The following is a 72,089-nucleotide window of genomic DNA, read 5'->3' as shown; positions in this document are numbered from 1 at the left end:
CATTATCATTGTGCTTCTTCCAACATGAATTTCTTCTGTATAAATTTTGTCATTTTTGCCATTGCTAATTTGTCACATAACGTATTAATTACAAGGACAGTAGAGGTCAAATGCAGTTGCTGATGAGAACAGATGGTCAAGGAAATAAATGCTCCACTCTGCCATCTCAAAGGCATACCCTTTGAGAAGTCAAGGTCATTTCTGTGACACACATAGAATGCAACCATTCATTCTTCTTAGAAGCAATCCAGGCGTGTATGCCTAACTACATACCTAACAAAAACACACACATGCACATGCATGCACACACGTACACGTATTCATGCCCTCACAAAAATACAAACATGCTTTACTAGCAGCTGGACTGCTTCAGAGACAAAACTTCCTATTCATGTCCTCTGACAAATAAACCAGGGAAGGGTAGGCTGCAGACAGATTGGTGAGGATATGGTTTTCCCCACAAGAGTACACTTCTTCAGATGTTCCATAAGTATAGGTCCAAGAAAAGAACAAACAGCTAGCTCTTGGAGGCTTTACAGTGAAGGCCTGGAGAGACTCCAACCTTGGCCGAGCTTAGCCTGAACCACTCCCTTAGGATTCCTGCCACAGGCTTCTCACAAGCAGCTTTTTCAAACACTGCAGGAATCATTAGCCCGTCTGCCATCTCCTGTTGCTCAGTCAGATCAAGGTTGCTGCTATTTTGAGAAAGTCTAATCAACATGTGTGTTTCTCAGTAGTGACATAGCACCCCCAGTAAGTCCTGAGGAGTCAGCCTCTATTCCTAACAGTTTGAAGTGCCAGAGCCTCACTCCTCCTCTTACTGAAAATTCAAATGCTTCTATTTCTGTAACTTGGAGGGCTGAGGGAGAGGATGGGTGTGGGAAGGGGCGGAAGAATGATCACCTACTCAAAGGTTTTTAGAAACTGAAAAGACAGAGCAGGTCATTCACACTTTTACCTTTTCTCCTGTCTGCAGAAGGTGGCATATACACTATTGCTCCTCCTTGCAGTTAATATGGTTTAGCTGTAACTGGGACTGAATAGATGGAGTGACTCCTATTTTCCTATGTTATGACACAGTGATGAAGTTCTCAATTGAGATTTTTGAGTCAACACTAAAATTTCCATTTCTCCCTCAGTTACAGCCTCCACCCCTTATTGTTTATTTTATTGACAATCCAGTTAAACAATTCCCATACCTTTTTGATCTATATTGTTATTATGCAGAAAGAGCTAGGTGACTATGTAACCTTAGTCTAGGATCCACAATCCAGACCTCACATAGACCAGGTCCGATCCCCCTACTCTCAAACCACTAAATATTTGACTTGTTATGTTCTCCTTGCTCTGATTTTACTCTGGGAAAATCTCAGAATATAACTAATCTTTAAGTCTCTACAAATATGAATAACAAAGTCACCAGGTTCCATACAAGCACTCAAGGTAACAGTGCATTTGTTGGGTATAAGATTTTATTCTACCTTGTGGAAAACTGTGAAAATGCAAAGGACTCCTAGGACCCCATAAGGAAACATAGAAAACACTTAAAGGACTCATAGTGGCCCATAAACAACCAGTACAATGTACCTATTTCTCCAGCAAGTCCCACTTTTCTTCAGAGTCCTAAAGTTCTCCAGACTAATAGTTTGTGCTCCTCTAGAGACTTATAGTGACCAGCAGGCAGCCCTGATATTATAGTGATTCCAAGTTTTTACAGAAATCAATTCATGTCATGCCCCAGACTGATAGTATTATGTATACTTTGGACTCTCCTTGGAACGGGACATGTACTTATGGCTGCTAGACTGTCAACATCCTGACATTTTGGTGATTCCTTTTTCCCTAATCTGTAAAATAGAGATAATATTGCCGGCAGTAGATACCTCATAGTATCATCATGAAATGCAAGCAAGAAAATATGTGTGAAATGTTTTGCAACCTTAAAGCATGATGCGAATGTCAGTTATTATTACTGTACTATTGCTAATATTCACCCTTGTAAGCAAAGCTCTAGGATTGCCTGGCTCTTGGCAAAGAGGATATTGGTTAACCCTTCAGGTTACTTTAGCTAGAAACTTTCACTGTAATAGTGGAATCAGTATTGGGTGGGTGGGTGAGTCATGAGGGATTGAAACCTTCCTTCTTCCTATGGGTATCACACAGGGCACAATAACTAAGGTGACTCAGTCAGCCAATACATGCCAGACGGGGCCATCACCAGTTATCTTGACTTAAGCATTGCCACTAGGCTCCGATGACTCTGGAGGAGAGAATGAGGCTGATGACTTTGAGCGGCTCTGCCTTATTTAAATCCAATTCACTTGCAAGTCAAGATATCACCATTGTGATGTCATTGGTCCTCTTCGAGAAAGAAGGACAAACAGCAGCAACAGCCACAAGAATAAGGTTCAGGAAATACACATAAGCTCGAGCTGGGTCTGAAGCAGGGGTTTGTGTTCTTGAGCCACCATCGCCAAAATATGAATCCTGACCAGGCCATGCTGCCCACTTCCCAATGTATCACCACCAGATCAGTGAAGTGATCGACTGCGATGCACTGTTCTTCCCAGAGAAATCTTCTTTCTCTGGAGTCCTACAGCGCATCTTCTTTCTCAGATAGAGACAACCTTATTGTTCTCCAAGGTTCTAGACTTAGTCAGGGCTTTTCGGATGGGTTGCTGGACTGTAGAAATTTCAGTATCTTTGCTCAATACATATACTCTCCAATACTGCTCCTTCCTTTGACTCCAAACATCTTTGCTATTATTTTGCCTCTACCCTTAGCCTTGCTGTGCTTTATGTTTCCTCTCACACCCCTCAGATGAAAACAAAATCCTTTAATGTAGGCATCTAATCGTCTACATTTTGAGGAAAGTTGGTAGACTTTTTGTTTTGTTGTTGTTCTGTGACCCGAGACCCAAGGATTGAATATTTAGTTTCACTTATATCACAAAAGCTGATTTTTTTAACACATCAAGAAAATGTTAAAACTAAAAGAATTTGGGAACTAGAACTAGAAAGAAGATTCTTTGAATAGTTGGAGCTGGTGTGGGCATGGTGGTACGTGAGCTCTGGGTGTCCTCTGGGCACCTCTGTGTAAGGCAAAGGCTGTCGATGAGAGCTGAGGCTTCAGCTGGTACAATTTATGTAACAAACAGGATGATATGCTATGAGGAAGGGGTGGTGGTGGGGTGTCAGCAGCTGTTACTCTTCTGCAACATTCCATAGATATAGAGAGATGTGTCCAGAGTGACCTCCCTCATTCAGTGACTGTGGGAACTGAGGGTGTTCTCATGGGGGACCAATGATATGACAGAACATTGGGAAAAACATGAGATTCAACAGCCCTACTTCCTGTAGGTGCAGCTGAATGACTTGTTAGAGGATGGAGGTCTTTTCAAAATGTTCAGGGAGGAGGAAAGCCTAATAATATACTTTCCCAGGATGAGACTGAGATTAAAGTCCCTGAAAATGTCAGGGATTCCCTTCTTATTATTTTACTAATTGTATAGAAGGGAATAAAAGTAAGGATGCTTTTTATGAGAGATAAATCATGTTAAAAGAAATATATCCCTTCCTGCTTTCTCCTTTGCTCTTATCATATCTAGAGAACAGTGTTATCTCCAAAAAAGTCTAAATATCCCAGGGAGTTTCACCAAACAAGAATTCATTTTGTGTGAGAAACTCTCTCTCTCTCTCTCTCTCTCTCTCTCTCTCTCTCTCTCTCTCTCTCTCTCTTTCTCCCTCCCTCTCTCTCTCTCTCTCCACACACACACACTTATGTATACATACACCTAGAGACACAATACATATATGTATACATGCATATATATGTACTATATATGTTATTAATAGATAGTTTCATGCTTCATACTTGTATCCCAGGGCCTGGTAAACAGTAGGCACTTAAAAAATACCTGTGATTGATGTAGTTCAGCTAGGAAATTAGATTTTTAGGATTTTTTTAAAAAAAGTAGAAAACAACTTGACCTCAATTCTGAGGATATTTTAGCTTTTCATTGACAAGCATTTAGATGGTCTTAGGACCACATTAGCCCAAAATTCTTAAGCCAGCCCCTATTAAATTAAGCAAGAATTTTCAGATTTTTTCCAGTCTGACTTGTGAGACTTTGGGGCAGGCCCTCAAGACACCTGAGTTTTGGGTGGTATTAAAAACATAGCTATTATTGGGGATGGAAATAGTATCTAGGACTGGTCCCTGAGGGCCTTGTGTGATTAAATGAATCCCATCCATGGCCTAAAGACAGTTACCTGGGGAACAATTGTCAACTTCTCTGCAAAAGAATTATTTTTTAAGGGAAATATGTCCACTTTTAACATAGGTGGGACACTAGGTTTGGGGTAATATTTCAGTTATTTTATCTACAAACTGAATTATAGAATCTCGGAGGTGGGAGGGGCCTCAGACATAGAGGGAACTTGAGATGTCATGGAATCTAATCCATACCTGACAAATGGTCAGCTTTGATTTAAATGCCTCTAGTGATAGAGTTCACTACCTCTTTTCTCTCTGTCTCTCATTTCTCTCTCTCTCCCTCCTCCTCTTCCTCTTCCTTTCTCTCTCCCTCTCTCTCTCCCTCCCTCCCTCCTCCCTCCCTCCCTTCCTCCCCTTCCTCCACCCGCCCTTTTTTTCTCCGACTCTTAGTCTCTCCGTTTTGGTCTCTAGGTCTTTCTCTGTCTTATTTTTTATTTTGTAATCATAAATTTAACTCTGCAATCTACTTACACTTGGGGAGGAAAAGGGAAATAAACCCCAAAGACAATTGCCGCAAGTGTGAGAAGAAGGGAAGTTGTTCTCCCCAGCTACAAAAGGAAAGGTTTGGTGGTTAAAACAAACAAAAAAAATCACATATGAGTTGTTCACAGTCAGCAATGCTGATCTTCCTGTTAGTTTTACTTGCCCAGGAGCCAAAGTACTTCAGGGTTCCAAAATATTCATGCTTTTTTCCACCTGGTCAAAGACCATATGCTTACCATCCAAACAACCCGTCTTAGCTGCATAAATGACCAACTGGGAGATAGATATTTGAATTTGGCCCAGCATTTGCCATGGACAAGATGTACTCTGCTTCACGATGAAGTGCTTGTTACCAATATTTTCCCTATCAGTGAACTTGCCATCAGTGCCACTAAGGCATATGAGGTCACTCCCCTGGCACAAGAATCCAGGAATGATTCTGCAGAAGCAGGAGCTGTCGTAGCCAAATCCTCCCCTCCAGTGCTCAGAGCATAGTTTTCTGCTGTTGGTGGAAACTTGTCAGCCATAAGCTTGAAGATGACATGGCCCTTGGGCTTGATATGTGGGTGGGATGAGGCTGGGAAGTGCCTAGGTGGTCATCTTTGCAAAGCCCCTATTCCACTTTTGGATAGCTCCTTCTCCCTTTCGTGTGATTCAGAGTCTGGTAAGGCAAAAACTGCCCCCTTGTTGCTGCTCCCCACTCTGTCATCCCCATCCAGGTCAACTCCATCCTTCTCAAGTCCCCATCTTCCTCTGCTGTCAGTTTTCAGTGTATCCTTTGGGACCCTTTTTCTTTCATGAACAAACTCCTCTTTATTCTAAACCTCTTCCTCACATGCTTTTCCTATCTTTTGGTGCTCACAGAATTTTGTCTCCTTGCAGGAGATACTACATCTCTGATTATCCTCCCCTTGGGTGCCAATTCTCTTATGACTTGTGATACACTGAGCCAGAGGAGTAGGTATACTGCTTGCTCCACACCACTACTTCCAGACTTTCTGCTATCACTCAGCAATCCTTCCTCCTTTAAGTTACTCTATCTATTAATATTGTGAAGTTGAGATCCTTGTGGGCATAACCTCCTTACTGGCCTCCAAGTGACTCCCCACCCTTTTCTCAAGATGTTCAGGACCGGGTTCATTGCCTTTATCTCCATCCCAACCCTGTTTTCAGAGACATATGAAATATATGTGTGTATATATATAATATAGTATATATGTAGTATTGAGCATATGCTAGATATAGTATTTAGCACATACTATGTATACTACACACACACACACATAACAGAGAAAGAGAGAGAGAGAGAAAGAGAGAGTCTTACAGTTATCCCTTCCCCATTGTGACTTTCCCCATTGCCATTTTGATATATTGCCAGTTGGCGTAAGAAATTAAATGAGATTTTTTTGGGAGTTTTGCAGAAGCCAGAGATGACACACAAAGGCCAGCAGAAGACACAAAAAACTTTGGAAACTCAGAAATGCATAAAATATATTGTATAGTATTATATAATATCAACATATTTTATCTTTTAACACCATAATAATTCAGAGTTTTTCTCTGGTACTAAGGGAGAGTCAAAGAATTGGATGCAGATTTTCCAGAGCACTGTCCCTAACCCTCACAATGTAGAAGGGATAACTGTATTGTTTATATTATATATGTATATATGTGCATACATATACACACATACATATACGTGTATGTATGCATGCACATATATGTATATACACACATATAGCATTCAGAGTTAAGTGACTTGCCCAGGGTTACAAAGCTGGTAAGTGTCCTAGGTAAGATTTAAACTCAGATCCTTCTGACTCCAGGGCCAGTACTCTATCCACTGCACCACTTAGCTGCCCTAATATTATATTAATATTAATAATAGCTAGATTTTATATAACATTTTAAGGTTTATAAAGTACTTTACGAATATCATTTTATTTCCACAACAACAATAATAGCTGCTATTATTATCCCCATTTTGCAGATGAGGAAACTGAGGCTGATAAGTGACTTGCCAAGGGTCAGCTAGTAAGTTATCTGAGGCAATATTTGAATTCAGATCTTCCTGACTTCAGGCCCAGCACTCTATCTATGATGCCACTAACTGCCATGGTATTTACTGAGTGCAGTATAAAGCTCAGAGAAGGCAGTCATGACCAGGCCTCCTGATGTTTATGTTGAAAGTTGGAAAGGGTCTTGTTGGCCATCTAATCTATTTATACATACACAATTCCCACTATAACATTCCTGAGGAGCAGTCATCTCGCCTCTGCTTAAAGACCGCTAAGCAGGAGGAACCCACCAGCTCTAGAGACAGGCCATTCCAATTTTAACTAAGTATCAGGAAGCTTTTTCCTAACTTCAAGACTAAATTTGCCACTTTTCAACTTCCATTTGTCACTTCTGGTTCTGTTTTCTGGGGCCAAACAGATTAATATAATTTCTCTTCTCCACGAGAATCATTTAAACACTTGACAGCCATCATGTTCCCCCTGAGAAGACTTGGAGTTCTCCAGATTGAATATGGCCAGTTCCTTCAGTCAATCCTAATATGATGTGGAACTCAAGGCCCTTTGCCATCCTAGTTACCCATCTCTGGCTGTTTTCTGGCTTAATCAATGTCCTTCTTAAACTATGGAACCCAGAATAGAACTTAATTCTCCAGATAAAGTCTGATGAGAGCAGAGGAGAGTGGAACATGATGATTTCTAAGGTTCCTTCTAGCCTTGAATCTAGTTCCTATAAGGGTTAGTGAGGTGGCCCAGTGGATTGAGTATTGGACCTGGAGTCAGGAAGACTCATCTTACTGAGTTCAAATCTGGCCTCATACACTTACTAGCTGTGTGACCCTGGACAAGTCACTTAACCCTGCTTGCCTCAGCTTCCTAATGTCTAAAATGAACTGGAGAAGGAAATGCCAAACTACTCTAGTATCTTTGCCCGGAAAACATCAAATGGGTTCACAAATAGTCGGACAAAACCGAACAGACTTCCTATAATCTTATGATGTCTAATGTGTCTTCCAAACAATGGTGTGTTGGTAAATGTTTAACAACCAATTTAACCTACATCGTTAATATTTTCTCCATCACTTTCTTAAGTTGAAACCAGGGGTGGGAAACCTGTAGCTTTGAGGCCACATATGGCCCTCTAGGTCCTCAAGTGTGGCAAGGGATTCAGTCAAAGGGCTGCACTTGAGGACTTAGAGGGCCACATGTGGCTTCAAGTCAGCAGGTTCCCCACCCCTGGTAAATAACCAGCTAAACCACAAACCAAACACTGATTTGTAGCATTTGCTGATTTTTGAGGTGTAAACATTTACACTGAAATTTTAACACTGGGCTTTTGAAGTTTGTATCTGCTACACTCTTACTTTCATCTGATATAGTCTTTCAAATACATGGAACAGTTATCCTCCTCTTTCTCTCTTAGTCTTCTCTAGCTGACATATTTTCTAGTTCCTTTTAACCAATCCTTGCATAACATGATTTCAGTTTCCCTCAATGCCCTGGCCCCAGTCAGGAACAGAAAAATATATGAGCTGTTCTTCCCCCCCCCCCCCCAGCTAAGTTTGTGTGGCTAGAGACAAATGCTTCATGAAGAGGGGACACAAGCCTCAATAAGAGGGAATTCTTGCTCTAGTATGTAACTGTTAGAACTATGCATTTTGTTGGAAGATCTGAAACCAATGGCTAGATCAGGAGAGAAACTTACAGATTTTCCCTGCTAAAATGAAAAGAAAAATTGACATGGTACTGCTTTAGAAGAGTGGCCATCAAAGACAATCTGCTGGGGTATAGGAAGAAAATATTAGAACTTCTATTTTTTTTTATCTGAGAAAGAAAGAAATTAACCTTTAATAATATTTAGTACGTGCAATGGCACTGGTACCCTCATTTAATCTGCATCTCAGATGGTTACATATCATGGTGTGCTGGAGCTGACTGGGGAGAACTGATTGTTAAATTTTCAGTCTCAGGATTTATATTTCAGATATCACTAAATGCTACAAGTCAGGGTTTTGTTTATTGTTTTGTTCATTGTCTAGATTTAAGAAAGTGATAGAGAAAATATTAATGCAGATTAAACTTAAAAGTGTGTTGTGCATACTTTTTTTTTTTCTGGAGAATTGGTTTGTGAAATGTGTACCAGTATACCACCTTTTTACATATTATGTATTACTCAAGGTATCCTAAAAGATTAGGCATTCCACAATGTGGAAGAGTAAATGGTGGCACTCTCACTTGTCTATTCACTTGCAGCATATTGCAATGCATTTCAGTTTATGTGAACCTGGTCAAGTGGGTTGACAGATAACATTACTTAGTTTTAGCTATTCTAACTCTCACATAAGGGACATGTGGCTCTAAATGATTCTTGAAAAGCATCTGTGGATTAAGGATAATAGTAATGATGGGGACACAAGTAAACAATGAAATGGCAGAGTAGCCACTTTTTCTATTCTTGGTATAAACTCTTCATCACTCATATTACGAGTTAAAAACAATAATGAGCTAATCAGATTTGACAAAAAAAGCATTCTCCAGGAAGTAATACCAATTTATTTGCATTCTAAGCTTAAGGATGACCTTTTTAGTGATAAAAATTCTAAGAAGCAAGCATATCTTTGTACATGTCATAAGAAGGGCCATATCAATTACAAAGCAGCTACTATAAAATCATGGCATTAGTAGATTATGGGGGGGCTTTAGCTGAATGAAGCATGACATCCCTCCCCCCTGCAAAGTAGCATGGTCTTTTCAGGCACAGGCATTTCTGACACAGAGATTACCTACAGTGCTGTGATTTTTTTTATCCCCTTATGCTGTCTGCCATCATAGTGTCTCCAATGTTTCCAATGTAGGGAGCAATGGGGGCACCAGGGAGCTGATTATAGCTGAATATTAAGGAAAAGATTGAAGAACTGTCCTCAGACATTAGGACTCATCCTACTTGTATCAACTCAAATACTAGATGCCTGCTTCTTTGAGATCTTGTCTAACCTTGGCTCCATTTGCTCATTTTTCTTTTTGGAAATCAATGCTCCCAGGTTGTTGACCTGTATTTCTGGATTTTAATGATCTCTCATGTCTCTGCTTTTTGCCTAGTGACAAACAAAGCTTTCTGTGCTGCATATGGCCCTTGCCCAGACCAGGCTGCTTTGCCCCTAGGCAGCAATGGCATCAAGGCACGCCAGTGATTAAGGACAATCAACAGGGTCTCAGGGAAGAGCTATCCTGGGGAAACAGAATGTGGCACAGTCATGCTCAGAGAGGGGATGCCAGAGGTCTTTTCCAGTTGAACCAGAGTTTACTGAAATTTCAGATTTGATGGAAAGGGGAATGTTTAAACAGAGTTTGTAGTTAATTTCAAAACTGTGGAGTAAGCATCTGGATTGGTCAGGGCAATAGAAAGTAGTGACCATTGACTGTATAAAAGCTCATCCAAATTATTTACCTAGATGAGACAGCCTTCTGTTATAGAGTCATATATTAGCCATTACTCCCAATACCTCTTCAGTCTCTTCCTTTAGTTGGAAATGGAACTGAATACTACTATCTTTACAGCTTGTTCTATGGGAAGTTCTTAGTCAGAACCTAGAGGGTGGTACCCAGATACCTTCTCCTTTATGTTTACAGTATATCAGGTGGCTGGACCTATCTTCATGAAGCCACCTCTAGATTTCTGATCATGAAGATATCTTTCTTGCTAACAAGACATAACGTACTTGACTGAGCAAGATTTGTTCCTTTAGTATGATGTAATTTCCTCTTAATTGTACGTGCAGAGATGCAGATGTACTGTTACGAAGGAGGAAGGAAGAAATTTGCAAAGGCATTTATGAGGTTCTAGTTTATCATGTTGGAGGCTGAATATCAGATATACCTGTAAATCAATGACTGCTAATTCTTAGAATCATAGAATGTCTGACAAAGCTAGACGGGGACTGAGAGCTCACTTAATATGCACTTTACATCTTATAGTTCCGGAATCTGAGAAGTTAAAGGACTTGCCTAAAGTCACATAGCTTTAGTAAGCTGAAGAGCTGAGACCCAAACCTGGGTCCTTTGAGTAGGAACATGATACTCTTCCACTATTTACACTGCCTCTGCTACGGGTCTATTTCTACTTAAGAAATAGGCTCCACATTATGCCCAAAGAGCTATAAAACTGGGCATACTCTTGGACCCAGCAACAGCACTTCTAGGTCTGTACCCCAAAGAGATCATAAAAATGGGAAAAGGACCCACATGTACAAAAATATTTATAGCAGCTCTTTTTTGTGGTGGCAAAGAACTGGAAATTGAGGGGATGCCCATCAGTTGGGGAATGGCTGAACAAGTTGTGGTATATGAATTTAATGGAATACTCTTGTGCTATAAGAAATGATGAGCAGACTTCAAAACAACCTGGAAAGACTTACATGAACTGAGTGAAATGAACAGAACCAGAAGTACATTGTACACAGTAACAGCCACATTGTGTGATGACTGACTTTGATAGACTTGGCTCTTCACTGAAATGCAAGAATCTGAGACAACTCCAAAAGACTCAAGACGGAAATTGCTATCCACACCCAGAGAAAGAACTATGGAATTTGAATGCAGATAGAAGCATACTGTTTGCTCTCCTTTTTCTTTGTTTTATTTTGTTATATTTTGTTACATTCTGTTGTTTTGTCTTATTGCTTCATTCTCGTGGTTCCTCCCATTAGTTCTAATTGTTCTTTACATCATAACTAATGGGAAAATATGCCTAATAGGAATGTATAAGTAGAGCCTTTATCAAGTTGCATGCCATCTTGAGATGGGGAGAAAATTTAAAACTCAAAATCTTATGGAAGTGAATGATGAAAACTAAAAAACAAATTAATTGATTTTTTAAAAATGGGAAAAAGATCCACATATACAAAAATATTTATAGCAGCTCTTCTTGTGGTGACCAAGAATTGGAAATTGTGAGGATGGCCATCAATTGGGGAATGGCTGAATAAGTTTCAGTATATGAATGTAATGGAATATTATTGTTCCATAAAAAATGATGAGCAGGCAGACTTCAGAAAAACCTGGAAAGACTTACATGAACTGATGCTTAGTGAAGTGACCAGAACAGGAGAACATTGTATGCAGTACCAGCAACATTGTGGGATGATTAACTTTGGTAGGCTTAGCTCTTCTCAGCAATGCAAGGATCTAAGACAACTCCAAGACTCATGATGGAAAATGTTATCCATATCCAGAAAAAGAACTATGGAATCTGAATGCAGATCAAAGCACACTATTTGCTTTCTCTCTCTCTTTCTCTTTTTTTTTCTTTCTTGTGGTTTCTCCCATTGATTCTAATCCTTCTTTACAACATGACTAATGTGAAAATACATTTAATATGAATGTATATGTAGAGCCTATATCAGATTGCATGCTGTCTTGGGGAGGGAGGGGGAGAAGATTTAGAACTCAAAATCTTATGGAAGTGAATGTTGAAAACTAAAAATAAATAAATAAATAATTTTTTAAAAGACCAATAGGCTCCACCTTTAAGTCCAATATGGCAGCTGCATTTGGTCTTGGTCAGCCAGCTCCTTGAAAAGGGTGGTTCCTTGTAGGGACTGCAAGTCATGAAATGCCACAATATCCAAAGAAATCAAATTTTAAGTGGCCCTAAGAAATACTTACTAACTGACTGACTAGCTAGCCCAAATGGCAATTGATTGATATATAGTTGGCATAAATAACATATTGCTATTAATGCAGCATATTAGTATTATTGACATATAATCAGGGAGAGCAAGCATGGTTACCTGAGTAAGGAGAATTTATATTAGATTTTGGAGGATGATAAAATTTGAAATGGAAGAGGGAAACAGGAAAAGAGGATAGGTGGCAGTAGTAGAAGGCAAGATGATACTGATTATTCTTGGTGTGCATTTTTGGGGAGGTAAAAAAGAATTGGAAAATGAAAGTAATGGAAATAGAAGGCAGAAAGGTGAATATGTATCGCATTTGGACAAAACATATCTGGGTGTGTCCTGGTTCTGACACAAACTAGTTGTATTACCTTAGGCAAGTCACTTAACTTCTCTTGGCATCAGTTTCTTCATTTGTAAAAAATAGGATGTTGAACTATGGTGCAATGGAAAGGACACTTGATTAGGAGTGTGATAACCTAGTTTCAACTCCTGCCTCCACCACTTACTTAATGTCAGATAAATCACTTAACCTCAGTGAAGTTCCCTCAAGTGCAAAATCAGCTGTCATTGATGTAGAACAGGCAGGGCCTTCAGAGGACATTTATATTTGAGGAAATTATGGTTCAGGAGGGTCAATGACTTGTGATAGATTATATACACAGTAAGTAACAGAGTTGGGATTTGAACTCGTTTCATCTGAGTCCAGAACCAGCACTACTTCCACTGGACTGGATGATCTCAGGGGTCCCCCTCTAGCTTTAAATATATGATCCATATTCTAGTGAGAATTAGAACTAACAGGAGGAACCACCAGAAAGAGGAAACAAAACATAATAGAAGAAAAAAAATAGCAAATAGTATCCTTCAATCTGCATTCAAACTCCATAGTTCTTTCTTTGGATGTGGATAGCATTTTCCATCTTGAGACTTTTGGAGATATCTTAGATCCTTGTATTGCTAAGAAGAGTTAAGTTTCTCAATTAGTCATTGCACAATGTGGCTGTTACTATGTACAACATTCTCCTGGTTCTGCTCACTTCACTCAACATCAGACCATACAAGTCTTTCCAGGTTTTTCTGAAGTCAGCCTGTTCATCATTTATTATAGCACAATAATATTCCATTACGTTCACATACCACAACTTGTTCAGTCATTCCCCAATTGATGGGCATTCTCTCAATTTCCCATTCTTTGCCACCACAAAAAAAGCTGCTATAAATATTTTTGTGCATGTGGGTTCTTTTCCCATTTGTATGATCTCTTTGGGATACAGCCCTAGAAAGGCTATTGCTAGGTCAAAGGGTATGCACATTTTTATAGCCCTTTGGGCATAGTTCCAAATTGCTCTCCAAAATGGTTGGATCATTTCACAACTCCACCAACAATGTATTAATGTTCGAATTTTCCCGCAACTTCTCCAACATTTATCATTTTCGTGTTTTGTCATGTTGACCAATCTGATAGGTGCGATGAAGTACCTCAGAATTTTTTTGATTTGCATTTCTCTAATCAATAGTGATTTAGAGCATTTTTTCACATGCCTATAGATGGCTTTAATTACTTCATCTGAGAACTCCCTGTTCATATCCTTTGACCATTTATATGATCCATATTCTAGATGAAGAATGATAGCCCTTCTAGTTTTGGAATGTGAGGAATTTGTGACTTCATTAGTGTTTTATATGTTTATGTAGTTGTTATTGAGGACTTGCTTTTCCTGTTACTCTCAGAATCCTAGATACTTTCATTGGTTCAATTGCTCTCCCCTACTCCCATTCACTAGCAACTCTAATCCTAATTCCTGATCTATTTTTGATCTGGCTGCTGCTAGCAAATCACTTAGACTTTATTTCAGTAGCAAAGAAGAACAATTTATTTAACACTCTAAATATTGTGATATCAAAAAAATATACCATCAACACCTCCATGAACACCTGTGACCTCAAGTAAACCATGTTATAGCCTCCTAAACACCCAGGGGTGGAAGATTGTGAATCTGATCTGCTCTCTGCCCACTCCAACTCTCCTATAGATTCATGTAGGAAGGGGAGACTAGGCAGTCGCTATTTTCACATAAACCTGTTAATCTCTTGACAGAGTGGGAAAAGGGAGATTTCTTAGTCACTCAGTACTTTCTGCCCGTCTTTATCTATCTATCTATCTATCTATCTATCTATCTATCTATCTATCTATCTATCTATCTATTCATTTATTTATTTATTCTTTTATCCATTTATCTAAACATTTTTTGATCTTTTTCTTAAGACTTCCTAAGGAAGATAATACTGCTTTTTGGGTAGGCTTGACTTGGTTCAGAAATTGGAAAATACCCAAATCTCTTTGCCATAGCTTAGTCACCTTCAATGGAGTAGCAATTAGGGATCTCAGAAACTCCCTTTTCCTTGACTTCTCTTGTCTGCATCCTTCTAGTTAGTCCTTTCATTAGAAGGTTGAGGGCTACATCACTACTGGCTACTTCTCTTGTTCTGAGTCATACCCCATTGCTAAAATTGGCATTGGGGCAACACCCACTCTGAAACTCCAAGCCCACATTCAAACTAATCCTGCTCATCAATTTGCCCTTTAACCTTTTCTTCTAACCAACTCCATGCCCTTTAACTGCTCCTCATAGCACCCATTTTTATACCTTTTTATTGTTATGAAACTTATTTAGTTACTCCATTGTTGGACAACCTACATACGTATTCTTTGCCTCCAGTTGAATATGTTTCTTGATGGTAAATACTGGTTTTTGGTTTTGTCTTTGTATTCCAGGACCACAGTGCCTTGCTTAGAATATTCTCTCTACTCTGGAACCCCCCAATTCTCCCTTCTAGGTCATGTTCCCTTGCTTTTACAAATTATTTTCTTCTTCCTCTAGGACAGGGGTTCTTATCCTTAGGAGGACCATGATACTAGAGATGTTAAGAACACCTGCTCCAGCAGACTCTTCTGTGTCTATCCCTTGACTTTCTTTTGGAAGTGTAGCACCTCCCTTTTCATGATTGTTTGCCAGAAACAACTTTAAGGACAGGTAGGAATCTTTCTCTAGTGATGGCTGTTGTTCTTTTTAAAGAGTATAGACAAAAAAAGGCTAAAGTCATCAAAATAATACAGCTTCCTGTTTGAGATATTACTACAGCTGCCTGTGGTTGAATCATTTTTATATTATGAGGAAACAAAAGTAGAGAAGGTGAGAGAGCCAGTGAGGTTTCACCAGGTTGCCTTGCTCAGCTCACTGGCTTTCCTCCTAGCTCTTTGTAGGAAGAGAAGGCCACGGCTTTCAGCTCAACGCTACCATGATCCTCAGGATGTTCTTCGTCTTCAGTTTCTTCCCTTCAGTTCGAGTAACAGGTAAAGCATTTTGATTTGAATCCTATGCATTTTTCTTCCGACGGCTTGTTCCAAGGCTTGATTTCTATTGAGTTTCAGGTAACACAACCTTAGGAAATTTGAATAACCACCCCTAATTAGACATTGTTGATGAAAAGCTTTTTGATCCTTGGACTATGTGATGATTTTTGATCAAAATATTCTTGTCATAACTTTCCCAACTAATTTAATTTCATTTTAAAAGAAAATTTACTTAACTTGTTGTAGGATTTCCACTCCCCCTCCCCCCCTTGACATTTGGAATTGAAATTTACTCAAGGAAAATACTTCAAGGTAGAACTTATCAGAATTGCATTAGGGTTAAGACAAATCCTGTAAATTCCCCAGGTGATGAAGTTATCTGATATAAGTATAAATGCTTTCAATTTAAACTCCTTTTTAAAAACTACTTGTCTCCTTTTATTACTCTCCCAAAGTAGCTTTCTTCAACTAAAATTCCTCAGTTGTATTCTGTTTTTCTCCAATACCTCCTTGAAAATACATTAGAATCTTATTAGATCATGGCTTATAATTTAATGGATTCAGATATACCAGGAGTCAAATGTCTTACAAAGCCTTAGAAGGTAGCAGTTAGTTCTGTGCCCCATTGCCAAAGTTAGAAGCACTCAGTGGGCACATAGTAGGTTCTTAATAAATGCTTATTCCCCTTCCCTTTCTACCCTGTTCAATAATTGGACTGACTAATATGGACTGAAAGTCTAATCACCTCTTTTTGGGAGTTAAACATTAATGTAAATGCCAATTCCTTAAGCAGCCTCTTTTTTAAAAAAAAAATCCACCTATATCAAATGAGATAATATTTGTAAAAAGTTCTTAGCATAGTGCCTAGCATAGAGTAGGTACTATATAAATCTTTATTCCCTCCCCTCTCTCCTTCCCTTCACCCACTTATTTGCTATGCAGATTTTTTTCCCCTCTTAAAATAACATTTTTTGGGTTAATAGGGGGTTGTAATTTTCTATCCCATGCATGGGCAAATTCTAGTATTTGCACTCTTAGACATGACCACTTTTTGATGCACAGACATGTACAAAAATTGCATGCCAAAATGTTGGGGTATGGGCCTAATCCTACAGACTCTGCGACCATGTGGAAAGCCCCTGCTGAAACTAGCAAAAACAAAAACCAAAAAACCCTGAAAAACCAATTGGCCAGAGTAGATAGCATTGGATTACACCCCAAGTCATTTTTTGGGGGAATCTGATATTGCTAATGGAGCCCTCACAATGATCAATATTCTTTTCAATGTTCTGATCATAGCTGTAAAATTCTAGTGTTCAGAATCATTTCTTTCTATGGGAATTTTCTTTCTTAGAAAAGAAAAGATGGTGAGGAGTGGAAAAGAAGTCTTACTTGGTCTTCAAAGTGTTTCAAATTGGTGTTCAGACACAATTTAAATATCAGAAACACTGTTTAAAAAACAACTGCCAGAAAATCTTAGAAAAAAAATTTAAATTTAAGGGCCCATTTTCTCATTATTGCCAGTATAGGATAGTGTCTAGAACACACGATTTAAAGCGGGGAAGAACTGAATTTGAATCTGGTCTCTGATACTTACTAGTTACATAACCTGAGAAATTAATGTTAATTAATATCTCTGAGCCTCAATGTTATCATATGTGGAATGGGTACAATCGTGTCTACTTTATTAGGTTGTTGTGAACATCAAAAAAGATAATGTATGGTGAAGTGAATAGCAATTCTTAAAGCACTATCTAAATGTGAGCGGTTACTATCATTTCTTCCTTTTAAAAGTTTATTTCAGTGACAATTGTTCAAAAACTAGTATTTGTGTCACAAGTCTTTGTTTTCTACCTCAGGACAATCAAAATCTCTTGAACGTTGGTATTTTTTCCAAATATTGACAGGGCCCTCTTAAAAATGAAAAAGTGACTATTAGTGATTGAATGGCTACTTAATATTGAATGACAAACCATGTTTGTATAATGTTTTAATTTTACAAAGATGGCCATTGAGCATAGCAGGAACAGGTGACCTCAGAAATTTAAAGAATAAGAGAAACAAACTATATTACTCAGTAAATGTATAACATACACCAAATTCATCCTAACCCAATGGTTCAAAGCCTCTTGCCAATCATCAGCTTCTGTCTTCTCTTTTGATTTTCTACGAATAGATTTTTGAAGACTTTCTCTGTGGACAAGATTTGACTGACTTTACTTACTCTCCAGGACTATCAGCAAATGCTATTTGCAGCAAGGGGAATGACTATTTCTGTAGGAGTATAATATTTTCATACATATATATGTATATATGGCATTTTTACAAACCTTAAAGTGCTTTGTAAATATCAGTTATTCATTTTACTCAAAAGCTTAAATGCATCTATGATATCAATAATGTTGACGTTCCCTTGAATGATTCAGATGGCAAACACATCCATGCTAGCCCATACTGTGTGACTCTTGTCCAATTTCTATCAGTTTCCTATAGAGGGGCCACACAACATTCGAGGAGACTTCCTTGCTTTCTCTTGACATTGCAAGAACACTAGTGAAGCACATAGGCTGCATGTTGTTATTTCCTCACTCCTGCCATGTGACCAATCTTTTTTTTTTTTAACCAGGTATTTCTTTGGTAAATGGCATTCTTTATTCTAGTTCTTCTTAGTCATTTTTTATTTGTAATATGGTGAAACCTCCTGTCTCCCACCATGTGCCTTTCCAATGCTCCTTGAGTTCTTCTTGTCGTGGTCATTGTTGTAATCATTATTGTCAGCATTATCACCCCTATCGTCATCGTTTTAGATTACAGCATGGATTCAAGTCATTGAAGCATACCACAAAGGTTTAATAACAATCCCTAGAATTCTTCATTTTTCTTGAGATCCTGTGAAAAAATTTGTATTCCCTAGCAAAGGAAGGTTGGCTTAATTCCAGTTCTGCACTTCCTCCTCACAAATTGCTAAAATTATGAACCGACTAGAGTCAGGTAATTATTTAACTTGTCTAGTGGGAAGCCACCAGATGAGTTTTTGTAGAACTTGGAATATGAGAACTAACACTTAGAAAAGTATCAAGTCAGCAGATAAATAAAGAAGAAATTATATCTGATTGGTTATAAGAGCCTTTACATAATGTGTGGTAAAGTGACAAGACCGTACTTTGAGACCATTGTTGGTTATACTTCAGTAATGCAACTCTCTAGCTTATAAGGCAATAAAAACACTGCTTGGTTTTTTTTCCCCTTCAAGTGTTTACTTTCTCTCCAAACTTCAACAAATAAGCAATCAGAATGGCAATGTTTCCTCCATGAAGTCATATTATCCTAAATGGTTCTCTATTTTAAAAGATACAAAAATTAGAAAACTATCTTCATTTAACCTAAAACAAACAGGGAAACAAGCTGACTTAAAGGCTTTTATTTTTGCTTTGCTACGGAGCAATGGCCTCTTTAGAGTCAGTAGCAGTCCTTATGTAGAGCTAATTTGCCTGACACAGACCAGTCTCTGTGGCTATGAAGCTGTAGTTTGATGCCAAAAGGTTAAGATGAACAGTGAAAAATGCAGTCAATGCTTTGTCTGAATTATTTATATATATATATATACACATACATTATATATATATATATACATACACATATACACATATGCATATATATATACATATATGATGTCTGAATATATATTATAAATCTCAAATATGTTTACATAAACATTTCTATATATGACTATTTATGTAAATATTTATATAAAGTATAAATATAAATATTATATATTGCAAATATATATAATGCCTGAATTTTATATACCTATAATATATATATATATATATATAATTTGGTTTATTTTTTTTAACCAAATACATTGAATTTTTTATTAAATTGAGTGAACTAGCCAGATTTTTTTTTGCCATTTTATAGACACTGTCTAAGAAATTAAATTTATTTACACCATAACACCATAAAACCACTAGGCATGTTTTTCGTGTTTAAAAGAATAATTTTGAAAACATTCATTGTTAAGGATTATGGAATTAATATCAGCATTATGGATAGAACTATTTATTATAAAAAAAGCATTAGGAGTGAATTCATGATCTGATTTCAATTTCTGTGACTTAATCATTTTATGTGAAGAAAAAAAGTCTCCAGTACCTCACCCTTGATCTATTGTTAGTATACCAATACACTTTCTTTTTTAGCATTTCTAGGTGGTTTCATGAGCATAGAATTATCATCATGAAGTTGTAATTGAGATATATCATGTCAGATTTTTTATTGTATATATAGATCAAATTACTTTATATATGAGCTATAGATATATAGGGAGGAATCAGCCCATGATTTCAATGGTGTAGGGACCTCCCCAGTGTTGAAACTCCTTCCTAACACAGATTGGCAATATATTTGAACAGGTTGAGTAGCTTACCTATGGCTACAGAGTTAGTGCAAGTCAGATAGTTCTCGTATGTGTCTTACTGACCCTAAGGCTGGTCCTCTATCTCCTATGACATGTTATGTTTTGGAGACATGATGATCTCTTCTTAATGTGACTTGTGAATGATCAAAAGTGGCATGAAGAATATGTGATGACATTAGATTACTGAAAGTGTTTTTTGTTATTAACATCCCTTAGAAAAATTCCATTTTAGGGCTATCATCTCCAACGTACCTGAATAAAACAAAAGTTATTGATTCAATAGAAAAGAGACATCAAATTGTTAGAAGACTTAAATAATACATTTTAGTCTTCTTTAGGACAAAAACCAAACTGAGCAAGTAGCTGAAAATGTTTATGCTCAGGGGTTGCCATTATTCTTAGAGAAGGATATGGCACCCTTGTACCAGTTTCTATACATGTGTCTGAATTTAAGAAAAATATATTCAATATTCTCTTCATCTTCCAACTTTTTAAACTCTTCTTGCTTCTTGTTTGGAGAATTTCCTTGTTCTTGACATTCTTTTAGAGAGCTATCTCTTTGGTTTGGCACACAAAGTACACTTTCCTCCCCTATTATTGGAAAAGGCCGATGATGGGTTAGTTTGAAGTCTCCTGTGATACTACTTTGATACTTTGATAGATCTGTGATCTCATTGAGGTAAAGGCTCAGTTGCACCCAACCAAATTGTTACCCATCCATGGCTACTACTTATCCTTTTGCCTTTCCTCAGATCCTCCACAGAGGATCTACCCTATGTGTTGGCAGCCTTCCTCTAGGTCTATAAGTATTTAATGGATACTTGTGCAAAATCCAGTTTTCATTCTAGGAACACAGAATTGTAAGATTTTAGAGTTTCTTTTCTCCCAATGTGACTGACCCTCTGCTACAATAATGAGCATTTCTGTTGTATTTTTCAGTTTACAAAACACTGTTCACAACCATAATCTCATTGGATCCTCATAACCACCTTGTGGGAGGTATGGAAGGTGCAAGGAAACCTAGGCTTGGACTTGCCTGAATGCACACAGCTAATAAGGCACAGAGACAGGACTTGACCCCTAGGTATCTGATTTCAAGTTCAATATGTTTTCTATAATATCATGCTTCCTCTCTAAGGTGCCAATTCACCATTAATCTTTTTTCTGACCTTCATCTGGTATCTTGGTAAGTCATATGATGTGGTACTCTATAAGTCAACCCAATTTTCCATCTCAGATACTCTATAGGACAGCTTGTACTTGGAACTAAGGTAAATGCAATTGAATCTCTGTATAGATAGAATGGCTGGAAAGGGCAGATTCTCTTTTGCTCATTCCTGAAGTTGTGAATATCAGGATACTACATCAGAGGTTGGTATGATGAAACCATGTAGGGGTGGCTAGATTGGTTATGCTTTGTATGACCTCAGATTTTATTTCTTTGGCCTTGATATTCTATAGCTTAAATCACATATACTTCCTAATTGGGCCTGCATATTGTGCCATGGGATTTTATATATTTTCTTTTTCTCTGCTGAATGATCAGTTATAAGGTGATAATGATTATCTTTCTCTCTCCCCTCCTTCCTTCCTTTACCTTTATAATTTTTTTCTACTTCATCATCACGGTTATTATCATCTTGATCATCATCCTAGGTTCATGAGCTTACAGTCAAGTAGTGTTAGTGGCTTCTTGACATAGCCTTTGTCAGGAACCACCCACTTACTGTTTGTGCTTGCCTAGGGTCTGTTCATCATGGTAGAACAAACAGGTGCCCTCCCTTGAGCACTAACGTCACCCAGAGTTACACTGCTTGCTTGGACAATATCTAATATACTGATAGTATCAGTAGCTACAGTGTAGGGGTATATTCAGCCATGGTTGGTTCAGTATGCAAGGTTAACATAATTACAGGAATTGAATTTCCCTTATGAACCACTGCCTAATGATGATGTAGATTCCCTTGTATAGCTCTTTAGCTGCATGAGTAATGTTTTCCTTTGGTTCAGAAGGTAGAAGAATATGTTTTTTCATTGTTGGGTCATACCTGCCTGATTAAGTGAAGGAACATCATTGTGACTGAATTAGACAATTCTGAGTGGGGTGACAATTTTCTTGCTTATTTCAATGTTGCTAGTGAGTGGCAAAGGCATTTAATTCAATCCCAGCATTTCTAATCTTAGGCCAGGAGGAAATAAAATGCCTGTGAGATCCATTCCAAGTGCCTAACTCCACATAATAGAAGAGGAAAGGAAGGTAGCAGAGAAAGCTACTGTTACTCCAAAGATCCCAGTCACTCCTTACTTTGGCCACCCTCCGAAGTTAGCATAAGGTTGATGAAGGGATGCTATAGGATCAATAGAATCCCCTGGCTTCCAATGCTTCTTCACTTCACTACTGGACTTATTGTAGATCTTTTTTTTTTTTTTTCTCAAGGATCTGGGCTCAGTTCCTGTGTTTCTTTGGATCATAGATTAAGACAAGGGATTGTGAAGGGTATTGAGGCACACAAAGCACCAAGTTCCTTGCCCTCAAGGAAATTCCCTTGTGGTTTTCTCATTTATTAGTACAAGGAGAAAATGAAGACAAAAAAAAAGAAAAAGAAGAAGAAGGAAGAAGAAAAAAAGAAGGAGGGTGAGGAGGAAAAGGAGGGAGAGAAAGAAGAAGAAAAAGAAGAAGAAGAAGAAGAAGAAGAAGAAGAAGAAGAAGAAGAAGAAGAAGAAGAAGAAGAAGAAAAAGTGAATGCTCCATTTTTTCTAGAAATGCTTATTTTAGGACCAAAGAATCATAGAGTTTTAGGGCTGGAAAGAATTCTAGAGATCATCTAGTATAACTCTCTTATTTTATTTGATTATTTTGCTATGTTTTTTTTATCACTGTCATATTTACATATCAGAAATTTTCTGATATAGTCTGGCCTTTCCTCCTTCTCTACCTCCAACAAAGAAAAACAGTTCAGCATAAGCAACCGAACTTGAAAAATGTATGCTGCATTTCTCACTTGTTTCTAACCTCTCTACCCAGGGATTCTGTGCAACAAAGGTCACTTATGAAAATTACTCTGAGTTTAGCTTCCTTTCAGTATTGTTTTAATTTACCCTGATGTAATCATTTTATTGTTTTCTTGGTTCTGTTTTTGTTACTTGCATCACTTCATGCACATCTTCCTATGTTTGTCTGAGTTCCTAATTTTTGTCATTCTTATGGTTCAATAAGATTCCATTACATTTTTCCTAGGCATTCCACAATGATGGGCAACCACTTTGTTTTCAGCTTTGTGTTACTATAAAAATTATTATCATGCATATTTTATTATATATGGACTTTTATTTCTGTCATTGACCTCTTTGGGGATATATGTCCAGTGGTATACCTCCGTGATTCTAGCAATTAGGAAGTAATTTCAATATTTTCCTGAAGATGTTGCCATAAAATGCTAATGTTGTAGTGATTTCTTGTAATCTCTTACTCCTAATGACTGAGTTCCCCTTCCCTATCCAATGATATCTCTTTTTCCCCCTCCTACAAAATCTTTCTGCTCCAGGCAAACCAATCCCCAATCTCTTCTGCAAGTAGACCATGATCATCTCTTCTAGCATTGCCCTTCATTTGTCATTCCCTCTACTTTCATTTGTGCTTATCCTTCAAGGCTCAGTAGAGACCAAGAGTTCTTACATGTTCTTGTGTCACAGACCCCTTTGGCAGTTTGATGAAGACTATGAAACCTTCTCAGATTGAAATGTATAAAATTACATACATAGGATTACAGAGGGAGCCAATTATTTTGAAAGACAGCTGTCAAATAAAACAAACAAATTCATAGACCCCAGATTAAGAATCCCTGGCATAGGCTTATAGAATCTAATATCTGGGAAAACTCTTAGAGCCCTGTTAGTACAACATGCTATATCACATCAATTCCTGCTACAAGATTCCTAACAAGTGGTCATTCAGATTCTGCTTGAAGCCCTCCCCCCACCCCAAGACAGGTAATTCTAATGTGTGAACAGCTGTAATTGGTCTAATTGTGAGGATATTTTTTAATCATTATATTGAGCCAAAATCTATCTTTCTGCCTCTTTCACTCACTGCTCCAAGTTCTGCCATCTGGGGCCAAACAGAACTGGTCATCACATGATAACTCTTCAGATAGCTGAAGATAATTATAAGACTCCTAAGTATGGTCTGAAGAACTTTTCTGGGCAAGCCATTCCCAGTTACTTCAACTGATCCTTCTGTGATTTGCTTTCACTTCTCCTAACCATCTTATTTACCCTTTTCTGGCCTCCTACAGTTTTTCAAGTCCTTCTTAATACCTGGCACTCAGAAATGAAAACAACTTTCCAGATGTGGAAAATTGTAGCAGGACTTCCTTATTCTGGACACCATGTTCTTGTTATTCACCTTATGATCACACTTTTTTAGATGCCATGTGACATTATTGACTCATATTGAATTCACAGTATGCTAAAAACTCCTCCCTCCAACTTTTTTTTTTTAAAACACGAACAGTATTTAGTCACATCTCTTCCATCCTGTGCTTATGAAATTGGTTTTTTTTTTGTTGTTGTTGTTGATAAAAGTATAGCAATTGACACTTAAAGGTGAAAAGTTGATTAGATTTGGTTCATCCTTTTAGCCTGCTGAGAGATTTTTGGATCCTGGTTCTGTCATCTCATATCCTAGCTTTGTGTCATCATCAGCAGTTCATCAATTCTTTTAAACTCTGTAAAAAATGTGATAAAACATTGAATAGAATGTGGGTGAGAATGGAACCTCCAGTATTCCATCAGAGGGTTCTCTGTTGCTTGACACTGATCTGTTAATTACCAGTCTTTAGGTATGTTCATTCAACTGGTTCTGAATCCAACTTAGCCTCTAGTATACATTTTTCCATCTTGTCCAACTCAACAAGAACAACACAACAAATATTTATCAAGTAGCTATGTTTTAAAAGGCACTGTTCTAGGTACTGGGGTTATAAAGAAAAAAAGAAACTATTTCTACCTTCAGGGAGCTTACATTCTATGGGGTGGATATAACACATACACAAATAAAGAGATAAAAGGTAATTTGAGAAAGAAGAGAGGGCTAGCAACAAGAGGGGCCAATAAAGGAAGCAAGGTGGCCCAGTGAGAAGAGTGCTGCAGTTGGAGTCAGGAAGACCTGAGTTTAAGACCTGTCTCATACATTTAATCACTATGTAACCCTGTGCAAGAACCTTAACCTCTCCAATTCAGGTTTCTTATCTTATCTTCTTAAAATGAAAAGGTTAAAGTCAATGACTTCCAAGGTCATTTTCAGCTCTAAATCTATAATTCCATGGAAGTCTTAATATGAGTGCCCTTCCACAAAGATATCATGGCAAACGTTGTCGAAAGCTTTGCTAAAATTCAGGCTTAGAACGTCTAGGATGCACTAGCCCTGGATTCAGAAGGACCTGAGTTCAAATCTGGCCTCAGATACATAACACTTACTAACTGTGTGACCCTGGGCAAGTCACTTAACCCCATTGCCTAGCTAAAACAAGCAAACAAAAAAAAAGAACATCTCGGATGTTTCCCCTATCTACCAGCCTGGTAATGTTGGAAAAAAGGAAATGAAGTTGGTCTGGCACACTTGTTCTTGACAAACTCTTGTTACCTTTCACTGACCACTCTTTTCCTTTCTATGTGTTCTGTTAAGGCCTGCACATCTTCTCTAGCACCCAGCACTTTTCTTTCCTCTGAATTCCTAATGGATTTATTTGCACAGTTTAATACTTTAATTGTTTGACATGAGTGGTTCCTTAAAAAAAAATTGCATTTCATTCAAGAAAGTATTCATTGAGCTATGGCTATTTAGTGTAAGTAGATGGTACAGTGGATAAAGTGTTGGGCTTGGAGTTCAAATTTGGCTATAACTGTGTGACCCTGGGCAAATCACTTAATCTCTGCCTCAGTTTCCTCATCTGTAAATGGGGGTAATAATAGCACCCATCTCCCAAGGTTGATGTAAGGATCAAATGAGATAATAATTATGAAGCTCTTGGCATAGTGCCTGGAATATAGTAATCACTATATAAATATTAGTTATTATTATATGCAATAATAATATTGCTTACTAGGCATATCACTAAGCACTATGGAAGGTGTACAAGAAATAGCATATATAATAATAACGTTATATATAAATGATCTCATTTAAGATTCACAACAGACTTGTGAAGTACTTATAGGTTTTACTATCCCATTTTGTAGATAAGAAAACTGAGGCTTAGGGAGGTTAAGTGGTTTGCCCACCCATAGACACACAGCTAGTAAGTATCAAAACCTAGAACTAAACCCAGGTTGTGACTCTGAGTCCATCATTCTATTTGCAATGTCAAGTTGTCTCAAAGTGATAGCTGCTTCCCTCAAAGGTCTTATAATTTAATTGTTGATATAGGGCATACATGCAGTTAACAGCTGAAATGTTTTCTTGGCAAAGATACTGGAGTAGTTTGCCATTTCCCTCTCCAGCTCATTTTTCAGATGAGGAAACAGAGGCAAATAGGGTTAAATTACTTGCCCAGGGTCAATTGATTAGTAAGTGTCTGAAGCTGGATTTGAACTCAGGAAGATGAGTCTTCTTGACTCCAGGTCTGGAACTCTATCCACTGTACCACCTAGCTGCCACAGTAATATTACAAGGTAGTATATGCTTGAGTACCAAAAAGTCAGTGATTTAGACCATAAATACTCTTTTAAAAAAAGGGAGAGATGAACATGAATCAGGGTGTTCTGGTCCGGATGTGATCAGACAAACTGAATCTGACATAGGATTTAGGTAGTCATAAAGGAGGGATGTCTAGAAACAACATGAGCACAAAAATGAGGGGCTGAATGAGACCAATGTACACTTGACGTAGGGAGGAGCCAGAATGGCTGGAGTAAAGAGCAAGGTATGTTTTGGAATGGTGAGTTTATGTTGGTGAATATTTGGAGATGTGGTTGGCTATAGAGTGTAAGGTCAAATTATGGAGGGCCTTGGATACCAGTTTGAGAAGGCCAGACTTTATTCTGTAAGCAATGAGAACCCACTGAAAGTTTTTGAGCATTGGTGTGACACTTTGGAACTGGTCCTTTAGGAAGATTAATTGTGGCAATACGATACAGAATGGACTCATGGGGAAAGATATTGGATGCAGGGATACCAATTAGTCAACTGCTGTAGAAATCCAGACGTGAAATAGTCATAAGAATATTGTGCTTTAAGGTTCACAAAGTACTTTCTTTACGGTAAACCTGTATAGGATTTAGCTCAAGTATTACTATCTTTAATTTACAGATGAGGAGGGGTGCAGTGGAGAGAGCACCAGTCCTGGAGTCAGGAGGACCTGCTTTCAAATCCAGCCTCAGACACATAACACTAGCTGTGTGACTCTGGGCAAATCACTTAATCTCAATTGCCTCACCAAAAAAAAAAAATTTACAGATGAGAAAAGTTAGGTTGACAAACATTAAGTGATTTTGCCATAGTCACAGGAAGTGTGGGAGCTGGGACTCAAACCTAGTTCTGCTGATCCCTAGTCCTTCACAATATTGTTACCTCTAGTTGATTAGAGATGAGATGGTAGACATGGGAATGAAAAGGGATGGATTTGAGAGCTATTCCAAAGGTAGATATAATAGGATTTGAGTGGGAAAGAGAGGAAAGCATCAAAGATGACTTCAGGGTTTTCAGTAGGGAATGTTGTTGACTGTCAATGATTTGAGGAATAACTGGTAGGGAGATATAGAATTTGAAGGGATGAAAAGACATCCTATTGGAAATGTTGACAGATGGGTATCCAGGCCTGAAGTGTGAATTCCAATTGTAGATTTGGGAGCCATCTGTACAGAAGTGATTGCAGAAGTCATGGGATCAGATTAAAAATTTGAGAGAATGTGAAGACATAAGCCAGCTCTGAAGCCTAAACTCTGAGAAGCAGCTATAATCCAAGGAGGGGTTGAGGAGAAGGAGTCAGTGAAGGAAACAGAAAAGATATGATGGAAAGGGAAGAGGAATAATTGTAGGGTATTATCAACAAAGCCAAGAGAGCAAAGTTTCAAAAAGGAGAGAGTAGTCAGGGAGGGCACAGATGGTGGTGCTTAGCATTAAAGAAGATAGAGAGTTCTTCCTTGGAGACTCATGGGAAGGAGAAAGGGAGAGTTGTAGAGGCAGATATATAGAGACAAAGGGAACTGAGGGAGCTTATTATGGTTGACCTGAGGGCAAAGGAGTTGCATGAGAAAAAAAAATCCTCTGCTTTATGGCTGAGGAAACAGGTCACAGCAAGTTGATCTGCAGAACTTAATTACAGTAAATCAAAAGCTATGAGCATTAGGTTCATAAAATATGCTTCATCAGCTCAGAAGTCCCTCTGTTGAATAAATTGTCATTATCATTTGTGTGTGTGTGTGTGTGTGTGTGTGTGAGGGTTTAAGCCTTGGGAGCTCACTCTTTGGATTGTAAATAGCTTATATCAGAAACAGAATTTACTTGTTAGGAGGGGCTCCCTGGAATTTGATATATGTACTCTTTGTGAGCTGTTTCACAGGATCATTTGATCACAGTCCTGGAGCTGGATGGAAGTCCATCTAGTGCCACCCCCTCATTTTACAGATGAGGAAACTGAGGCCCAGGGAGGTTAAATGACTTATTCATGGTGGGAAGTATATTTCAACACATCAATATAATTTCTGTTGTATATGCCTGTAAAGGCCTGCCTGGCCTTTAGGAGACCTAAGGGAAATTGCAGACCTGATATTTAAATGAGGTGATTCACATTTCACTTGGATTTGATTTGTTTTATGTTTTGAATGACGTTTAACCAGTCAGAATGCCAACACCCTTGCATTATGCTACTGTGTTTGTGCAGTATAGATCTAAAGTCATGAGAACAGTAGTATTTCACATTCTGACTATTTAAATACCAACCCCAAGCTCTAATTCCACTCCAACCTGTTTCTTGAGTTCACAGTTGCCTATTGACCACCCCTACCAGCACCTGAAACTCAACATGGGTGTCCTTCAAGCTCTGAAATTCTATGGGTCTATGTTCAAAACCGAACTTATTGTTTCCTTCCCTAAACCTGCCCTTCCTTCTAACTTCTTTATTTTTTTCTTGATATGATTACTATCCCACCAATCATCTGGGCTTGGAATCTATGGCACCTCCCTCAACCTCCTTGCTCACTCAGATTCACTCAGTCGCAAAGCCCTGTTGAGTCTACCTCCTTAATGCTGCTCACAATGACTACTTCCTTTTCATTTCTGCTATGCTCATCCTAGATCAGGCCATTATTACCTCATGACTGGCTGATTGTAATAGCTTCCTAACTGGTCTCCTTGTCTACAGCTATCTCATACCATCCCTCAATTCATTCTGGGCACTATTAGCAAATGAATCTTCCCAAAATATCACTTTGATCATCCCCCTTTTTTAAGGCTTCCTTGTCTTGTAACAGCCTATTAAATAACTTCTAGAATGCTTTGTCCAGTATTCCAGCATCCTCTATATTCTGAAACCAACCGATAGGATCCTTACACTCTAGCCAAACAAGAGAATCTGCCATTCTTTAACTTTTTTTATACTTTCTCCCCTTCATGCCTTTGTTCATACTATTGCCTCCATTTGGAATACCTTTCCTCCATGGTATCTACCTGTTAAAGCTCAGATCTCTTACTCTTTCCTCCATGAAGCCTTCCTTATACTCTAGCTAGGATAGATCCATTCTTTCTCTAAATTTCTATGTTACTTTGTACCACTCTCATGACAACTACTTCCATAATGCTTTGTACTGTACTTTGTACTTATCTCCCCTACTAGCTTGTGAATTTCTTGAAGGCACAGACAGTGCCATTTATATTTGAACACCTCTCAGCAAATTGCCTTGTAGCTGTGCACTGTGGACTTGTTGAATGAATAAATGAATTTAGGATAGATGTCATAGACTACCAAGGAATAATTCTTTTCTTGGACTTGGCAAGTTTGTCAGAATTCAACAAGCATTTATTAAGTATCTACTCTGTGCAGGGCACTGTGCTAGGTATTGAGGATACAAAAAGAAAAATTAAATGGTCCCTGTTCTCAAAGAGCTTACAATCTGCTGAGAGTTGAATAGCTATTAATTTTTTTAATCTCCTGAATTAATGTTTGCTGGGTAGGTCCAATAAATCCAATCCAATAAACATTTATCAGACATTGTCCTAAGCACTAGGGATACAACTAATAAAAGAAAGTCATTCTCTGCCCTCAAGAAGCTTATAGTCTAAAGAGGGTAGACAACATGCAAAAGGACTCAGGAAAAGGGGGGGTACCCCAAGTAGAGCAGCAGATGCTAAGTGGAATGTGGAAATGAATCTTTTATTTCTTGAAATGTTTAACCTCTGAGTTATTTATGATAGTTGGAATAAGCATATTCATTTTTTTAAATAAGGATGTACGTTATCCTATATGGGAGTACTTTTGTTTATGTGTGCCAGGAACTTGGAGGAATCATGACCAACACTCAGGCCAATATCCATAAATAGGTGACATCAGTTAACAAATTTGCTCATGAAATATATTCTTATTTTTCTATTGTCAACACTAATTTACCGATTGAACTGAAGTCTTTTAAAATTTGTTATCATTATTATTTATTATCAATAAAACATGTACTTGAATATCATAAATAGGTGTGAATTCAAGTCTGGAAGGCTTTTCAGCTTTCAACAGTCTCTTATTCATATGTAAATATTCTTGGGAAGATAGCATATGTTTTTTATCAATTTATGTTTTAGTAGATATTATAATAGCTAGCTGAGAGTAAGGGGTGATGGGACACAGAATAGGTAGCGAGGGATTGAAGATGGTGAAAAATCTCACATAGGGAAGGGAGCCGGGGCCAAAGACAAAATGGTCGTTTCTGTTTTCCCAGGCCCTTGTTCTTGGATTGAGTTGCAGTTGTTTTTTCTTAACACTTTATCATAATGCTGATGGAAGTTTTCATTTAAAGTAACAAATAACTATCTTTTACAATTATTAACAATGGAATTATTAAGAGGACATGAGTTAAGTTACAATAACTAGAATTATATTAGATATATTGTGAGGTGATGTTCAAATCTTGGCTCTGGTGCTTAAGTCTAGGAGGCATCTCAAACTCAACACATCCAAACCATATCCCCAAAACTCACTTTGTTGGAGGCACCATCATTCTTCATCTCCTGAGTTTGTGATTGCAGCTTATCTTCTATTCCTCATTTTCCCTTATCCCACGTATCCAATTAGTCATCACATATAACTGTTTCTCTTTTCTCTATATTTCTTCGAGGTAGTTAGATGGTGCAGTGAATAGAGCACTGGGCCTGGATTCAGGAAGACTCATCTTCCTGAGTTTAAATCTGGCCTTAGACACTTACTAGCTGCGTGACCCTGGGCAAGTCACTTAACCCTGTTTGCCTCCGTTTCTTCATTTGTGAAATGAGCCAGAGAAGGACATGGCAAACCACTCCAGTATCTTTGCCGAGAAAACCCCAAACAGGGTCATGAAAAGTCAGATATGACTGAACAACAACAAGCACAGATTAAGCACTTGCTAAATTCTAGGGACACAAACGTAAGCAAAAAGAAAGATGGTCCCTGACCTCATGGAGCTTACATTGCAAAGGGGGAAGACAGCACACGAGAGGGAGCTGAAAAAGAGATGAGGAAAGGGCAGGGCGTTGAAGAAAGGAAGAACTTAGAGGAAGAGCTGAATACAGTTCTTTACATGTGGTGTGTCAAGGGCAGAGTATGGTGGAACTATCACTTCTGTTGTTTTGGATATTATGCATCTACTAACATAGGCTAAGATTATGTTTGGGTTTTTTTGGTTGCTATGAGACACTGTTGATTCATTGACTTTGTAGCCCACTAAAACCTATATTTCATATAAATATATACACCTATGTGTATATATACACGTGTGTGTATGTATGTATGTATTTTTTTTTTTACTTAAACTATTGTCTAGCTAGGTCTCCCCCATCCTTTTCCAGTTCTGCTACTTAATACCAATATGACTTTGGATGACTTGCTCTCTGGGCCCCAGTTGCCTCATTTATAAATTGAGAAGGTTAGACTATATGGTCTTTAAATCAATAAGCTACTTAAAAGGACAGAAATGAAAGTCATGATGCTATCAGGGTCCAAAAAGATCTGGACAAGCTTTAAAGATGTGCCAAGTCTAATGAGATAACATTTAGGATAATAAGATTACAAATCCAGAAACCATAGAGCTCAACTCCCTTGTTTTACAGATGAGGAAACTGAAACTCGAGGAAATTTACTCTTGGTCATAAAGAATGTCAGTGGACAGACAACGTCAGTGTGGGATAAGTGTAAACTCCTGTTGTTGTTTAGTCATTTTTTTCAGTCGTGTCTGACTCTTCATGACCCCATTTGGGGTTTTCTTGGCAAAGATACAGGAGTGGTTTGCCATTTCCTTCTCTAGCTCATTTTATAGGTGATGAAACTTGGGCATACAGGGTTAAATGACTTGCCCAGGGTCACACAGCTAGTAAGTGTCTGAGGCTGCATTTGAACTCAGGTCTTCTTGACTCCAGGCCTGGCACTCTATCCACTGAGCCATCAAGCTGCCCCTGAACTCTTACATGTAGGTTACAATAATCAACTACACAAGAAGAGGATGGGAGAGACATGATTGGTCAATATTCCATGTGAAAAACTAGTGGACTTGTAAGTCTAAGTCAGCACAGTGACATGGCAGCTAAGGTGATCACTGGATCAGAGAGTTGGAGCTGGAACATTCCATAGAGGCCATCTAGTCCCACCCAATCATTTAGCAGGTAAGGTAACAGAGACTCATAGAGGGTGAGTGACTTGCCCAAAGTCACACAGGTAACAAGCAGCAAAGTTAGGATGTTAACCCAGGTCCTTGCACTCCAAATCAGGTGCTCTTTCCACCATGCCACAGTACCCCTCAGTATTTTTTTGCTTGAAATCACATGACCATTTAAGTGGAGCTGCATTCCTTTTTCCCCATCACCCTTTGAGTTGGCTCAAAAAATAGTTGTATTTTCTCAATGACTTGACAAGTACAAGGATAAGGGGATATTTTGGTATCTCTGAACTTTCAGGCTCTGTCTGAAAGTTGGTATCAATAACTCACATTTATCATATGATCATATGATTTAGAAATATATTTAGAAATGAAAAAGAACTTAAAAATCATCCAATTCGACCCCCCTCCAATTTTATAGGTGAGGAAACTGAGGCCCATAGTAGATAAATTATTTGCCCAAGGTGATAAGATTGGGCTTTGATGTTTGCAAAATACTTTTCTTACATCTAGTTATGGAATGTGCCCTCTTCTTCCTCAAACTATATTGTACTCATTTATCTGTGTAATTGTTACATTTCACCAGTAGAATGTAAATTCCATGAAGATATTGCTTTTTGTTTTATCTTTGCATTGCCAGTTCAATGCTTTGCACATTGTAGGTGCTTAATAAATGCTTGTTGACTTGAATTGAATGAGGGTCAGATTAAGTCAAGTCAAAAAGCACTTACCATGTGCCAGTGAACATGTCAATGGCATAAATGTGAACTCTCTCACACAGGTTAAAACAGTTAACTGCACAAGTATAGGATGGGAGAGATATGGATGGTCAACATTCCATGTGACAAACAACATGGAAACAAAAAGAAACAGGCCCTGCCCTCAAAGAGCTTACATTCCAAATGAGGGAAAGATTGCTTTAATGGATTCTGGAAAGATATCTGTAGGTTTAAGTCTATTTGAGCCTCAGTTTCATTATCTGTAATAATACTTATAGTACTACATCAAAGAAGTGTTATGAAGATCAAATGAGTTAATGTATATGAAATACTCTGCAAACTTCATAAGCACTTATATAAGTCTTAGTGATATTTAAGATTTATGGTCCTTCAGGATTTGGATACTATAAGATCTTTCTCTTTTAACCTACATGCATAGTGGGTAGTCACAAGAATGGACTGGTCAAAGATATGGGCTGATACTGTCTGTACTTTGACATTTTTTTCATATTTTAAATAATTAAAATACATGTATAGTAGTTTGGAAACCAAACCATGACATATTCTAAAAATGCTAGCTACTACTACTGCTATAATAACAACAGTTATTATTATTATTACCAAGGTATATATACCAGAAAGTAAAAATAAGTCAACACATCATTTATCGTATGCTTGGGTTAGACCAGATAGCAGCCCTAGAAGTGGAGCCATCTGAGTTAAAAGAATCTTGATAGCACCCTCCACATAGTAGGTCTTCAACAAATGGTTATTTTTGTTGTTTTTGTGGATGGGTAAAAGGATTTTTGAAACAAAATAATATTTTAGGCACATATAAAATTAAAGATAAGTAAATCTGAAAAAAATTTTAGTCTTTGGGAGCCTTCCAGCAGAATGTGGAAAAAGAAATTCTCCAAAAGTATGTGTAGGAAAGGGGAAGAAAGCAGGTTACTTAGTTACCTTCCGTCATTAGGCACATATATAATGTGTTTAGGATAACTGTTCCTTGCAAAAGGAGGAAACTCAAGATAGAGGGCTTTAGTAAAACCAAATGGGCCTGGGTGGCAGTTCAGATTATGGGCAAAACACATTACTCTTTGTGGTCTCTAAAACTCAGTAGGTGGACCCAAGGGCTTTATTGGTAGCTATTAATGAATTCAAGGCAGGGCTTTCCATAGCAGATTGGGCAAATTCCTATAATGCTGCGCCCTGGAGCAAGTGTCTGGTTGGGACAAGCACTTGTGCTTCTGTTTTTCATCCCCTAAAGGCACAGAACATGTAAGTCTTCCTAAAAGTCAATGGACAAAATGCCTGTTTGCTCTCTGGAGTTGCTGAACCCTGCATGAATGCTGAAAAGCAGTGTTAAAGAGTATGATGGCAGAGAGGCAAAAATGAACCCAGGAGATCACAATAACATAATTAAGTTTATCTTTGGGTCAAGAGGGAGGTTTATGTCTGTGATGGACTCTGCAACATTTTTGTACCATGTGTGAGAAAAGTTATGAGAAGAGAAAGCTTTTATTTTCTTCTGGCTTTCATGTCGTATGTTTAATTCTGGAGAAAAATAATTTTAATTTATAAAATCAGAGAATTAAGTGACAGCAGTATAAATGGGCTGAACCTAGTTTGTACTTACCAATTTCTAAAGTTGAATAAATTTCCTGTCTGCATATTTATTGGATTCTTCTCGATGATCCCTAATTTCATATTACATAATCAAAGCCAAGAATTACTTATGTTGTGGACCTGTGCTCATACGTCTTCTTTCAAAGCCTTCTGGGGTACGTAATCCTTGGTAGAAAGCATGCAAGCATCAGCCTTCACTATGCTATTTTCTCTTTCTGTGGTACTATCAGAGGAAAGGGGAAGATTATAATATATATTTTAAAAGAGAAAAGCCTCTTTTTAAATTAATAAATATAATGCATTTCCTTAGATTTCCCCACCCCTTCCCTAGTCTTTCATGAGACAATCAGGTAAAGCTTAGATTGGAAAGTAACTTTATATGGATACCTAATAGTTAAGCTGACAATTCAATTCAATTTAATTCAAAAGCATTTAACATCTGAAAAACCCTGTATTAGGTTCACAGTCCTTGTTGCCAAGGAGTTTACCTTCTTCTTTGTGAACACAGGAGTACACAGATGAGTAAATACAAAGAAATTTGGAAGGGCAGTAACCTGTATGGTGGGCAGGACTTTGAACCTTGCTAGACTGAGTGAGAGAGTTTGATTTCCATCTCTGATACTCAGGTAAGGTGGGGGCAGGAGGAAGAGGAAGAGGCAAGAGAAAGCAAATCTCCAAAAGTGGTTTTTAAAAGACTTGGGAACCAAAGAAAAAATGACTGGGCTGGGGGGAAGGGATAAGGGGAGGGGAAGAATAAGAATCAGGAACCTGAACCTTGAAAGGAGGTAGAGATGCCAAGAAATAGGAACGAGGAGTGTGAATATTCTAAGCATGAGAGACAGGATATACAAAAACTCAAAGGTGGGAGATATAACATCATGGACAGATAACAACAAGCAGGACTGTTTGATTAAGATGTAGAATGCATGTGTGAGAGTTATGTGAAGTAAATCTGGAAAGATGGCCTAAAACTAGATTGTGAAAGACTTTCAACGCCAATCTGAGACATTTTAATGCTAACCTAGAGGCAACAGAGGGCCACAAAGCTTCTTAAGTAGGAAAGAGACATCATCAGATCTATGCTTTAGGAATATCAATTTGGTAGCTTTTTGGAGGAGGAGGGATTGGTAAAGGCAGAGGCTGGAAAGAGAAGTCAATTGCAATAGGCTGCAATCATATTGTGTATCTTGACCAAGTTAAAGTTGAACGATAGGGCAAATTACTTCTGCACATGAAATAATTTTTATAGGTCATTCATGTCGATACCTCTTTCTAGAAGGGAAATATCTTTTGGATCAAAAAAAATCTCTAAATTAAGGAACTCAGATTTTTCTAATAAGACTGCTACATGAGCTCACCTTGTTGAGTATACAAAACCACATTGTGGGAAACTTGTATTTAGAAATAGCTTTCTTGTTCGGGCATGGCTTAAAATAATTTCCTCTAGATTGCAAAATAATAAAACGGAGGAAGCTCTTCTGTCTCTGCTACTAACCAAATGTGTATTCTTGGACCAGTTACTTTGTTTCTCTGTACCTCAGTTTCCTTATTTGTAAAAGGAGGGAGTAGGCTAGATGAGCTAGCTCTAAAGTCTCTTCAAGTTCAAATAGTTTGATTCTTTGAGTCTATGCAGGGTTGGTCTTGGTAAAATAGTGATTTAAAACCCAACCCCCAGTACTAGACTCTCTTTTCCCTTTTGTTTCTCTAGAGGATCCTTCTATTCTTTCTATTTTCAGGCACTTCTTGTCCCACTACTCAATCTTTGGAAAGGAACTAGTTGTCAATTGCTTAGATCTTAAGTGTGACTTTGAAGGCTCTCTTACAATCTCTTCCTGCCACTAACTAGCCATGTGGTATTAGGTATGTCCAGTCATCACTCTGGGCTTCAGTTTTCTTGCCTATAAAGCAAAGATAATAACATCTTTCCTGTCTACCTCACAGGGCTGTAATAAAGATGAAATGAAATCACAGATCTGAAAGTGGATTGTAAACTGTTAAACTATTTGTTCTAAGCATGACACAGAGAGAAGTGTGCTGAATATCAATGCTTTGGACCTAAGTTCAAATTCTGACTCCTCCACTTGATAGTTTTGAGAGACTGGGCAAGTTACTTAAATTCTCTGAACCTCAGATTCTTCATTTATAGAATGAAGGGATTGGATTAGATGACCTATGAGTTCCCTTGTAGCTCTTATGATGAACAGAGGTAAAGTATCATCATTTTACCAATTTAAGTCAACGTACTACCTTTGCAAGAGATATCTGCAACTTAAGCCTTTGTCCCGTAGAGACAAAGAGAGTCATCCCCCTTTAAAGGAATTTCAAGCAATTGTACCATACAAGAGATGTCTTATTCCACTGATGAGTGTGACTGGACTTGCTAATAGGCACAGAGATTAGACCATTGGAAATTAATTCTCATGTTCTCAAGTGAGCAATTTCCTCATGGGAGAATAGACAGTCCTCAGTTTTATTGGAGATGGACTATAGATTTGCTGATTATTTGTGGCAAATATCTAAGCTTGCATTAGCCAGCTGGTAGGAAGCTGATAAGTAGTTTTTCATCTTTCTTACTTTTGCAGCCAAACAGAAGTTTGAAGGAAGAGAGATTTGAAGTTGCTTCTTCCTCTCTCCATGCCTTGGTTCAGAGACCATTTTAAAGCAAAATACTAAACATGGCACCCCAACCATCTGTGAAATAGGTCAGAAAGAGAAACCATCAGGCAAGCCAGTCATTTGACATCAACTAGATTTTAAAAATTAGTTGATTGATTGAATCTTCTCTTTTGTAATAAGTTGATTTAGTATGACAGAGACATAAGCTTAATTACTCCTGCCATCCCTTCTGGGAAAGGATGAATCAGAAAGAGAAGACACTTAAAGAGGAAGAGGGAAGGTCTGATACCCGAAGATTAATTTGAGAAGTAATGCTTTCCATTTCCAGCAATAAAGGGGAAGCAGAGAAAAATTGAAAGCTAAACAATTCTATTTTCTTTGAAACATTATGAATTCCTGGAACTTCATGCAATCTAAGATTCACAAATAAGCAATAAAGAGCATATGATAAGATATACAACAAGTAGTGTAATTTCTGCTTAAAGACCAAGAAGGGAGAACCTACCATCTTCTGGGGCAGTACTTTTGGACAGTTCTAATCATGAGGAGGAGGATAACAAACATTTATTAAGCACCAACTATATACCTGTAAAAGAAAAGGAAATAAGGTTAGTCTAGCATGACCCCTTCTTGATGAACTGTACAGCTCTCTTGAATCATGACTTCCTTTCCTAGTTGTTCACCAACCTTCTCTGTAATGATCCATTCTGAGATTTTCTAAGAATAGGAGTCAATCTCTCTGGTGTAAAGTTTGCACACTCTGTTCTATTCCCTCTTTCAAAAAATGGGAACTGGCACTTTTCTTGTCTTATAATACATCTCCCATTTCTCATGTTCTTTCAAATATCACTGAGAGTGGGTCAACAACCACATCTGCCCCTTCTTTGTCTACTCAAGGATGTTGTGTAGTTTATCTGGACCAAGCGTCTTTCATCAGGAGCAGCTAGATGCTCTCTTACTGCTGCCTTCCTTATTTTGGTAACCAAGATAACTGTAATTCTCTGTCAGTCATTTTTGTGTTCTATCATTTCCAGTGATCATTCTTGGCAGGGAAAACAGAAATACAGAGAGAATAGAGGCAAAATAAAAATTGAGTGGCTTTGTGCTCTCTCTCTCCTGCTCCTCCTTTCTCTCTTCTCTCCCCTCTCTCTTCTCTTTTTCTCTTATCGTCATCCATCACTTTCTTACCACTCAAATAGCCATCATGCTGGTTCAGGCCCTTATCACTTCTCACTTAATCTATTGTAATCACCTCCTAACTGATCTCCACTCTCCATTTTCTCCCCTCTCAAGCATAGGTCTGATCATGTTATTTGCCTGCTCAAAAAGCTCCAATAACTCCCTATTGTCTCTGAGAAAACAAACATGCAAGGTCTTGTCTTTGGCATTTAAAAAAACATTTTACAATCCGGCTCCAGCTCACCTTTCCAGGCTTCTTGTACATTACTCTCCTTCATGCACCCTTTGCTCTAGTCAAAGTGTTCTATTTGCTGTGTACAGGGCATCTCTCATCTTCCTGTTTCAGCACAGGTTGTTTCTCATGCTTGGAATGTATTCTCCACCTCCACCTCTTAGATTCTCTAGTTTCCTTTAAGGCTCAGCTAAAGTGTCACTTCCTGTACAAAGTATTTCCTTATCTCCCCTAGTTGTTAGTGCTCTCTTTTCCCCAAATTACTTTTTATTTATTTTATATTTACTTTTTATTTACTTAACTTCATAAAAGGTGTTTTCCCTGATAGAATGTAAGTACCTCAAGGGCAGAGACTCTCCTTTGTGCATTTGTATCCCCAGAGACTAGCAATGTGCCTTGTGTATACTGTACTAGATAAATACCAGTTGGATGAATGAATAAATAAATGGATTAAATTAGGATTGGCAGAGATGAAAGGGGACAGTATAAACAAAGACATGTAGTTGGGATGCTCATATTATGTTTGTGTTATGCTACATAGAGATTTTTTGGGTAAAGTGGGGAGTACCTGCAAGGAAGTAGGGGAAGACTAGGCTGGGAAAGCCAGACTGTTGAAACTCTTGAGTGTCAGGTTCAGGAGTTTGGAATTAATCCCAAAGGAAATGAGGAGACAATGATATTTTAACTCCATCCAATCATCCTACCTAGGAACCACTTCACCATGCCCAAAGAAACCCAAACAACACCACTCCCAATATTTATCTTCAGAGCCCAAGATAGCTTCTTGGAAAAGTTTGGATTTTACCTGGTTTTTCAATGGTAAAAGGTAGGAAGGAAAAAGTAATTTTTACGCAAGTATCAAAAAAATATCTATTATGACAAAACAAAACTCTTCCTTTTGTTTTTTTTTCCTGAAATTCAAGTCAAATCCACAAAGCTGTTTGATTATAAAAACCTGTCATGAACAAGGATTCTGTATTAGATCCTTCAGAGCTATGGGTGGCTTTGCAAGACTCATCTATAATAATTAAACCTGTTCTGTTCTGGCCTCCCAAGGTGACTGTGGCTTTCCTTTAGGAGGGTTGGTTCCAATTACTTGTAGCACCATTTGAACCAATCCTGGATCAGCTAACATGGTCAAATTGTTTCATGTATTTGTAGACCCTTAAAACAATTCTTTTGGCCTCACTTTCAGAATGTTTAGAATAGATCCTTTTAAAAAAATCAACCTTATTATCTTAGGGGTTGTTCTGAATTTTAGAATGTTTTTACATGATGATCAATGATCATTTAATTTAACAAATAAACAAACAATGATTACCTAGTAGGTTAAGTAGGAAATTAAGATATTAGTCAAATTAGCTCTTTGTGCCAGCCAACTCTGGAGTTTTACTGACTTGCTCTCTCTTTCAATACTTTTTAAAAATTTTAATTTTTATTGATTTTTAAAAATTTTTATATCACTTTGATTTCCTAATATATTGCTGCCTTCCTCTCCACCAAGATATTCATCTCCTAGAACAAGAAATAAAAAAAGCAGGGAAAAAAAGCATTCAAGCAAAATTAATCAACACAATCATTAAGTCTTATATACAACATTTTGCTCCTTGCCCCGAAATTTTGCAGAGAAAGAAGGGAGGTGTACTCACAGCTCTTTTTTGGGGTCAGACTCAGTCATTAATAATAACATAATGCTTTAATGTTTGCAAAGCATTTTATTTATATTATCTCTTTTGCTCCTCACAACAAACTGATGAAGTAGATGTTATTGTTATCTTTATTTTAATAACAAGGAAACTGAGGCTGTGCAGTGTAACACAACTAATAAATACATGAGACAGGATTTGAACTCATGTCTTCATGACTTCAAATCCAGCACCCTAGCCATTATATCACCTAACTGTCCCATTATAATTACACAATGTTCAGTTTCAGTTTGTTATTCTTTCCCTTTACCTTGTTGCAGTTATTGCATTTATAATTCTCCTGGTTCTTCTTGCATCACTTTGCATCAGTTCAAAAAAGTATTCCCTTTTCTCCTTGTATTCTTCACATGTGTAACTTCTTAATGGCATAGTAGTACAATTTATTTGACCATCCCTCAAATCAATGGGCTCAGTAGTGATGTTGATGCAATATAAATACAACCTAGAGAGCACAAAGACCTAGGTCTTCCCAGAACTTAGTTTTGTAAGGATGATCTAAAAAGTTTCCATGATGGTGATGGTCATGAAATCCCTGAAAAGACTGAGGAATCTCCTCATCAAGATCTCCATTAAGAATAGGGCCAATACCTTTTGAATCAGAGAAGTCATTCCTTGGTTTATTCCTCAAGGAAGTAATTGATTAGAAGAAAGCCCTCATATACTCCAAAATATTTATACTAGCACTTTTGGCAATAGCTAAGTAGTGCAAGCAAAGTAGATGCTCATCAATTGGGGAATGGCTAAACAAATTGTGGTACATGAATGCAATGGAATATTACTGTGCTGTAAGAAATGATGTATTGTGATGACTATAGAGAAGCATGGAAAGATCTATATGAGATGATGCAGAGTGAAGTAAGCAGAGCCAAGAAAACAATATATACAGTGACTACAACAATGTAAAAAGAAAGAACAATTACACACCAAAAAATCACAAGTAAATATAACAAAATTATAAAGATCAAGCAGGACTCAAAATGAAGAGATATGAGAAGACACTCCAAACCTCTGTGGAGGTGGGAGGTCCACTGGTGCTACACATTGCATATGTTTTTGGACTTTTTCAATATATTGATCAGTTGTGCAGATTGTTTTTTTCCTTTCTAAAAAAAATACTATTTGTCATGTGGAATGGCTCTCTGGGAGGGGGAGAGAGCCTTGTGATAACCATGGTGATGTAAGAAACAGAAAGTATCAATAAAAACTTATTACAAAAAAGAATAGGGCCAATAGCTCTTTATGTTGCCTAGTTGAAAGGAAAGCTCTTAGTGACCTTTTTTAGATCTGTTTTGGTGGCAAAGTGGCATACTAGATAGAGATCTAGAGACTTTATAAAAACATTTATTTTTTCTATGTTGTTGTTCAGTCATTTTTCAATCACGTCCAACTCTTCATGACTCCATTTAGGCTTTTTTTTTTGGAGGGGGGCAAGATACTGGAGTGGTTTGCCATTTCTTTCCGTGGCTCATTTTACAGATGAGGTAACTGAGGCAAATAAAGTTAAGTGACTTGTCCAGGGTCACACAGTTAGTAAGTGTCTGAGGCCAGATTTGAACTTAGAAAGATGAGTCTTCCTGACTAGCCACTGTGCCACTTAGCTGCACTCCCCCCACCTTAAAATAGTTCTGCTATTTAATCTAAAAAAAAAACCCAAAAAACCAAAAAACAAACAAACCCAAAACAACAACAGCAAAGGACAGGTGCCAGGAAGGGTGGTTTTTGTTAGAAATTAGTTAGTCTAGGGCTTAGCCTACAAGGACTTAATATAAGTTATTGACTAATTCCATCCACTTCCACTAAGGATGTGACAACATAACAAGAGGAGAGAATATTTCATAAACAGCTTTAGACTCTCCTACCCAAGTCACACCAGCATAGGCTTTTTTCCTTATAGTCTAAATCTTCACACTAGTAACCTTAACCCTAGTGCCTGCCAGTGGGTAAAGGCATTTTGTTAAGGATAGAAATCTACAAGGTTCTATAGTCCGTGTGAAATGTTTCACAATGAAGTACCTTACGTATTTTTGTTTCCTACTATACTGTACCAGTAAGGTCACCACAGCTTGCATGCACACTTACAGAATCTTTACGCATCTTAGGAACAGAGAGACAGGGAAGTAGCAAAAAGGGAAAACATTCTGGAGTTAGTGACTGCATCTCTTTAGGGAGAGGAGACTCTTTTGCTTTAATAGTTCCAGCCCTCAGAATCAGGAAGATCTGAGTTTAAGGTCTACCTCTAGCTATGTGACCCTGGGCAAGTCACTTGATCTTTCAGTTCTTGGTAACTCTGATACTGTAAGTTGAAGAGCAGATAGGTTCTGATCTGCCTTGGCAGACAATGTTTTTTTACTAGCACTTTTGTATACCAATGAATAATAGTATGTAGCATTTATGTAGCATTTTAAGGATTGAAAACCACTTTACAGATGTTTGATCATCACACCAACCCTGTGAGGTAGATGCTATTATTACCCCCATTTTATAGATTAGGAAACTGAGGCTAGGAGGGATTAAGTGACTTTCCCAGGTTTACATAGCTAGCATGTATTTCAGTCAGGGTTTGAACTCAAGTCTTCCTGACTGCATATCCAGCACTCTCTCTATCCCCTACACCACCTAGTTGATATCACAGGTATGGATGAAAAAGAAACAAACAAACTAGTTAATCCTGAGGTGACAAATGTGGCATCTCTTTCAGGAAGGTTAGTCTCAGCAGCAGTGACAGTGCAAAAAAAAATTAAAGCAAGTGATCTATTTTTTGCTTTTTTTTTTTAACCTCCCTACCCTAATTTAAGATGAATAAAATACCAAATGTCTTAAAATATGTTTTAATTCCCTCGTATCTATCTGTCAGGTTTCCAGTTGAAGGCTGGACTTTAAAAGTTGAGTCAAAACAATTAGCTCCCAACCCCGCCCCTTTAAGCAGTTTTCGGCTTCACATAAGCATAACAGGAATCCCAACCAGATTCGAAACCTTAGCATTCAGGACCACATTGATTAAATACGGCATAACGCAGGTCAGATCTTGGATTTAGAGTAGAGGTATTCCACTCAATGTTCACTCATTATTCCACTCAATTCCATTCCACTCAATTCCATTCCACTCAATTCCACTCATATTCAACTCAAAAGCAGAAAGTGACTCTTTAAGTCTCTTAGCCTATTCACCTTATAAACCTGACCTCCCTGTTCCCACCAATGACCAAGCATTCTAGATTTACCCCAACCAAAATAAGACAGTCATCCTTATTGAAGGTCTATTTATTTTGTGGGCAATAAATTTTAGTTCAGAAACTCAGACTTAAAGTTTACCCATCCTGTTCTAAATAAATGCTGTCTTTCCTTCTCAGACAAGATTTTGGTCAAACAGTCACCTTGGCTTATGGCTGATAATCATGGAGTGGCAACCCTTGCCTGTAACTACATGTGTGATAAAACACCAACTGAATTTCGAGCTTCACTCCAAAAGGGAACAAACAGTGCCCTTGAAGTCTGTTTTGTGTACGTAAATGGAACCCATAAACCCTTGCTTTCCTCAACTGAGGACTTCAACTGCTCCGTGAATTTCGATAACCAAACCGTGAAGTTCCAACTCTGGAATATGAGTGTCAACCAAACGGATATTTACTTCTGCAAAATCGAATTCATGTATCCTCCTCCATATCTCTCCAATGAAAAGAGTAATGGAACCATCATCTATGTGAAAGGTATAACATAGCTCTGAAAGAGTAAGTCAATATTCTTATGTCAGCCTAGGTATCCTCAAAGGCAGAATGCTGGCCTCATTTTGATTGAGGAACTAGATGAAAAGAAAAATGAGCTCTATTTGTGTTTACTCCACTGACTTGGGCCCTTAACCCTTCTGTATCAGCCTCTTCCTTTGCAGAAATACCTTCCACTGAGATGTGGGAAAAAACTCTGGTCCATGAATCAGAACACCTCTGTTCTAGCAGCTAATAGTTTGTTGTGTGACTACTGCAAGTAATGTATAGCCATTCTGGGCTTCAGTTTCTTTGGTTATTAAATAAAGGGATTAGAATAGATGGTCTCTAAGGCTTCTCTCTTATAAATTTCAATGACATTTTGAATGGTACAGAGCTTAACTGGAATGTCTATTCAAAAGGAGTGGTATAGTGTGATGGAAAGAGCATGCATTAAAATTCCACTGTTGGCTTGGCTGATAACTAGCCATGTGATATTGGATAAGACACTTAATCTCTCTACATCTCAGTTGCTTCATCTGTAAAATGAGGCCAATGAAATGAATGATTGCTAGGGTTGGTTTCTTTATAGGAATAAAATAAATCACAGTTTCTGAGACTTTAGATTCTGAAAGAACACTGGACTTGGAATCAGGAGACAGGTTCAAATCCTAGTTCTGATATTTGTTAACTATATGATCATTGGGCAAATCATTTAATGCTACTGAGCCTCAGTTTTCCCATTTGTAAAATGGGGATAATAATAATACTTGCACTACCTACTACTCAAGGTTGTGTAGAATTAAGATTATGACCTTTTTAATGATATATAAATGTGGGCTACGATTATTTGCCATGCATTTTAAAGATGTAGACCTCTTCTTTTCAGAACTCTAATTAAGGAAAATCAATATCATAGTTTGCTATTACTCAATATTGTACCTGTAGACATTATTTCAATTTTAGCTTTCTTTTTCTCCTCTGCCAATGATGAGATGTTGTTGGAAACAGGTAGTAACCTGGATAAGAGGGCTTTATTGGCTTTGTCTGGTAGAGGAATTTTGGTGATCAAAAACAAACAAAATACAATCAAATAACATGCAAGTATTTCATTTGTTGAGTCCTGTTAAAGTTTTAAACATCATTTTCTTATTATTGCCTAGTTATACATAAGGAATGTTACAATTAAATTGAGCCTAAGGTAAAAAATTATTGTTTGGCTTTTACATGTGAAATCATGCCCTAACACCATTAATTGGTTCTGAGAAAGCATAGGATTAGATGACACATTATTACATGGGGTGCTTAATGTCATAGGAAACAATATCTTGGCCAATTGATCAAATGACATTTTCTCAGGAGTTTTATGATGTTATTCTGGGATTTGATTATAATTATTGATAATATGATAGCAAAATAATATGGGTATGGGCACCATTTTGGATGGTATGCCTCTACCACTAATATAGAAGCTCTTAATATATGCCTCTAAACCAGTGATACAGTAAAATACAAAATACAAAATACAAAATAAAAGATGAAAAGGAAGACCAAACAGAAGCTTAACATTTGAAAAACTCATTCCACCTAGATAAGACACATTGTGTTCACCTTATCTTATTTCTAAATTAAACATTTTAGACCCTTTCAAATCCAGTTCAATCAGTTTTAAGAGAGGTACTAAGGCTTAGTTAGAGATAAAATGACTTGTCCAAGGTTACATGGTGAATAAGTGACAGAGCAAGGGATTATACTCTTGTTTCCATCGACATAATTCAGAATTGGAGAAAAAAATGGCAAAACACTTCAGTATCTTTGCCAAGAAAACCCCGTGGACAACATGGCCCATGGGATCACAAAGAGTTGAATATGACTGAACAACTAAACAACAACATTTCTGAGTAGCGTTTTTAGGCAAGGTTGCTTGTCAAGGCGTAGCTCAAAATGAATTCCTTATTACTGGTCTTCCAGTGGAATCTGGATAATCAGTCTCTGTTGGGATAGTGTAGGGAGCATTTATGCTTTAGGGAATGGTTGGTCCAGCTGACTTTTGAGGTTCCTTCCAACCCTGTAATCCTGTGACTCTACGATCTACCAAAATAGCATTCATTCTTTCAGACTGCCTGCAATTCTCTTCACAGAATAAAAGGATGTTCAGGTTGGAAGGGACCTTTACAATTATCTAGTTTCTTCCCCAATTTTTTCAGGTGAGGAAACTGAGGCCCAGGAACATCACTTAGCTTACTTATAGTAGAGTTAGCACTTTCCATTACATAGTGTCCTGACAAGCAAAGCTTGAAAATATTAATGTTGCTCAGGATAGAGTTTATGGAGAAGAAAGATTCCAAATTACAATGAGGTGTATGGGGTTCTGGCAGGCTCTGAGATAATTTAACTAGTGGAGAGCTCTTATCTTAGGTCACACAACCAATTTCCTTAGATTTTCATCCCGAGTTCCAGCAATGACTAATACCTGGTACTGAAGAGGATGCTCACACGCTCTCAAGCAGTTGTCTGGGAGCTTTGAGGTGTCGCTATTTCTCTCCATCCTTCCTGCTGTGATGTTGTGAAAGCAGAGAATGAATTCAAATGCCACTCCTTGATGATTCTGACCCACTGTTTTCTCTCTATTTCAGAGAAGGAGGTCTGTTCGAACCATGGAACTTCTGAGTCTCCCAAACCCTTTTGGGCGGTTACTGCAGTTCTGTGTATCCTTGCTTTCTATAACTTGTTAATAACAGTGGCTTTTTTTACCTGCTGGGTAAGAAATTACGTACTCATGTTAAGTAATGTCAATGATACCACCCAACTGCTGCTTTTGCCCCGGATCCTTACTATGTTCCCAATTGGCCATCTGCCTTCATAGGTGACCCTCACAATCTTTGAATGCTGCACATTCTTCAAGTAGGCTTGAGAGAAGTAAGTTCTTTCTGATGAGAAGCAATACCTTGATTAGATTTCTCTATGCCTCTAGATACTGATATAGATGACCAGGGAGCAAGGAGAGATACAGAGCATCCTGAGAATGTCCTTCCTACAGTCCACCCAAAGAGTAACCAGTTACTGGGCTAGGAACCATGTGACTTGTTGTGCAGATTGCTGCTTTGCCTTCACATCTGGCAAAGAAATGAGATGAGTTTTATCTGAGTCATATTTTTTTTCTACCTCTGATGAGGTTTAATTGTTAGAGGCCAAGTTTTGAGCTATCATTATGAAACTAATGTGGTGGTTGTACTGACAGATGCCCCTCACTACTGGATCAGATTTTACTAACCCTAGCAAACCTTCAGGCAATGTAACAGAACTGGAGTGTCTTACTTTCTACTTCCCATCACACCCCCTCCTTCTTCTTTGGCTGTGTGTGTGTTTTTTTTTTTATCTGAATTCAGACCAATCTAGAACTTTGCGTAGACAAGCTAATAGCAGTCAGGAACTACTTCATAATGGTCTTGCTTTTCCAACTCTGCATTGCTTCTGTTCCCTTGTGTAGTTTTTAGAATCCTTTGGTACTTATTCATAGCCTCTTTTACCCCTCCCCACCCCCCACTAACCTGTAAGTTCTGATCTCCTTCTAGAATGGAAACATACCTTCTACTCTTGTATTCCAGTTCTCCAAACCTAGCACAATGCTGAGTATACAGAGGTGCTAAATAAATGTTTTTGAATTAACTAATTCAGTGCCTTTACTGTCATCTCCAAATTGCCCTTAGTAGAAGAGCTGAATATACCTGCATGTTCCAGGTTAAATACAGACTGTAGCCTATGGACTTCCCAGAAAAAAGCAAAAACAAAAACAAAAATGCAGCTCTGGGTATTACTGCCTCCATGTGCTGGATCAATTATTTTAAGAAAGAAAAGGCTTCCTTTGGAAGGTACTTTTTAGCATATAGAATCATAGACCTAGCCATGGGAAGAGGCTGGGAGTAGAAGTTATCTACCCTGACTCTTTCTTTTCACAAACAAAAAAAAAACCACTGAGAGTGAGATAGACGAATGACCTGATGGAAGTCACACAAAAACTAAGTGGCAGAGGCAGGGAGCTGAACCCAGGTCTTTGACTGCAAATACTCTTTCTACTGTGCCACTGCTTTGACTTTTCAGATTAGGGTTTCTATTATTTGTCTTCCCACCACTCCATTGATGTGACAGCAATTGGTGGAATATTAGCCTGGATCTGTGGCACAACCCCAAAGAAGATGATATTTTAGGAAATGCTTCCATGATTTTTGACTGATCCAAAGTTGAAACTACTTTGTAGTTATCAGATGCATTTAGAGATCACATGACCAGTGGGACCAGTGATCAGGTTGTTATAAATGTGCATATTTATAGTATTACAGTAACTGGCTGAGTTAGCACACCAATTAATAGGATGGCACAATAATTTGCTAAAGGATCCAGTAGAAAGTAAGCTACCCAAGGGCAGGGACTAATTTCATTCTTTATTTTTTGCATAGATACAACACTTAGCATAATGTGTAGTACACAAGAAGGAATAGGAACTAGACTGGAAATCTCATTGGTCTAGGGAATTCTCAGGTGAGGAACTTGCTGAATCACTACTCACCACCATTTCCTCTTCAACTTTTAGTCTTAGAGTGTTGCATTGAGTACTGAAAAGTTAAGTGATTGTCCAGGTCATCTATGTGCAAGGAGGAACTTGAACCTAGGTCTTGCTAGGCGACTCACTAGCCACAATTCCACTTTGCCTCTCAGCATACAGTAGGCACTTAATAAATGCTTGTTGAATTCAGAAAAAGGTTCAACGATATTCATGCAAATAGTAATGAGCTGTTATATACATAGTACCCTAAAGTTTATAAAGCCCTTACTTAAGTAGTATCTCACTTTCAACTATAGGATACTTGGATCTGGCTCTGTAATTCTCATGTTAATGGCATGGAAGAAGTCTAATTGATTACAGCTCAGTCTGAGGAAAATCGACAGCAAAATGGAGCCTTATCACACTGATCTCAAAGATTGGGAAGGGCAGATACTTGACCTAGAGAAGGGGCTGCCAAAATCCTTGGAAATGATTCAGTCTCCTAGTGACAATGTTCCCTTATTTGCGTTTGATTCCTAAACCCTGATACTCAAATGACAAATGTGGCAGAATGGAAAGCTCTCCATGTCTCAAAGAATAGCAATGCCACATTCAAGCTGATTGTCAAGAACAAAAATCAAATTTCCTAAAAAATTAGATTGATCCAAAAGTGGGAGGAACTTTCAGGAGAAGTATGGTATTCCCTTCATAGGATGACTTCAAGCAGAGGCTGCATATGCCTCTTCTCAGGGATGACCATGAAGGGGCAGCCTTGTTCGGCTAGGAGTTGAACTAATTGTTGGAGGTCTCCTCCAACTCTAAGTGAGATTCAGTCAGTCTTCCTCAGACTCCAGGCCCAGATTTCTTGATGAGGCCTTTCCTTGTTGCAAGGAAGCCCCTACCCACAACCAGAGTTGCCTTATACTCTTCTTTTCAAAATAAATAAATACTTTTTCAGTGAACAAAAGTTTATTTTCTCTCCCTCCCATCACTTTCTCCCATTAAAAAAAGAAAAACAAACAAAAAACTTTTGAAAAAAATATGCTTAGTCGAAAAAAACAAATTTCTTCATTGACCATGTCCAAAAAGCATATGTCATGTACTTCTTACTACTGCTTCTTGAGGGTAACTTATTGTATGATTGCTAGTGACTTGGTCTGAAGTGGGGGGGTCTAGCTAAAGCTGCAGTTCAGTAGCAAAAGTGCCCCTAATGGCAACCTGCCAACAGTCATAGGCTCAGCAAGCTCTTAGGAACAGCTGCAGATTCATTCTTAGTTCTTGACCAGTAGCTGACATTTGAGTGTATAAAACATAGCCCTCCCCCAGTCTGTCATAGGCCCACATCTCTTATGCTTGCTCACCCCTCCAATCACTCAGCTATGCAAACTCATTCCCCCATCTAAAGAAATCCATTATTGATGTGCTCCCAACATTAAATGACACAAAGAAAATGTAGATGATGTTTATGCTGGGGTCCCCTCTTTTAGATAACAATCATAGCCAGCATTTATATAGTGCTTTAAAGTTTGCAATGTGCTTTTCATATATTATCTCATTTGATCCTCAAAACAATTCTAGGAGGTAGGCATTATTATTAATCCTCATTTTACAGATGAGTAAACTGAAGCATAGAAGATTAAATGATTGCCCAGGGTCACACAGAAGATAGTATCTAAGGTTGGATTTGAATTCAGGTCTTCCAGATTCCAGCTCTAACACTCTATGCATTGGACTATCCAGCAATGGAAAGAGAACTGGATTTGGAGGCTACTGGCATGGATGTGAATCTTGGTGTTGATATTTATTTTGCTACCACTTAACCTTTTGGGACCACCGTTCCTCATCTACAAAATGAGTAGCTTGCATCATATATCCTCCCTTCTTAGTCTATGTCATAACAGTTTAGAGGTAGATTGTTACTTTCCTAGACGTTGAGATGGGAGGGAGAGCCAGTTTAGCAAAATTTTAAAAGAAAGCTTGATGTGTGGTAGGGAGATGGGGTGGAGGACAGGGGAGGACATTCTCATTTGGGGTTGCATGGGAGATGGACCCTGTGGCCGTTCCAGAATTTAGTATCTATGGTGGGTTGAGTTTATCCAGGGAACATTTAATTTATTAGAGTAGATTCAAGATATTAGAACACATCCAGTCAGAGCTTGGCAGAATTCTTATTCATACATGTTTGCTTGCCTTGGAAAAAGTATATTTTTTTCTGAATTTATGTACTCTTTTCCCTTGAAAATAAACCCTAGAAAAAGCAGACTTTGTTGACTGGAATGTGTGGTCAAATAACTTGACTCAACTATGTCCTATACTCAGCGTCCACCATAGTGCTTTAGAAGCAGCAGGTGATTAATGTAGGTTTGCTGAAAGAACAAGACCCAAGATAACTATCACGCAAAATTCTGATGGCACATATGCTTTTGCCTTTGCACTGATGAAAATCATTGAATGAGCAGGTAAAGGCAGAGAGCATAAAGGGTAGGTTTTTATTAGTGAGACTATGAAATGTGAAGTCATAAAAAATTTCAAGACTTCCTGTATGCCTATAGGCACACACTTTACATGCATCTATGTCTGTTTTTTGGTGATGGGAAGCTGTACAGAAGACTACAAACTCTATAATTGTATATGCCTGTTTGTGTGCATGTTCCAAGGTAATTAATGACCCCACAGTCTGATTATACTTCCTCCTTCTGTGGGTGAGAACTTGAACTCTCAAAGGTGAGTAGATGATCTGCAAGAAATTTTGGGGAACAGATCCAGAGGGCATACGTACTACATGCAATAGATCCATTCAGATGACCCCTCCCCCACCCCAAGCAGCTCAGTGCTCCCTTACCATCTCTTTACTTCTCTTGGGTTTCAATTCCCTGGTAATCAATTTTGTTCTATACTTCCTAGTCCATAAATCATTCTCCTTGGTATCTAAAGCCAATGGGAGCAGAGGAGGATACAGAAGAATTTTGAGATGGAGTTGGAGAGGAATTCACATATAATGACCTTGATTTGACCCTACAGGACAGGATAATGAACAGTAATAGGTGGAAGGCACAGAGAGGCAGATTCTGAGTCAATGTGAGGAAAATCTTCTGAATAATTAGAGCTGCCTCAAAGTGGAATGGGCTGCCAAATTTGGATGACAGCGAGCTTCCCATCCTTGGAAGTCTTCAAGCAGAACTGGAAGACTGAATGTAAGGGATGTGATGGGGGCAGTCCTGCTTCAGGGATAGATTGGGCTTGACTTCTGAAGTTTTTTACTATTCTGAGATGCCATGATTCTCAGACATATCCCTTTAATTTTCCAAGATGAGTGCTCTTTTTCTCATCTTGTTTCATTTCTCAGAAACTTTATTTCATCCCAATTATGCCTACTCTCTCTTGTACCTTACTCTTCACTGACTCCTTCCTTTCTACCTGTAACATGGTAAAATATTCTCTCCTGGGGTTCTTATTATTTTATCATTATTATTATTATTAATATTATCTTATTATTATATCATAGGCCCTTTTGACAGTCTGATGAGGCCTAGGGACCCTTCTCAGAATACCATTTTAAAATGTATACAAAGAAATACATTGGATTACAAAGGAAACTAATTATGTAGAAATGCAGTTATCAAAATATTCTTAAAAACAAATTCATGGACTCCAGGTTAAGAATCTCTGCCCCATCCTTAAAAGTCCTTCCTCCACCCCTCTTGTTCCCATTGCTTACTGTCTTATCTCTGTCAGCAAATAACCCAAGCTGACCTTCCTAAATGAAGCAGGAAGATATTAAAATCTGGCCAACTAATGTAGATTTTCCTATTTAGGGTACACCTCTATGAGATGTTATTCATTTGAGCCTTTGTGGGCAAATTATTCAGCAGTGGCACTTACCTACTTTAACCTCAGGGTTTTTAGTGTTTGAGAGGTTAGGTGCAATCTTATTCACTAGTCCATTAAGAATACAGAGGGGTTGGGCATGGATGAATTTTTAGACTGGAATAGAAAGAGGGGTTGATAATAGAAAATAGAAGCCAAGAAGGATCAGGCCCAGTTCCTTTTACATTCTATTGGTGCCTGGGATAACTATCACTTCTAAGGCTTTCTGTAACTTGGTAACTTTCTGTTCTTTTTTTTATTTTTTATTTTAATTTATGCTAGTTTTCCTGTCGTTTCTAACAATAAAAACCCTTAGAAAACCTCATGGGACAGAAAAGTAGGGAAAAATTCCCCTTCATCCCAGGTTTGTTCCAAAGTGGGCCCCAGGAGGATTATGAGTTCTGACGGCAAGAAGAGAACAGATGGGCCTGTCCCTGGAGCCCTAAAATAGAAGGGACAAATGGGAAGCTGGCCTGGAACTAAGAAGTGTCTCAGGAGGCTATAACCTCACTTCCTAAGTTCACTGTAAGGAAGTTGAGATGGGTTTTATGTCTATTGTCCAAGGACCAGCATAACTAAATTCAGCAAGGCCTCTTGCCAAGTTAACCACAGCATGGTGAATTATTTTGTTCATAGCAACTCTTAAAGACTATCTATTAAATTACAGAGGGGCTTCATTGTGTGTTGGTAAAGGGTAAACCCATTAAAAATGAAATTATAGATCTCTAAAAGACTAAAGAGTTATATAGTCAAACTTCTCCAAAGAACAGTTTATACTTCATTCATCCATCCATAAATTGATTCAATAATCATTTATTAAGTGCAAGGCACTAATATAAAGATAATATCAAAATGGGGCCCCCACCCAAAAGAAGCTTATATTCTACTAGAGGTCACAGATAAATAAATAAAAGGTAATCACTCTGAGGAAGGAGAGAATGCTAACAACTATAGGGAGGAGAGAAGTTTTCACAGAAGAGGTAACACCTGAGCTAAACCTTGAAGGATGATAAGGAGATGAAGAGAGAGTGTATTCTGGACTTGGGGTGAATGGATGGAGGAGAGAGATGGAATGTTGGGTGCAGAAAATAGCTAGTAGTTCAAAGTGGCTGGAACATAGAAAACATGGAAGGAAGAAGTGTGAAATAGAGACAGAAAGATAGGTTACAGGCAGTCTGTGGATCTTTAAAAGTCAGGTTAAGGAGTTTACATCTTATCCTAGAGCCAATGAAGGTTTTTCAGTAGAGTGACATGGTCAGAGCTATACCTTAGAAAGACCATTAGTGGAGGTTGATTGGAAAGGAGGAAGCCTAAAAATAGAGCAACAAATTAGGTCATTAAAATAGTCCCCACACTATTTAAGGTTTTAGTAGTGTAAACAGAGGAAAGGGGACAGATGCAAGAGATGTTAGGGAGGACTTGGGAACTGATTGGAGAGTAAGGGAGAGATAAAAGTGTCAAGGATGATCTTAAGGCTCTTAGTGTGAGCAGATATAGGGAGTCAGAGGGAGAGAAAATAGATTTCTGTTAACTAAAAAAATAAAGCTGTAATAATTTTTTAAAATAGAGAATTGTGGAAGAGGAATGGATTTAGGGGAGAAAACAATGAGTTCTGGTTTGGACATGTTGAGTTTGAGATGCCAACAGGACATCTGTGGACAGTGGAACTGTCTATCAAGCAGTTGGTAATGAAGGTAAGAGGAGAGAGAGATTAAGATTGGATGTATAGATATAGGTTTAATCTGCATAGAGATGATAGTTAATCCAATAGGAGCTGATGAGATCACTATGCCTCTCTCTGATGAGAGGATCCAGGACTAAACTTTGGGGGCTACCTATGTTTGCAGGTGGGAGATGGATGGTGATAATAGTTTAACAGGTAGGAGCAAAATCAGGGGAGAGTAATGTCATGGAATCCAAAGGAGGAGAATTGAAGCCTTTGCTTTTTCATTAACCACTCACTGTTTAATCCATTATAATATCTTATTCTCCCTTCACTCTATTGAAAATGCTCCCTGGAAGGTCAGCTATGATTTCCTAATCACCAAATCCAATGACTTATTCCCGATTCTTATTCTTCTTTATATCTTTCCAACATTTCATATAATTGCCTGCCCAGTCCTTGAAACTCTATTTTCTCTTAGCTTTTGGGACACTGGACACTCTTTATCCTTCTTTGACCACTCATTCTTAGTCTCATTTGATGGTTACTCTTTTGTGTCCCAACACCTTAAAGTGCTCCAAGTCTCTGTTCTTAGCCTTCTCTTTTCTTTAGAATTGCTTGTTATTTTATTGATTCGGTGATCACATCTCCTCTCATGGCTCCAGTTGCTCCACTGATGACTTCTAAATCTGCTGTCTTCTGCCTCAGTCTCTCTCCCCAGCTTCAGTCTTCAATTTTAACTGCTTGTTGTATACTTCACCTAGATATTTACAGCTTAAGTACAAGATGTCCAAAATAGAAATCCTCATTCCTTCCTCAAACGACTTCCTCCAAACTTCCTGATCTAGACTCCTCAGTCACCCTTATTTCTTCCTTGTCTTCTCCTATGGTGGCTGATCAGGTGTCAAATTCTCTCATTTCTACTTCAGTAATGTCTCTCATTAGAAATCAGTTCCTTTCTTTCTAACCCAGGAGTTCACCAGGATCTCTTGGATGAAGTACTCAGCTTGCCCCTCTACTAGTAATAATTATGTGCAAAATTTTGGGACTTGTAGTCTGGGGTTGAGGTGAGTCCATTGTAACAAGGGTGAGTAAAATGGATGGTAGATAATGAGAGTTCTTTTGATAACTAAATTTCTCTTTGGCCTTGAGTGTCAGCATCAGTTCATTTTAGCAAGTCAGTGAGAAGAGCCATCAGGATAGAAAGCCTGAGGATAAAGGGATGAAAATACTCTGAAAAGCTGAGGAATCTCTGCCGGTCTTTGGCTGAGGCAGGGTTCTTCCATCCAGCAAAGCCTCTGGTTTATATAGGTCTATATGGACCTTCTACATGCTTTTAGACTCAATCTCTTTCTGCTGAAATTATTTCTCCAATCTGGCAAATAGTTCTTGTATGGTTTTGAGAGACAGTTCAGACCAATCTGCCTTGCTGGGCAGGGTTCTGGCAGTATATGAGGCTATCACGGAGATAGACAAATGCTTGTTGAAGCAATTATTCGACCACCAACTCCTATCCCCATAGATCTCAAAATATTAGATTCATGAACTTTTGAAAAATTGTAGGGGCACAACCTCAAATAGCATAACCTGGGAATCATACAGGCCAAACTAAGCCTAGATCTTTTGTTCATAGTGTTTCTGCACCTGGACCACATCATATTATATGCTTGCTAGAGGTCTAATATATTAAATATTCCTATCCCTGACAATTGGTCCATAATGCCAGGTATCAAGGTACTAGTCCTAGATGGTGATGGCATTTTGGACTATATAATCATGACAAAGCTTAAAAACATTAAAAAATTTTTTTAGCTTGAGTACAAAAAAAAAAGAGCATTTCTGTATATACTACAGAACATAGAAAGAAGATTCCATGTGAAATCCTGGATCTACTTGCCCAGTGGGAGAGTAGTCATTTAGTCCATTACTTTAGTTTTAGTGAGTCTGAACAGGAAGCAGAGACCAGCTTCTCTATACCACTCTGCAAAGTGCTTTGTAAATCTCAAAGTTTATAAGTTATTACAGTTAAATTAAAACTAGACCTGTGAATTAACTGATATGAGGCATCGTTAAAAGTCTCAAGTCAGTGCCTGCTTTGCAGTTTTAGTCTTAAATCAGGGCTTAAACCACAGCTAGTCTGTGTCAGAGACACACTTGAAAGGGACTTTGAGGACTCCCTATTCACTGTACCTTGCAGCATATCATTATTTATTATAAGCAGGAAATAAGAATAATATCCCTACATTGCTTACATTATGGAAGCCATTTGTGTTTATTTGTGCAGAACAAGTCCTCCAAATAAAACAAGTTTAGAGTGGTAATCTCTTACAGCCTCAGGCAAAATCCCACTAACAGGGTCTTTATTATGAGCGAGAACCATTAAAGACTAATATGCCTGCATGCTGTGATAGGCACTAGATTTTAATACTCCAAAAAAATCAATTCATTTTTTGAGACTAGCTTTTAAGCCTCTCTGAGCTGGAGCAGCCTGGTTTATGAATGGGAGGCATACAGGCATACTCACAGCCTTTTCAGCTTTCCAGAGCTTGAGTTTGACTAACATAGTCTCCAAGAACCCAGTCATTTACCACATCGTCCAGGCATCAGAACAGAATTTCAGTGGAGGAGTAGCAAGTACCATAAAAACAAATGAATCATCAGTAGACCTTGTTGTGAGGAAATAGCCTCATGGCGGGCATCAGAGGGGTGGATTCTAAAAACTCACATAGCTACACATAGCCTTCAATATTTGTTGTTGAGACAAAACACTTCAGCCTGCTGCCCACTTTCTTTCCAAAATTCCCCTGTGTGCAACACTCTCAAGAACTGTTGGTAGCTGTCTTTATCTTATAGGTAATACCCTGAATAGTTTTCACAAAGACAAGTTTTTGATGTTTCGCATTTTTAAAAAAGTATACTGAGAAACCTTCCTACTCTCCTTTTCTCCTCCACAGATGAAAAACAAAAAGAACAGAATTCTTCACAGTGACTACATGAACATGACTCCTCGGAGACCAGGACCAACTAAAAAACATTATCAGCCTTATGCCCCAACCAGGGACTATGCTGCCTATCGATCATGACACAGACGCCTATCCAGAAGCGAGCCGGCTAACACCCCTCTATCTCCTCAACCCTGTTTGTCTGGATAGGAAATAACCATCTCCATCTCTAGCCGGTTGTATTTGGCCTTTTGCAGGCCACTCATGCCTCTTTCATGAAGAAAATAACCCAAGTATTTAAGATCATTTTATCATATTCTGAAACAGGGACTTCTAAAACATTTTTTTCCCCAGGGTAGGCAAGTTCAACTTTGCAAGGTTATCACTCATGCTCAACCTTGACCTGAACTAGCTGAGTTGACTGAAAAGTGTAATATAAGGTATCCAAGTCAATTGGATTTTTATGTGGCATATATGGCTAACTGTCCAAACTGTCAAGAAACAACTGGTCTAGCTCCATTTCCCTCCCCCTTGGCTCACCTCAACCTCAAAATCTGCCTCAACCCAACAAATGTATAGGTGCAAGAAAGGAAAGGTCAGAGATAAGGTTCCTTTGAACGAGGGGATTTGATAGTTTGAAAAAGTTGTCGTTTTAACCATGTTGTGACCACATAGAAGTCACATTCTTTCTTTATATTTAACATTGTAATTGTTAATTTTTTAGTTTAGAAGGATTGGTAGAGTTTTCTTAAGGAAATGCTGGACTGATTTTTCTTTCATATTTCAAGATACTTATCATGTATCACAACAAAATCAAGACTATCTATTCAGAAATTCATTCCCAATCAAATTATATATGGGGGTAAGATTGTATGGAAGAATTTTGTTTTGTTGGACTCCAGGATAGTCATGGGATATGATTATGAGAAGAAAACAATAGGGTGGGATTTGGGGAGGGATAGGGCTTTGAAATAGGCACCAGGTATTCCAAATGGGACAATGACACTGGATTTACTTCTGTGTCAATAAGGTCTGAAAAATGTCTGAATTCATTTCATTATAGATTTCAGGTTTACACAGTTGGTTTTGTAATATTTTCATGGAAGTCTGAAGGATGAAGGACTTCTTGGGGAAGTATAAATAGGATAAATGAATCTACTGTGAAAAATTATGTTATCATTCCATAAAGATGACAGGAATCTACTTAAATGCATTTTCTGGAGGGAAAGGCAACAACACGAAACCAAGAGCTTCATTACCCAGCCCTGAGAACTCAGTCCTGGAGAGAGCAGTTACCACTTGGATTAAATGATGCCCCGGGGGAACACAAACTGTTTCAGTGACTTCATCCCTGCGTGTGGTTTAAGCTCAGAGCTGATGTGCTGGTCTAGCCTCCATCATCAGTTCCTGGAGATCAGTGGAAACAAAAGGAGGAGGTTTTCAGACATTTATCATCTCTAGTGAGATTGGACTAATAATAGATGTTACAGAAACAATTCTGGAATGACAATGGATATTTTTTCTGCCTCCAACTCTGATGAACCTGTGATGTGCTCTCTGACTGCTAACGGACTCCATGACCTCATCAATGTTATGAGCTACTAATGAGTGTGATGCATTTTGCTAAATTATGGACTTCATAAAACATATGGACTGGGAAAATTAACTCAAGGATTATCTTAACACATCCTGAAATGAGGAAGAGAAGGAGAAGGACATCCTAAAAGGTTGATGTACTAATATATAATGTGTATTAATGAATAGTACACATTAAAACATAAGAAGAAAAATGTGAGGAGCTCCTACCATGTTCTCGTTTTTTAAGTCCCTTGTGTGTTAATAAAAACACAGGGGATTTTTTTTTTTTTTGCTTCTCAATACACAGGGAGTATTCATTTTAAACTTGTGATGAGGGAAGGGAAATTTAGGTCTAAATTAAAAAAAATTAATGAAACTTGTAATGTTTCTATTCCATTAATTTAATTAAACTAAAGTAGATCAACACCCATTAGCCTTGAAATGCAAAGGACAGTTGAATTTATACTGGCAAGTAGGACCCATTAGCAGCAGTTTGGCATATTGAGCTCTTCAGCCCAAGCTACCATGCTGCATTTGTAAGTTGCACAGCTGGAGACATTTTCAAAAGGGCAAGGGTAGAAAAATAAGACTGTTTATGACCAAAGATCAATTCTTTCCACTTTTTCATGACTGGAAAAGGTTTACTAAAGATGACTCACACTTGAGATTTTCTTACTTACTATCAACAGGACCAAAGCAGATATATTGCATGAGGAAGTCCATTTTCACTATGAGTTTTAACAAAGAAAAAAATTAAATAACAGTAGTCTAAATCATGCTTTAAGGCCCTAGGTATCACAAAGGCAAAAAAAAAAAACCAATAGCTACTAAGTTTGATCATAAATAGATTACAAATCATTATATTCTGACCATTTGGAGCTATAAGGGTCTCATACCTAATGAGATGAAATTTACTAGAGATAAATGCCAAATTTTTCATTTTGGTTAAAAAAAATCAACTCCACAACTACAAAATGAGAGAGGAGTAGCTAGATCATATCTTGTCTGAAAATCCATTTGAGAATGTGGCTCTGTAGTGTTAAGGACTAGCCAAGATGTGAAAGTCTCACTGTACTCTGTTCTGGTCACCAGCTCTGAGAGCCACATTTTTAGGAGGAAACTGATAAGCTGGAGAGTGTTAGAGAACCAGGATCAATCAATTACCTAGCATTTATTAAGCTTTTATTATATGCTAGATACTGTGTTCAGTTGTTTTAGTCATATCCAACTCTTCATGACCCGATTTGGGATTTTCTTGGCAAAGATGCTGGAGTAGTTTTTGCATTTCCTTCTCCAGCTTATTTTACAGATAAAGAAACTGAGTCAAAGAAAATGTTATAAACATACTTTTATGACTGATCTGCACCATCAACATTTTCTCCATTATTTTCTTAAGTCTAGAGATTCAACAGGACAATAAACCTAGCCCAACCAAGCCCTGATTTGTAGCACTTGCTAATTTCCATAGGTAAATGCTCTCACTGAATTTTTAACAATTATCTCTCGGGAGCTGGCGGAAGCGGCTTCAGCACACCCTTACTCTGAGATCCCTTCCCCACTGACATTTTACGATCCTTTGTCTATAAAGATGAAGCCACTAACAGATGGTGAGTGGCCATAACCTTACTGAGCTACTAGCTAATAGTATTTTCATGGCAATTCTGGTGGATTTTAAGGTGCTGGTCACTTAAGTCCATTAGGATGGAGGTCAGACTCCTTCTATCAGCTCTTATGACTGCTGACAAGAACTCAAGAGTAGGGTCCAATGCTCACTGGTCAGATAAGCCAACCAGCCTGCTAGAAGCCGGGGACAGTGCCATGCATGAACCCAGAATTTTAACAATGTGGCCATAAATAAATACAGCATCAGCACAGATAAGGATCAGAGATAAATGGAGACAGCCTGAAAGGGGTAGGGGATGGGAGACCTTAGGCCAATGCCCAAGGCTGCTTACGTCTAATAGCTTTATAAACATTAACTTCAGCCAGTGAGATAAAGAAATATGGTTTATTGGCTGGCTTTTGAGGCCATCTGTTTCTTTTTTACTGCTGAATCAGTAGAAAGAACAGGATCTGCAGTTGGATTACCATGTTTCAAATCCTGTCTCTGCTACTCGAGGAGTCCCTCTACCTCTCTGGGCCTCAGTTTCTTCATCTGGAGTAGATGATCTCTAAGCTACTTTAGAGTTCAAAACCTATGATCCTATAGTCTTGTTTCTAAAATTAGTATGTCTATATAATTCATAGTTTCCCACTGACTTGCTTCATACAGACATGTATTTGTTTTTTTTTTTTTTTGGTGGCAATTGGGAGTTAAGTGACTTGCCCAGGGTCGTGCAGCTAGTAAGTGTCTGAGGCTGGATTTGAACTCAGATGCTCCTGACTTCAGGGCTAGTGCTCGATCCACTGTACCGTTTAGCTGCCCCGCTTGCATTTGATCTTAAAGATCCTTTGAGGGAAATGCTATTACTATTCTCAGTTGACAGATAAAGAAACTGAGATGTGTCATGATGTGTCATGTGATTAAAGCCCTTTTAAAGGGCCAGCTAGTTGGTATGGTATAGTGGTTAGAGCACTGGCCCAGGAGTCAGGAGTACCTGAGTTCACATCCAGACTCAGATACCTAGACAAGTCACTTAACCCTGATTGATTCTAAGAAAAAACGAGGTAAAGAAATTGAGTGATTTTCCCAGAGTCAGTTTGTCCCAGGTAATCTGAGGCAAGATTCAAACCCAGGTCTTCTGGACTGCAGGTCCATAATGCCATCTCAATGCCTAATAAATCTTCATAGAAACTATATTATAAAGAAGGATCAGTTTCATGGACTGGCCCACAGAAGTCTATTTAATCTGTAACATAGATAGACTATGGCACCAAAAATATTAACCTAACATCTGGTTCCTTGGAGTAAGGAAGTCTAGTAGTACAGGAAGAAAGAGGAAGAGAAATTCTTTCTTCTTTCCTGGGCAAGTCACTTGCCTCAGTTTTCTCAACTGTAAAATGGAGCTATAGCTCACCCATTGCACATAGGTGGTTATGAAGCTCAAATGACAAAAATGAGATAATATCTATAAAGTGCTTAGCACAATGCCTAGCATACAGTAGACACTTAACAAATGCTTGTTTCCTTCTCCTTTCCCCTTCTTTCTTGAGTCTAGCACTTCAGGCAAAATTTTGTAATCTGTGAAGTTTTCTGTTGGCGTAGTACTTCCTCCCTTTTTTGGAAACCCCCTCCAATCTCCTAATGCTCTCTCTGGTTAAAGCCGTTAGTGTTATTATATGTATTACTCAAGGTCGCTCATTGAAATACCCAGATTAGCCCTCTCTTACCCCTGAAAGTGGGACAGCTAGGTAGTGCAGTGGATAGAGCACTGGGTTTAGAATTGGAAGACTCATCTTCATGAATTCAAATCTGCTCTCAGATACTTACTACATGTGTGACCCTGGGCAAGTCACTTAACTCTGCCTCAGTTTCCTCATCTGTAAAATGAACTGGAGAAGGAAACAGCAAATCACTCCAGTATCTTTGCCAAGAAAACCCCAAATGGGGTCACAGAGGGTCAGACACAATTGAAACGACTCAACGACAGAAACCTTGTAAAGTATTATACATCCCTGAATTATATACTTTCTTCCCTTCCTGATTTTCCTTTCCCTTTTACCTCAAAACTCACTGTAACAACTTTTCTTAAGTGTTAGGAGAAAAGTAAAGTGATTGAATTAACTCACACTAATCTGGGTGTAATGGGTTTGAAGTATGGCCAAATCACCTGTGATGGAGGCTCTCATGTAGGAGATACCAGGGACCTGCTTCTGGAGACAGGAGAACAGGTGCAGGCATGAACACTCTTGCACTAGGCTACAGTGTGGTTGGGCCCACATAGCCTATTTCCACTAGCCAGAGCTGTAGGCTCTTTAAACCTACCTGACTGATGGTGGTTTTCTTTCCCATTGACTATATCCAGAAGTTCACTAAACACTGGAGACATCAAGTAATAAATGGGAAAGGCCTGAGGGCTTCTTCTCCTTCCTTTATGTTGTGGTTCTGAGAAATGAGTTTGGGGTTTGGGTCTGTTTCATTTGTCTTTTTCAGTTCTAGGTGTGTGGATTGAAATCCTGGACCTGGAAACTTGAGCCATGGGTCCATGATTGGATGTTGCAGCCAACATAACAGAGAAGCCCTGAGAAGCCAGGGTCCTGGCGTACTGGTGTGAGGCAGGAGAGAAGACCTTTAGACTTGAAGTGTAACTAATACTATGTAGGAACTGAACTAAAATGTGAGCATAATCTCCCTCCCCTTTCCAGAGAGTGAAGTGGTATAGGGAATATTATATCCTCTAGCTTTCCGGGATTGTTCTTTCTGTGTCTTTGAAATAAAGATTCTTTTGTGGAAGTTAATCTGATTGTTAAATGGAATGAGGAGGGATGCTTGGAACCTTAAAATATTGGGGGAACACAGTGGGGGTTCTAGCCAATGAAAGAGAAGCCTTTCCCAACCTTCTTAGGGTAATGGACAACTAGATCTAGGGGAGGTGGGAGGGGGATGGGGAATATAACAAACCTGGCCTTCTGGGAGTTACATGTAATTGTCTGATAACTCCTTAACTATTACATAGGTTTTAATTTTTTTTAAAGAGGATATTGGCTCATCTATATGAGTTTCTATTTGGTAGAAATCCAGGAGTGGTGAAATAAAAAAGTTTCTGGCAATGCTGAGGAAGATGAGACATGTTTTGTTCAGGGAGACCAGATGTCAGCTGGCTAGTCTTGCTTAGAAGGAAATCTTCAACATTTCCTACTTTTCACAGCTTCTTTCTTTACTACACTAGGGACCTAAGAGATCATTTAGGCCAACCCCCTTATTTTACAGATGAGGAAACTGAGGCCCAGGGAGGTTGTAACTTATCTAAGGTCACACAGATAATAAGAAGCAGAACCAAAATTTGAGTTTGGGCCATCAGAATAAACCCAGGACCCTTCCTCCTATAGCAGGCTGTTCTCTTCTGAACCCACAGGCTTTATAAAAGCATTTGTTTCACAATGGTTCCTATGGTAGGGGGAATCCCTGTGGTGTTGGAGGTGGTGATTGATATAGAGGTGCATGGTGGGGGTAGGTGTAGTTTTTCATGTAAATGATCTATGTGGGTTGATTATAAGCTGCACATTTGAAAGTCCAGGATTGCTTGTAAAAGAGGAAATGTAATTCTCACATTATTATACAACAGATTGTAATATGTCACTTATAGTTATAAAACAAGGGATTGACCCTGGTGATTTCTTGGGTCTCTTTTAGCTCCAAAGCTATGATTCCAAATAGAGGAAAGAAAGGTCTATGATGATCCTTGTTGCTTTTCCCCTTACATATGCAAATGAAAAGTAAACTGGTTAAAAAGGTGAGTAGTTATAGAATAAAGAAGAGAAATATCCTTATAGTCCCTACACCAGATAATCGGGCTTTGAATAATCAAGAATTGACATTAGGAGATGAAAACTCTGATGCAGAGTTTCTGGTCTATCCATCATTAAGTTGAATCTTCACTTTCCAAAGTTCCAGTTGATCTCTCCTTTTCCAAAATTAATGGGCCTCTTCTTGGTCCTTTTTCTTCTTGACATCTCTATGGCGCTTGCCACTATTGGTCACCTTCTCTTCCTGAATATTCTCTCCTTTATAGGTTTTCATCCATTTTATTTTTTCATTCAACTATTCTCTCTTAGTTCTCTTCCTATAATATCTGACAATTCTTGCTTAATCTTCTTTGCTGGGTCTTCATCCATATCATGCCCGGTAACCATGGGTATTCTTCAAGACTCTGTCCTTTGACTGTCTTCTTTTTTCCCTCTATACTATCTCATTTGATAATCTCATGAGTTTCCATTGATTCAATGATCATTTCTATCATCTCCATGTAGATGATTCTCAGGTACATATGTATGTACATGTCTGAGAATATATATATATAACATATAAAATGTGGGTGTGCGTGTGTGTGTGCATGTGTGTATGTGTGTGTGTGTATGTGTAGCCAAAGATCTCTCTCTACAGATATTTGTCTCTTTCTCTCTCTCTTTCTTTTTCTTTTCTCTTCCTCCCTCCTCTCTTCCATTTCTCTCTTTCTCTCTCTTTTCCTCCCTCCCTCTCCCTGTCTCTGGCTTTCTCTGTCTCCCTTCTTCCCTCCCTCCTTCTCTTTCTTCCACTCTCTCTTCATATCATCTGTCTATCTCACTAGCCAGTCCCACCAGAACATAAAGCACTCTGATGGACTGCACCTGTACTTCTCATATCTGGCAAGCTGACGTAGACATTGGGTTTGTACTCCAATTAGTGGTTATCTGCTCAAAGAACAAAGAAGTAGTTGCTGAGTATTCCTCCCCCTTGCTGCCAGTCAGATCTAACCAAAGGACCTAGGTCTGCAAAACCTTTCTAATTCACAACGTTGCCTTCAAGTCTGAATGCTTCCATGTAGGTATCCCTACTTGTCTAGCTAAGGTCAGGACATGCCCCACCCCCAAGAGAGGTAGCCTCAAACCAAGGAACAATCCTTGGCAGGGCATGGGTTTTAGCTGCCATATGCTCATGGCAGCATGGCAGCTGAATTCAGGGCAAGCTGTTTTCCCCTCCCACTTGTCATAGTAAGTCCAATGGAAAAAAAACTACCACTGGAGTTGAAGAAAAACAGGGTTGGAGTCATTCCCTTTCTGACGGTCCACTGAGTTATTGGCTCTTTCTACTACTTAGTGGCTAATAAAGGGATTGTTTCATCAGCTCCAAAAGCCCAAACCCTTTAGTGCTGTTACACAGGGTAGGAAGTAGTATATCATAGCATCTCAAAGCATGGAGCCCCCACAGCCCTGAGTCACACATATGCTCAGCTATAAACAGATGGGGAAACCTTGAGCAGAGTCTGAATGGTCCTTCATATTACCCTACATTATCTATGAATATCTCTTGGCTAAATCAATTTAAAAAATCAATTAACAAAAAAGAAAATAAAACAAGATCTTGAAAGAGTCGGTGCTACCTTTGAGCTCAAACTAGAAGTGAAATCCAGTGTAAGCCTTTCAAATTGTCTTATTTTAAAGAACCCCCTCTCCACCTTCCCCAACTCCCATTCATCTGTGGGAATATATTCACTGTCACTCAGCAAGACCTTCGCCTTTCTTGCATGTAGCAAAGATAGTGCAGTTTGAAAATGCAAGATGCAAAATAAACTGTTTTATTCTAAACTTTGGTTTCTTTCCCAGCTTATGAGTCTGGAAGGGAAACAGAAATGAAGGGTGGGTCAGAGAACTCAGAGCAGCAGTTAAACTCACAGCAGGCACCAGTCCTACCACATTAAAAGTTGCTAACGATTTCAATTTGTGTGTTGTTTTATGATTTATGAAGACATTTTGTTTTGAACCAACAGGCACAAATACCCAAACAATACTGCTTCACCCCACCCCATCCCCACAAGGTAATTCCTTCAAAGCAATTAGTTTAAAAGGCTGTTAGTAGTAAACAGAGTTCTGTCTCTTGACTTGGATAATATATTATTAACATTAAGCATTTTATTTAACCAGAGTTTTGCTTCCTCTTCGTTTTTGACTTTCATAACATCATAGATTGAGAGTTAGAAAGGATCTTAGAAGTCAGAGTCAATACCCTTTCTTTTACAGATGGAGAGACTGAGGTACAGAGAGTTTTAAGTAAGTTGCCCAGGATCACGTAACTAATAAATATCTGAGATGGGATTTAGACCTAGATCTTGTATTGTTCTTATAGCTCTGCCTTCCTCATTCTAATAGTGCCAGTTTGGGATCAATCTGGGCTTCCTAGAACTTCCTTCAAGGGGTCTTCCCCCATCCAAATCAAAATAAAGTTCTCCTGCTAGTTAGCTCTGCCTCCAGTGTCCAACCCTTGCTTCAGTACTGACCATTAGATTCAGAGCAGCCCTTCTTTAGGGAGGTGATAAGGAAAGTCCCTGCATTTATGGATTTCACAGCCTTCCCCTTAGTATGAACCTTGCCCTCTGAGACAAATGAATTGCTTCACTTAGAAGGTTCACTCGTTCTTGGCACACAGAAACCCAGGCTATTGTCCAGGGCATAATGTTGACTTTGGGAACACTTACTCAACCACATTAACAGTGTCCAGAAATTTTGGATGCTATCAAGATGTTATTTGGATAGCCCCATGAATTCATTAGCTCTTTCCAGCTGATCTGACTTCTTTTGCTCTAGCCTCATCAGGGCCAGAGGACTCCTTTCAAAAACTCAACTCTTCATGCTGTTTAATTGTTATGACCTTGCAATACGAAGGTATTTGCACTGGGGACAAAGTCTCCTGAAAGGCTCTACAGAGGGTTGGGAGTGGGGATAGAGCTACCTCTCCCTGTGCCCCTGGAGGCAGAGCTAGGCGACAGGTTCAAACACTCTACTCCCTCCATTGCTTGAATTGTGAGCGTTGTGTGGAAATGTCAGTTGAAACAGAAAGGCTGCAAACAGCTTTGTTTTCCTATCATTGTGGTTTTTCATGGTGATGATGACACAAAAAGATGAAAATGGGTAGCATGAACTCCAGCAGCTATCTCAGTGAGCATCTCTGCCAGCAGTGAAGGATATGTGTGGGTGTTACCTGCAAACAAAAAGGAAGAAGAAGAAAAAGAAAAAAAAATCACAAAAAGAGGCTTTGTTTCTGAAAGAAAAGCAAACGCATCAAAGATTAGCAATGACAAGTGGTCCTGTTTGTTTGACATACCAGAGTCTGTTTCCTTACCTTCACTAATCCCTGGCTGAGTTCAGCCTCTTCATAGCATCTGGAGGCTGAGAGAAAGAAGGAGAGAGAAAAAGATGGGATAGGGAAAGAGTACAGTCAGAGCAACTGTTATTGACTTGCCATTCTCCTCATTTTGTGGGTGCTTGTCCAATCACCAGAAAATGTTGGCTTCTAAGGAACGAACTTGCACAAAATCTTGAGAATCCGGGAATACCTAGTCTAGGGGTAAGCAAATGTTAGGAACCTTCTATACCTATTGCCATTTGTACCTCCTTCTCTCATTCTTAATTATTCAATTCTCCTCTTCCTCCTCTTCTTCCTCTTCCTCCTTTTCCTTCTCCTCCTCTTTCTCCTTTTTTTTTTTGTTTCTTTGTCTTCTACCTGTGTCTTGGACCTACCAGTGTCATCCAGAGGGATAGCTTTAGCTTTGTTAGTGGCAATCATTTTTTTTAACTGATTTTCAAAAAGAAAGGGAGAAGCTTGAGTCTTTAAAATATAGCTAGTGAGGTGCTAACATCAAGAAATGTTGGCCCCACCCCCACTCAGAACATTTAGTTAAAATAGAGGAAGTACAGAATTGATACTTCAATAGCATACAGTCTTTAGTGATATATTGCTGATCTTCTGTAAGCCTTCACCTGTTTATGGAAATCATCTGGTGTACTACATGGTACAGTGCCTAGAGTGCTGGCCTGGAGTCAGAAAGACTCATCATCCTGAGTTCAAATCTGGCCTTGGGCACTTACTAGTTGCTGGGAAAATAACTTAAACCTGTTTGTCTCAGTTTCCTCATCTGTAAAATGGGCCAAAGAAGGGAATGGCAAAACACTCCAGTGTCTTTGCCAAGAAAACCTCACAACGAATTGGACACAACTGAAGAACAACTAAACAAAGCAACAACACTCTAGAGTCACATCTACCATAGAATATTAGTTCTAAAAGGGGCCTTAGAGGTCATCTAGTCCAGTATCTATTCAGGGAGGTGGGTAGCATGGGATAGTTGAAAAAAAATGGCACCTTTGACTCCACTTTTCAGTTCTACCAATTATTGGGTATAACAAAATGTCTCTGGATCTTATTTTTTTCACCTGTAAAGTGATAGGCTGGGCTAAATGGTCTCTAAAATACCTTCCAGGTCTTTTAAGTCAAGTCAATAAGCATTTATTAAGCATCTACTATGTGCCAGACACTGTGGTAAATGTTGGGGATATAAAGAAAGGCATAAAAACCAGTCCTTTCCTTCAAGAAATTCACAATCTAATGGGGAGGCAATTACACAAACAACTATGTACAAAAAAGATACATACAGGAGAAACTGGAAATAATCTGAGGGAAAGTATGTCTGTGGAAGGTGCGTGTATGGATTCCCCACATTTGACAGATGAGAGATAGAGTGAAGTGAAGAATCATGGAAAATGGGAGAGGTATTGCATGACTGGATATGACTTTTTTAAAAACTGATTTTCAAAAAGAAAGGGAGAAGCTTGAGTCTTTAAAATATAGCTAGTGAGGAGCTAACATCAAGGAATGATACTAGAATGGATTATGGATTAATATGGATAGAATGGATTATTAAAGGGATAGTTTGTGACTGTCCACTAAAATCCTACTTTGATACTTCATTGAGGTAACTCTAAAGGCTCAGAGCTATACCAACAGAACACAAATGCTGGCCAGTCCTACTCAATGGGAAAGTCTTAGAGTGTAGGCCTGACAGTGGACAGTATGCCTGTTGTTCAAAGATCAGCCTAGGAAATATTAAGATGTTAATCATCAGACAGCTACCTACCAGATGATGAATTGTTTTGGCCTCAGTCACTCAAATAACTGTAAATTAAAGATGTATAGGGAGAGCAAGGGAAGGACTGGTGATCTTCATCAATGGAAAGAGCATCCATACTGATGAAATTAGAGTATTAAGAGGAATGAAATTAAAGTTTCTGAGAAATTAAGAAGGGAAGAAAAGATCAATATGACTTATCATGAGCTCTTTAAGAACATAACGTGCCAGACTACCTTTATGTCCTTTTAAAGAAGTATTATTAGATTTGTGAATTGGAATTCAAGATGGCAGATTAGGGGTAGCCACCCAGTTGAACTTTCCCAACATTCTCCAAACAACTTTAAAATAAAACCTCAAATAAAATTTTGGAGTGGCAGAACAAACAAAAAATTAAAGTGAGACATTTTTCTGGCCTAAGAAAACTTAGAAGTAGGCAGGATAAGTCTGTAACATTGCGGTAGAGGTCTGTCCAGAACCCACACATGAGGGCAGCTGCAGAGCCACAACAACAGCAACAGCATTGAGAGCTCTCAGCCCAGAGTTGGTCAGAGGGTCAGACAACTGTCAGAAAGAGATTAGAGAAGATATTTTTCTAGCACTGGGAACAGCTAGTGCTGACTGGCAACTCTATTGGTCATATACAGTTCTGGGTTATAGTTCCAGAGCAGAGTACTGGGGGTCAGTCACAATGAGGCAGGGGCCCTAGTCACAGTTCCAAGGCAGAGAGTACATGCCTGTAGATGCAAGGGACCAGAGGCTCTTCCTGGGTAAAGAATAGAGGCCAGAGCAGGTGAGCAGCCAACTTACCTCTTCCAGGATCATACCACCTTGGAAGCATCCAAAACTAGCAGATTCTCACATATAGCTCTGAAAGCAGCAACACAAAAAAGCCTGAAGCTTGGGAGAGTGCCTCCCCACCCCAGCTGAGCAGAGCCCAACTTTAACATAAGGTTCAAAGTCAACAAATAGGCTAGAAAATGAGTAAACAACAAAAAAGAATCTGACCATAAAAAGCTACTACAATGGCAGGGAAGACCAAGACATAAACTCAGAAGAATACAACAATGCGAAAACAGCCATAAACATAACCTCAGAGAAAAATGCTAGTTGTACCCAAGGTCAGCAAGAATTCTTGGAAGTGTTAAAGAAAGAGATAAGAGTAGTAGAGGAAAAATTGGGAAAAGAAATTAGAGTGATGCAAGAAAATTATGAAAAGAAAATTAACAGCTTTAATTTTTTAAATTAAGAGGTACCAAAAATACCGAAGAAAATAATATCTTTAAAAAAAACAATAACAGAATTGACCTAATGGTAAAAGAGGCACAAAAATTTACTGAAGAAAAGAGCTCCTTGATAATCCTTCATCCCCCCTTCATTATTTTGGAGACAGAGAGATGCATTGGGAGAATGGGGAAGGAAGAAGTAGAATGGGGAAATTTTTCTCACATAAAAGAGGCAAGCAAGAGAGAACTTTTACAATGGAGGGGAAAAGGGGTAGTGGTGGCAAAAGAATGCTTGAACCTCCCTCTCATCAGAATTGTTTCAAAGAAGGAAGAATAAATATACACATTCAATTGTGTATTGAAATGTAACTTACCCAATAGTGAAATAAGAGGGGAAGAGGATAAGAGAAAGGGGTAGGAGTAGTCTAGTGTCAAAGTGGAGAAAAATCTCTAGTGCTTTGTCACTTGTTCTTTGGACTTGTCTTTTTCATTTGAGTCAATGACTTGAATGAAGACATAGTATATTGATCAAATGTGCATATGACTCAAAGCGAAGAAGGATGGTTAATTTGCTGGATGACAGAATTAGGATCTCAAAAGACCATTGCAAACTGAGCCAAATCTAACAAGATGAAAACTAATACAAATAAATGTGAGGTCTTTTAGATGGGTTCCAAATACCAACTTCATAAGGACAAGAGGAAAGAGAAATGATTAGACACAAATTCACATGAAAAAAGACAAACAATTTCAGGGTACTGCAAACTAAATATACATTAATAGTATGATACGGTAAACAAAAAAATCTAGTGCTTTTTTTGTATTAGGTGGTGTTCTGCATTAATAGTGAAGGAAATGATAGTCTCACTGTTCTGGGCTATGATCATACCACTTCTGG

At 38.4% G+C, this 72,089-nt stretch overlaps 1 protein-coding gene across 1 annotated transcript; it reads left to right on the top strand.

Annotated features, from left to right (window-relative positions):
* Window positions 1-15,636: 15,636 nt before the first annotated feature.
* CD28 (CD28 molecule) lies at window positions 15,637-59,677 on the top strand. Its single transcript, XM_027873841.1, has 4 exons — window positions 15,637-15,807; window positions 44,487-44,843; window positions 47,474-47,598; window positions 57,865-59,677. The coding sequence occupies exons 1-4, from the start codon at window positions 15,753-15,755 to the stop codon at window positions 57,991-57,993; spliced, it is 666 nt and encodes a 221-aa protein (XP_027729642.1). The 5' UTR covers window positions 15,637-15,752; the 3' UTR covers window positions 57,994-59,677.
* Window positions 59,678-72,089: the final 12,412 nt, after the last annotated feature.

This window comes from Vombatus ursinus, unplaced genomic scaffold (assembly GCF_900497805.2).
Source record: "Vombatus ursinus unplaced genomic scaffold, bare-nosed wombat genome assembly UNPS02014802.1, whole genome shotgun sequence".
Lineage (NCBI taxonomy): Eukaryota > Metazoa > Chordata > Mammalia > Diprotodontia > Vombatidae > Vombatus > Vombatus ursinus.
The sequence above is the reverse complement of the archived record's forward strand: the minus strand, read 5'-3'. Positions and strand labels throughout refer to the sequence as shown.

Bases quoted from the DNA above. Each gene is read 5' to 3' on its own strand.
- CD28 (XM_027873841.1), top strand. From the start codon at position 15,753: ATGATCCTCAGGATGTTCTTCGTCTTCAGTTTCTTCCCTTCAGTTCGA. The intron at 15,808-44,486 runs GTAAAGCATTTT...TTTCCTTCTCAG, and splicing joins CCCTTCAGTTCGAGTAACAG to ACAAGATTTTGGTCAAACAG. The intron at 47,599-57,864 runs GTAAGAAATTAC...TCTCCTCCACAG, and splicing joins TGGCTTTTTTTACCTGCTGG to ATGAAAAACAAAAAGAACAG.